This window comes from Homarus americanus, unplaced genomic scaffold, assembly GCF_018991925.1.
Source record: "Homarus americanus isolate GMGI-L3 unplaced genomic scaffold, GMGI_Hamer_2.0 scaffold54302, whole genome shotgun sequence".
Lineage (NCBI taxonomy): Eukaryota > Metazoa > Arthropoda > Malacostraca > Decapoda > Nephropidae > Homarus > Homarus americanus.
The window spans coordinates 614,643-686,731 of NW_024751286.1; the positions used below are offsets into that span (position 1 = coordinate 614,643).

Consider the following 72,089-nt stretch of genomic DNA (forward strand, 5'->3'; position numbering starts at 1 on the left):
AGAAGGTCTTCTTGCTGTCAATATATAGGAAACGAGAAAACACAAAGTTCCTGAGTGCTTTCGTGTAATTCACAACTTCAGGGGTGAGTGCAAACTAAAGATTAATTATTCACATTAAAGGAGAGTGAGACCAAGTCCTTAGGGACAGCAGGTGTCCACCATATTCAGTGACCCAACCCTTTCACCTGGTTACAAATCTTGTGAATCACAAACGTGTCCAGTTTGTACACACCATTTACTCAAATTCATGTTGACAGATTCGGTATGCTTAATGAGACTAGATTCTAAAATGATCCTACTGATGATTGAATTACAAGGTATTATTGAGGCATTATCCCAGTCAATGCAATGCTTTTTATCTCTCATAAATGAACAAAACACTGGATTCCTGACCTGTCCTAATGCTATATCCAATGCTCTGTTCATTCATATGAGAGATAATAAGCATTGCATTGACTGGGAGAAGGAGGTACCTGTATAAACATAGAAAGTTAGTGTTATATACAGTAGTATTTAACAATGTATCAAGAATAAGTTGACAGATAGTAAATTTAATGGTGTGAAGAAGTTTAGAGGAATAATGTTATAAATGTGTAGGCGGATTTAACCAATGAGTAACATAGCAAGTGAAGATACTGTAAAGGTATCCCCTTATATAAGATGGGGTTAGGTTCCTGAAGAACCCATCGCAAGTCAAAATATCATAGATCGGGAATAGTAAAGAATAGGGTTCAAATGGATAGGTTCCTGGCCAATCAGACACCTGCATATATCACTGAAGAAAAAAAATAAAATATTACTAGCATTATAAAACAATTAAACAACACTCATTAAGAAACTGCTCATTTCAGTCACAAAAACAAAGCAAAAGAACTTATTGCAAAATGTAAAAACAGTGATAGTGGCTGCCACTGCCCACATTTTGACAACAAAACAAAGCCCTTTTTAGTCACAAAAAAACGTAGCAAAAATCACTTCACAATCACCAAAACAAAGTACAATGTGAACTTTAGTGATGTCCCCTCACTGTATGGTAAAAAAAAACACCGATGATAAGTAGCAACACCAATACAGTAGGGTCGGGATATATCGCGAGATAGGGTCCAACGATGTTTGCTATATATAATTACATGTAATCAATGGGGAAAATAAGGTTAGGTTCTGGAGGCTAAAAAAAGTGACTAAACTTGACGAGTTCATTTTCTTACTAACTAAAGCACCAATGAACGCTAGACTCGGGAACAACAGACTGTTTCAATATCAATGAACACCAGACTCAGCAGTTGACGCGTCATCCTGAGAACAACAGACGACACACTGCCACCCTCACTTAACAATCATAAACCAACAAACCAAAAATATTAGTTACAGTATTAAATCTTTTCCATTAAGCTTTCCATTATTTTCACTTCACATGTCACTAGTAACCCATTTACACTCGCCTTAGAAGTCGTAATCTGCAGCAGTTGGCTGCTTTCTTGTCTCACTCGTAAAGACTGAGCGGGCGAGTGTGAATATGTGAGCGAGCAGCCACGGTGGCGCCTCTGGTGAGAAAATAACGCATTTGTTTGCCATGGCGGTACATTTGAAATATTTTCTGCCTGATTTCCCTCGCGAAATAAAAAAATATTATCTCTATACTGTATATAGGAAAATTTCATTAATTTTGGTAGCCGCAATATAAGAAAGTCTTTATATAAAGGCACGATATATCCCAACCTACTGTACCATTAGTTATGTTAATGATACTCTGGAGAGCTTTGTTTAAAAAGGCACAACCACACGGAAACAAGACAAGTATGAGTCTTTAGAGAGAGAGAGCGCAGATGTATTTAGCCTCAATTTGTTAAAGTTAAGGTCAAATAAACACATTTTTAAAAAATACATTGCTATTCATATATTAAAAGCAACCTTGTCCATGTTTCCATTGTGGATCTACACGTGATATATACAGTATATGGGTACGAACTGTCTCGTAAATTGGGTACAAGCTGTCCAGCACCCTCTATCGGCCACAGGTGCACTACAGTAACAAACTCTGTACCATGGTGAAGGCACATCGCTCCAATCGTGTAAGTCAATGATTATCGGTCAGTATCGGTGTTATTACATTGTACTCTGTCTGGTGACCGAGAAGTGATTTTTGCTATGTTTTTTGTGACTACAGTATAAAGTGCTTTGGCAAGACGATGACCATCATTCATAAGGATTGTTTACATCGTAGATGGGGGGGTGGTCTTAATAAATCACCTTTGTTAAAGACGAATATTATAGATGGGGGGATTTCATATAACTTCTGATGATAACACAGAATATCTTTTTCCTTTCAGTTGGTGCCTGGACTCGTAGATCTTGGTTAATGTTGGGAGCAGAGCTGCTGCACCCATGACCATCATAAATATATTAATCTTAAGGTTAGCTAGCGCATATTGTGCCATGGAATGAATGAGAGCAGAGCTGTATTCATTGTATAATATGAGAACATCCCTTGATTTTCCCTTTGTCACATCTTGTATAATGATCATCTAGAAGTAATAATATACACCAAGTTACTTTTAATGTTGTACTACTGTATTTGAATGACATGTTGATTCATATTAATTTTATTTTACTTTACACATGAGTTAGTTGTTGATCACAAAGTTGTTTACAATAATAAATTTATACCAGTACTATTATTTCAGTAACTTAGAGCAACTGGTCATGAGAACAGACCATACTTGGGAAGGACTCATCTTATTGAATGGACAAAATATTGAGGATGTGGAGCCTTTCAAATATCTGGTCATGATCAACATAGGACTACTTGAAAACGAATTTACAACAGAATAAAAATGGCGTATCAATAGTGAAGGCTGACCAAGGTATAGAGATCTCATACTTTCACAGTCCATACTAAAAAAAGTGTAACTGTGCACTTACCTTTAATGTAGTCAGCTGAATGCACATGGGGCCCCCATAATTTTCTAATTATACATGGAGACTACATTAACTGGAAACGTTTCGGTATAGAAAATGCGCGTGTCATTTGGATAAAAAAAAATGGTCACAACTGCGGCGGTCGTAAGTCGAAGCAGTCATAAGTCGGGGTCTATCTGTATATATATTACTTTACAGGAATACGTGCATTCATTCGTAATTTTAAATATATCCAGGTATATGCTGAAAACCACAAGGAAAGAAGAAAACACAAAGTTTCCAAATGCTTTTGTGTAATTCACATCTTCAGGTGTGAGTACAGTCTGTACTCACCCCTGAAGATGTGAATTACACATAAGCGCTTGGGAACTTTGTGTTTTCTTCTTTCCTTGTGGTTATCAGCATATACCTAGATCACACGCAACTAGTGATTTACTTGCATATACAGGTATACTTCAACTTGGGATTTCGTACACTGCATTCAAAACACAATGAATTCCAGAATGTATTTCCCACTCGTACGCTTAAATTATCATTCGAGAATGTATGTTGCTGTTATCAGGTTAAGGAGGAAAATTGCCTCCATTTTATTTTTTTATATCAGAGAACATGTGCAAGATAACGAGGGGGTTCAGAGGTTGACGACTCTCCCTCTATTTATATCCGTCCTTGACTCCTGGGGAACTGATGAAAACTTTTACTGTTTATTATAACCTTTTCATGAACATTGTTCAAAGTTGACAGATGGTAGAGAAGGAAACACAACTAAGAGGTGGAGCTTTATTCCTGATGTTTCATCACAAGACTTTTGTAATTACAAAGTCCTATGATAAAATGTCAGGAATAAAGTCCATCTCTTATTTGTATTTCCTTCACTACCAATCTTTTAATGAATTAGATTTTGGTGTGACAGGAGAGAAACACTAATTTGAAGGGTGTAGTTTTAATGACTTTCAATTATAAACAATCACCCATAAGTCATCACAACTGAAGAAATTATGAATTTCTCAAACAATAAAAACCTAGTGCATAAACTCACTGAAGATTTAACATCAAAATACTAAAAAAAGACAAGCGGATTTATTAATACACATTATATTAATTACCACAATTGGGAAAACTATCTGGTGATAACACCAGACATTTGCCTTAACATATATTTATAAGACAGGGGCTTGCAAATAATCACTTAGAAATTTTGTACTCCTCACACACAGGATAAAAAGGTTTCTCTGTACAGAGAGGTGTGATTTAGATGCGAACTACTGCATTTTACTAGTCCAATTCACATCTGCACAAGGCATTTCTTTGCCTGGATATGTTTTTTCTACCATAATCAGGTGCAATAATTATGTGAGAACTGTCAACAAACTCGGCTCTTTTATATTGCGCCACTTGGCCTCAGCAGTACTTTGCTTGCACTTCAACGTCTATACGGGGAGGTATATCACATTTCCCACCTTATCGTACACGTTAAGACACTGGTTTTCAGTGTTCTGCTACACTGTCTGTGGCATCACACAAAACAGAAAACACCACATTGTTGCATAAATAACTCTTAACACGGACACAGGTACAGTCCAGTCACAATCACTGTATGTGTAGGCTTGTAAAGAACAATAACCATCTCTTACAAGCTTTGGCATTTTGAGCCATGGTACATAGCTATGCAGCTTTGGAGAAAGGCATTCCATGAGGAAGCATTAAAACATACGCCGGTCTCTAGAGATGATCATCGAAGTTCCCGCCGATACTCTGGAGAATCATCGTTGTTGCCCGCCCATACAGCGCAGTGGATCTCTTCACCAATAACGCTTTCAACACTTCCCTTACCACCCAATGCTCTTCTGATACATAAATAAAACAAAAATAAGCATCATCTACCCTAAACTAACCTACTAACTAATCAAAGGTAAAATGAATTAAACATACTTACCCAATGGATACAAACCAATGACAAGATGTCCTACAATGGCTCAAAAAACAAGAACTTAATAATAGAAAATTACTTTGACCTCCAAAGCATCCTCCTACAACTAATTCCACCTGAGCTTTGTCATCGACAAGGATCTTGATGAAAAAGTGAAAGTTAAACCTAAAATCAGAAGAGCACTGAGTGGGAATACCTGTAGGAGGGAGAGAATGGGCATTTGGGAAGGACGACAGGATGGAGTTGGGAAGCGGACGTTGGAGGGGAGATAGCACAGACGGACGTAACAGTAACCTTGGGAGTAGCGAGAGCTGGCTTGCTGTAGCTGCAGTGTTGAAGCATCTTGTGTTTTGTTTTTAGTTCCATGATGTTGAGCAAACTCTCCTTGTGCTACTGTGCCCACAGCAATCTGGACAATGCACACTCCGTGTTATCCTCCACAAGGTCATCGGCTCCCCTCATTTAATGCCACCATGGAATCAGCTGCGGGATCGTGAGCGGCTTCGGCTCCTACGTCGTGACCTACGAGATTCCCTACTGGGTGACCGTCGCTGCCGCTGTGGTGATCTTTTAGGAAAAATGCTAGTTAATTAAAAAATTAAATCAAGAATCAATATATCAGAAACAATGAGGAAGATGGGAAACAAAAAGTACAAAAATAATTGCCAAAACAATGATTGTCAAAGGGTAACAAAGTGGAGAAAATTGTAGATAGTCATAAGGAATAGAGAAGAAAAAGGGTGGCAAGAGAAAAGGAAAATAAAGGGAGAGAAGAGGAAAGTCACTCTCTTATTTAGTACTTCATACAATACCGATGCTTATGACCAATAACGAAAAAGTTTCATATAAATTGATATTTAAGGCAACAGGTGAAGTAATTTTCAGCCAGTGGGAAGTTATGTAAAATGGATATTTATATTTTATTTTACTTTTTTTGATCCTGTATATACCTTCGTGGAGATTTCCCTGGAGACCTCTTGGGTGATCTTTTAGGTGATCTCTTGGCAGATGATCGCCTGGGTGACCTGCGTGGAGATCTGCGAGGAGATCTTCTTGGTGATCTGCTTCTCCTGCGTGATCTAGACTTCGATCGGGATTTACGAGAATTTTTTTCCCTCTCTTTTTCCCGTTCTTTCTCCTTCTCCTTTTCTCGTTCTCTCTCTTTTTCTCTTTCTTTTTTGCGCTCGGCTCTTACGCGCTCCCATTCTTCACGTTCCTTTTCTCTAGCAGCTCTCATCTCTGCCTGGCGTCGCTCTAACTCTGCCATCTTCTGGCGACGTTGTGCCTCTTTTTCAGCAATCTATAATTCATCTACATGTTAGAAAATATGATCTATCTGAGACACCCACCCACAACCTATGATGCAAGGCCATTTAGAATGTACCACCAGTACTTATGATTAGAAAAACTGGGGAGCATTCCATGGAATGACCTTAAAAGATAGTACTGGTCTTTACAGTAGTAAATATCCACAAGATAATTACTGTATAAATCAGTATAGAATAATACATTTGGATATTATAAGGAATCTATCCAAAAACCCACAGTAAAATGGAACCTTAAACTTAATAATCCTTTGAAAAGATTATCGTGCAAAAGTCACTCAGATTTTCTACAACATCTAGTAAAACCTCAACAGTTAAGGTGTAACTAACCTGCTCAGCAGTTAAAGGAAGCCAGTATATTGCTGGCTGAGCTTTGGTTTTGCGGAATAAATCATCCAAAAGCTTGGCGGGAGGCTCCTCTGGTTTCTTATTTTGGTCTCCTATAATGTATTCAAATGGGTGCATTATTCATTTCTACTAACAATCAAAAGCATGGAAAAATATATAGCTTCTTCATCTATTTCACACAAATACATTTTCATTTATAAGTAACTTTCTATCACTAAAGATGACTAAATACAATTGATAATGACTAAGTACGAAACAATCTACACAGTTAAACTAAGACATACCTTCAGGTCCAGTTGGACTACGGCTTTTGTGACGTTCACGCAGTCTTTCTTCTTCCCTTTCTCGTCGGAGTCTCTCTCTCTCCCTCTCTCTCTCTCCAGGTGAACGTTCTCCTATCTTGGCCAAATCCCACTCACGTACTGGTCCCTCTCGCTGAAGACGAGATTATACAAAAGTTAACTAAAGAATGTACAGTACATGTGCAAAAGATGGGAGGTCAGTCACTTGTATGAATATAGCAAGGATTTGTCAAGAAAAATCTTATATATTATGACTGGACATTAATATCATCTTTTTGTGCGAGGCAAAAGTGGGGTGTGTAAGTGCAAATACAGAGTAGAGAAACTAACTGAGAATTTGCACATAGTGGACAAGTAAATGTTGCCTTGTATAGTGTAGGAATACATTATAGAAAAAAAATGAGAATGTATAAATAAATTCCCATTAAAAATGTGTAAAACTGTTCAACAATCCTGTTTTTTGACGAAGCAACCACGAACAGCCATGAACTGAATGATACAAATATCTCCTAACTTAAAAAATTGAAAGCTGGTTATAAAGTCATTACTTTACCCAGGTTTTGGAACATAATCAATGAACTTTATTAAAAACAGTCATCAACAATCCAAGCCTCTTTACTCACCCGCCATCTATCATCACGTCGGTCTTCAATCGCCTTTTGAGGTGGTGGAGCAAAATCTTCCATTCTCTTTTTCATTTCCTCCTGTGTTCAGTGTATAAAATTATAACATTAAATATAAGCTCCAACACTTTCCAAAATAATAAATCAATGAAGTTTCTCTACTAAATTCCTTGAATCCTCAATGAAATACAGAGTAATGAAAGCCCTGACAAATTATGTAAACTGTAAAACCTGCTTATTCTTAGGGAAACATAAGCCTAAACTACTCAAAAACTATAAATATTAAAGACAATTTCCTAGAATATTACATAAAAAGCCGAGGATAATTTTTCCCATACCTCGGTAGAGAAGTCAACGAACAAATTCTTGGGATTGGAGACAGGCCACTTGACACCATGCAAGGCCACACGAGTCTCCTGGGCCTGGTCCTCTGTTTCATACTGAAATGAAAATTTGAGCAAGGTAGAAAAAAATCTTCGGTATTAATGACACAGCAGATAACATTTATATGATGAAAACCCATTCAGATAACGATCTTTCATTCAACTGTCATTATGTTTGCAATCTTCCCTTTTCTTCATACATTTTCATATATCTACTTTAAAAGCCTGTTATTTTTTAATGCCTTTTCATAGAAGAAAAAACAAAATTCATGACTTCCACCAATATTTTGTGACTAACATGCAACTCAAATTATTAGTCGATGACGAACATGCATAAAATGTAACCGATGGCAGCAAATACACAATTCATTATCTCTAAGTATTTAAATTTATCAATAATTTCTAGAGACTGGAATTTGTAAAAGTATTAATTTAGAACAAACTTACCATTGCAAGACACTTGGACTTTATATTATCTATCCAAAATCCAGTTTCAACCAGTCGTCCAGTCCTCTGAAGTAGTTCACGGAGCTGGTTAATGGTGAATGGGCGCACCAGGTTCTGAACATACACAACTCTGGATGGTGGATTTCGTGCTGGTGCAATAGCTGGCTTGCTGCTTGGGACAGGCCCCTCAAACATGTGAATCTTGCGGACTGGTTCTGATAAAATTTAAATAGAAATAATTATCCAGCACAACAAGAAAGTATAATTAACAACCAAATTGTCCCTTAAAATAATTGTAAAATACTAAAGGTAATTCCTTTCATGTTTCCCTCTTCACTTTAAGCCTTTTACTACTACTGTACAATAAATTAGAGACTAAAATTAAGAGAAAACAAGAGCATTTTCCTTAGCTGCCATTCACTTGTTTATTCTTCCAGCTGCAATATGTGTGTTCTGCTTTGAGCACTCTCCTTCCACAAGGTTCTAAATAACTATATGTTTTACCTGTTACTTTGTTAAACCTAGGCATCTCCATCAGCTATAAACAAAAAGGCCAAATATACTAACTGCAAAAACTTGAGCTTGCTAACTTCCACAGTATAGCACTTGTACACCTTGGCATTCAAAGTTTATGACACTAAAGATAGGATCAACCACTCTAAAGTCTGTTAACCAATCAACATTACTTTATTCCCTTTAATGTAAAAGTGGTATGGGAATAATATAAACTATTAACATTAAAGTAAAATCCCTAAATATATATTCCAACTAATGAACTTACCAATTTCTTCTAAAGGCACCTGATAGGGACAGTGTGGATACAGCACACTGTACTAAGCCTGGACTTCTGCCCAACATACCACCTTCCTTAGTAACAATGGCTTACAGCCACCATCCTCAAGCACAAGGGGCAACCATTACTAATACTACCAGTTACTAGAACAATCTACGCCGGCAAAATACACCCGAGTACAGTATTTCAAAATTAGGAGATTTTACTAAATTTATATCTGGAAAACAAAAACTTATGAAAACTATTTTACAACAAGACAATTCCTACAACCACTCACTCTCTCTGTCCAAGCCTTTGCTCATGCAATGTCTAGTCAATGATCAAAATCATGTGAAAATACATACATTCTCCCTTCAGATGTTATTCATTTGATCTTAATGTTTAAAAAGGCATGGCAACTACACTACATGCCAATATGGTGAAAAGCTTACTTTCTTCTGGTGTTAAGGAACGCCTCTTCTGTTTGATGGGAACAGGAGACACTTCCCTCACCTCACGTCTTGGCTTGGTCTCTACTCTCTCCTCCAATTCTTCTTTCACTGTTTGATACATGGCTGGTGGAGGCTCAGGGCCCTCAAAATCACTTGCCTCACCACTCTCAGGACCAGAATCTTCACCCATATGAACTTCTGAAGCTGATAATGGCTTCACATCTGGGATTATAGTCTGAAAAGTGATATTAGAAAAAATTAAACACATTAAATCTTTCTAAAATACATTTTTTCTTTTCCTGTTTAGGTTTCTCAAAGCAAGATTTAGTACTGTACTGTATTTAATCTATTGAGGTGCCCTAACAATATGGTCCCTAAGGTTCTGGGCCAAGTGCTTGTATTTTAAGTCCAAGGAACCAGTACCCACCGAACCCCTGCACAATGGTCTACAGGAGACAAGGGGAAGGGCCAGCCAGGCCATCCATGCTAAGTGACTAGCTTTCCAAAGTTAAGATACATTAAATACAATTGATAGTGAAGAAGACCCAACCAGTTTGTTAGGTCCTAATGAAAATAAAGTCGCAAGGAAGTTAACAACAACTATTCTGACTCTTCTGGGAGCTATTTGTTTAGAGACTAGGAGGGGGGGGGCTCTTAAAAGTGTGGTGAAGATTACAGAATACTTCATGATTCCTCTCACTAAAACCCTGCACCAGGTTCAGTAAAGATTCCCTTAACAAGTTGCCAATAACTAAATAAAGTCATCCAGTTTGTTGCCTGATTATCACTATTTCCAGTTACATATGAAAAAATCCAGTCTACCACCCTGTTAATATGGATTTTCTCTTGGTCTCCTGTAACTTTGGATCATGCTTATATCTGCTATAAGCAATGAACCAATATTCACTACAGTGGGCACAACCCTTACTGTACTGTATGTATATTCCACTTTCACTGCATAAAAGATCAACTATGTAAATGTTTAAGAGAAAATATTGTACAAGGCATTTGCAGTACTTTATTTCTTGTTTTAGCTTCGTGCTGTATTCATCTTAGGTACATTTTTCTCATTACCCCATGCTTTGGGTTTATACTGATGGTAACTTACATCAAAATCCAGAAAAGCACACAAATTTGGGATTCAGGGAGCCTTTGTCAGATTAAGGGAACATGTATAAGTAACTGAAATTCTCCCTTAATCTGACTGGCTGCTCAACATATAATCCAGTTAAGAGAGACTTTACTGTCATCAGTGCAGAAAAGAATACATTTCCTAAAAAGGAAATGTGAATCACAGATTGATAACATTACTACTACACCTAAACAATCAACAGTGTTGGAATAATGCAAACCTTGACATCATCAAGAATGCCTAATGAAAACAAGGGACTCGACACCAAGTACTAAGGCTCCCTAAGGACCTCCGCACTGGCACAGTCATTACCTCATTATATTGTAAATAATTTATTAAATTGGGATCTAACAAAACAGGAATGCCACCCCCACCTCCCCCTCTACAAGCCTTGGTGCAAAACCTAATGTCACACCAAAGGTAGTAGCGGCCACAGGGTGACCCACCACAAAAAGCTTCAGGGATGATGAAGCAGCCTCTCAGGGCACTACCCGAGTTCACACTCCTTTACTATTAAGCAAAAGTAACAGGCTATGAAATGCTCACTGACCCATAAGATCCAGCAGGGACAAGGGGAAGAACACAGCTCTGGTGTCCCATATAATATCAGGCATGTTTGAAGCAAAGGTTTATAGCTCGATGCCCTTTTTATTGCTAACTTACAACATAGGAACAGCTGGCAAGGCAGTTTTATCTCCACAAGGCAATCAAAGACTGATACTACCCAACCCCATAAGAGACAATATGGAGTGGTACCATCAGGTGATCAGACATAACCCATGGAAAATGGCCATAAAACAATATGTTAACATTAGTAACACAATGGAAATAAGAAAAACATCTCCTCTTACTCATTATACCATTGCTAACTGTGGCTCAACCTAATCAATGTGTCAGTTAGGCATGTACTGCTATTATATATACAAGAAGAGGTGAACAGAAAATCTTTCCTCAGGGAGGTTGGCAAATTATGTGTTGTTGTGAATCTAGTTTACAATATTGTCAAATGAAGTGCAGTCTGTACAGTGGAAAGAGTCAGCTGCATGGCATCAATTATCATCACTCACCTACGTCTATAGGAAAATGTGATCCAACTTAGAAAAAGTAGATTTATAAAAAGGTTTTTCTGGAATAGAAACCTTCCATAAATCAGGGGAAGCCTTTACTAGAGATAGGGAAGCAAATTCACATCAAGGAAAAGTTTGGTGAATGACATTAACAGGAATTTGCAAAACAAGATAATTTCTACATTAAAATAAAAATGTCAAAGATAAGATATAAGGAATATTAAATTGTTAAGAAGTAACATCACACAATTGTAATACCTTTAATGAAGCAGAAGATATGTCAACAGACATCTTCTTTGACGAAGTATTGCCCCACTTCCTCTTCTTGGGTTTATCAACTTCTTCCTCTTCACGTGACTTACCACGTGCTAGACTTACTGAAATTCAAGACAATGTGCATAACACTTTATTGGGATACACAACGGTATATTAAACAAAATGGAGAGTTTGACGAGACTAAGTCAGTAAGTATAATAACGATATCAGCAATAACCTGTGGTGGTTAGCAGTAAGGCAGAGGAATTTGCTTGTGGGAAGAAATTAACTGATATAAAATTAAAGATACATAGTGGAGCATATTAATCAAAGAGGCAATGGCATGGAAGAAGCATAAAGAAAAAACCAGTAAATAAAATATACCAACCAGTAAATAAAATATACCAACAGAAAAGTAGGAGAGGAAGGAACTATAACGAGAGAGAGAGAGAGAGTTAAAGGGGCAAAGAAACTGGTGCAAGATTTTAAGGGGAAGGAAAGGCTGAGAAATATGGAATAAAAGCTGTAGTTTAGCAGGAAATAGATAATCGTGTAAAGGGAAAGAAATAACTATAGTAGAATAAAAGATACAAAGATAAGAACCACAATACAAATAGGAGACAACATGGAATATATGTTTTAAGATTTAATAAAGGAAAATATGTAATGGTTTCATGCTAGGGATAGGAAGAGAAAAACTGTAAGTACAGATTGAAATATCAAGGATAAATATGAAAAACAGCAATAAGCAGATTAAAATCAGGAAAAGCTAAGGAAATGACAAAGTGCAAATATGTTGAAATATAGAGAGGAAGAAATAATAAGCATCCTACTAAGAGTATATACTGTATGATGAATGGCATGAAAAACAAGGTAAGTATCACACAAGTGGTCAAAGGCTATAAGAATACCTCTGTATGTATACCCGGGAGAGTATATACTATACTGTGCAGGTAGTCCTCACTTTGTCTCCTTGACTCTACACTACTCTTTTAGCACCATAAGACTTAAAAATGACATCCTCCTCCATCTCAGTTCTTTATCTTGTAGGTTTTGACCATGACATTCTCTCTCAGATAATGCTTTATGAACCATATACAACATGCATCTTTTCAAATATACAAATCCTCTTAAAAGTGGCAATAAAATATATGGTTCAATATTGGAAAATGTCAGCAGCATTTGCATGAAACATCTCTAACAATTATCTTAAATTCTAATCCCATTACACCGGACAGAATAAATGTATAGAATAAATTCATTTAAGCACAATATATTGCAACCAATTACCACATTGTTACCCTTAAATGTTGTAGGCTTACCTTTCCTCACAGACTTGAAAGTGGAATAATCAATAGTGATCTTGGTCTCCTTGTTCTCTTTCTCTTCTTCCTGGTGTTTATCTGAGCGGATACTGTCTCTTCTACTGCCAGATCGAGACCTGTCTCGTCCAGGGCTGCTCAACCCTGAATTTGATTTCTGTATTTTTGCCCTTGGAGACCTGCAAAATGCATTGTTTACAGATGTTTACCAATACCAACCAGCAAAATTTACTCTCAAATTTGTTTCCGATTATTTGCGAGTATTTTCCCATTATTATTTATTTGTATGTGTTCTGCACGCATGCACACACACGCACACACACAGTATACAATACAGGTAAAAGAAATAATTGTCCTAAGGTCAAACACATGGAAGGAATACTGTGTACATTTCTATGTACACAAGTAAAAATGTACCCTCCTCCCCCACAGGTCAGCAAACTTTTTTCACGGATTTGGCGATTCGCAGCCATTTTGATAACCCAAACCCCTCGAATTTGAGGGGCCCTGTATTTACAATATAAATAGTATATACAGTATTCCCAAACACTACTTTACATTCAACATAAAATGCTAATATGCAACAATAATAATGAACATTCACATATTGACATCGAACATGTCCCTGGTCTTCATTAATTATATACTGTATATCCCACATACTGCCAAGAACATTAGTTTACCTTGATCGTGATCGAGAGTGACGGGTCTTTCTACCGTGGAAAGATATTGGCTTATGCTTTATCATCTCATCATCACTGTCTTCTTTTAACTTTATATCTGGAGAACGAGAAGTCAGCCTCTTTGTAAGGGGCGATTTCTTGCGATCAGACTCTGTCTTCTTGGCAGAACCAAACTTTTTCCGTGAATGCCTTGACCTTGATCTGGATCTTGAAGAGCTGCTTGAACTTGAGGATGAAGATGAATGCAACTTTTTGTGTTTCTTGGGAGATGGTGACCTCGATGAATCACTAGATGACCTGAAAGTACTAGAAAGTCATTCTTCTGAAGTCACTAACAACTACTGTAGTCATAAAAATAAGGATAAATTTACTATTTCTGGGTTAAAACTACCTCCAAGTGTCCCAGACAGTATGAAGTACGCCTGCAACTACACCTAGGTGGTTTTTTTTTTTAATATTTACATGTCACTGAAAACTTTCATTCAATAGATTCAAAGTCAGAAGGCAATACAGTAGGGTCGGGATATATCGTGAGATAGGGTCCAAGGATGTTCGCTATATATATAATTACATGTAATCAATCGGGAAAATAGGGTTAGGTTCTGGAGGCCAATAAAAGTGACTAAACTTGACATAAAATGGCACAGACTAAAGTTAGCAGAATATAAATTGCATTGCTGGAATCCTTGTAAGACAGTGAATAATTTGAATATAGATATCATATATTTTGCACAAGGGATAAAAATTTTAGTCCTTTATACTAAAATGTACTAAATAATTACTCAAAATTTTGTCTATTGCAAACTATAGCATGTTTATATTCAAATTAATCACTATCTTATAAGAATTCTAGCAATGTTAATTATATCCTCTTACGTCAATTCATTAATATCTTATAAGAGAAAAACATAAACTCCCCCTACATGACAGATAAATAAATACCACTAGGTAACATTGTCTGGCTCTGGCCCAGCTGTCATAATAAATCAACTCCTCTCTGACTTCAGGTAAGGGTGACTGGTTTTAGGCTTAAAAGTTGTTATCTTATAAAATGGCACAGACTAAAGTTAGCAGAATATAAATTACATTGCTGGAATCCTTGCAAGACAGCGAATAATTTGAATATACACATCATATATTTTGTACAAGAGATAATTTTTTTAGTCTTTTAGAGTACATTAAGTATTGTACTGTACAGTTTTTCAACACGTATTTTTGGGTCAATTTAGGGGATTTTTAGTAGTGTTTCTGACTTTATGTGAGGTCCCAGGAACATAACCCCACATAAGCTGAGAGTCTACTGTTAATAAATTTATCGCTATATATTGGAAAATGTTGATAATTCGGGTAGCCAAGATATAAAAAAGTTGCAATATATCCCGACTCCACTGTACAGTAATCCCTCAAACCCGGAACTCTCCAATAGCCGGAATTGAAATTTTATCGGAAAAGTTTTAACAAAATTACTTTCTTATTTTGCCTAAAACTGTTGAAGTGATTTACTTGGATGACCATGTCTGTCTGTCCAGATTCTAAAGGGCAGTTGCTCATAAGCCTATGCCCATGGGTGCATGAGTTGGAGGTCTAACCCCCTGATTTTCTAATCTATTTAAAGGGCAAGTTAAAATTGAGATAAATCAATAAGTAACCTATATCTTTAAATTTAACGAATTAATCCAACCCTGCCATACACCATAGTGGGTCAAATGTTTAGAAGCATGGGATAAAAATACTCTACACACCTGCTCTCAGACGAAAACCTGTCCTTCCTGCTCCTCCTCCTCTCAGACTTATCCCCTGATATTTTCACTTCATTTCTGTGTAAACGTGGACGAGAGGTCTTCTTGGCATCATCACAATGGGCTTTGTGCCCCTTTGAATCCCTTCTCCCATCAATACTCTTCCTCTTCTCACGTCTCTCTTCTTCACTACCAGAGTCTCTCTTAACTGATCGGAAAGTACCTTCCTTTGCCTTCTTCGGAGATAGTGACCTCGAGTCGCTTGATGACCTAAAGGTATTTATAAATTCAGTTTTCTAGTTCATAATAATATTAGTAACATAGTGCAACAATTATTTAGGTGAAGAGGAAGGGAAGTGGCTTATGCTTAACTTAAATTAATATAATACACTAAATACAGTGATCCCCTTGCTCATCCCACCCCATTATATATAGGGTATACATCAACTGGGGGCCTTTAACTCCACAAATTGTTTTGTGCTGTTACAAGAGAGCTGTTTGACAGAGCCTTAGATCAGTAAAGTCCTTCAAAGAAGTGATTCAAGATTATAAGCACTCACACAAAGATAAACTAATTCACCCTAAAATGGATATTATACTAAATATGATCCATGTTTTCAAAGCTAGACATGCAGAATTTACTGACATCTTTACAGTCAGACTAAATGTATGTGTGGAATGTGGAGGTTGCTAGGTTAAGCAATTTCACTGGCTGATTACTCAGTGGACTTGGCCTGGGGATCTCTTAAACTGTATATTCCAGTTACAAGCTATTACAGTGAACAATCTACTTTATTTTGGAGAGTAAAGTGACTGGGCATTTGTCTTAACTCATTCAAATCAGATTTTACTCACTTCTCTATCTTCATTTATTACCTTCCCATTGATCTAAATCACTTTATCATACCAACCTATACCTTGATGCTTTCTACCTTCCTACTTCCCAGCTAGAATATTCTTGTTACAAACTTTCACCCAAAATACAGACCACCTTCACACTTTCAATAATTTTCAAATTAGATTAACTATTGAAGCACTCACCATTTGTTACAGCAATGCAAGTGCACAAAAAATTAATGGCAGTTGCCTCAGGAAGTAACTAAATCCAAAGGAAATTTTAAATGACTGGGGTAAAGGGTAAACACTTTATACAGTATACCCTTAGCCATTAACCCTCTCAGCCTCAGTGTGAGACACATACATGCATGAAAACTTACGCTCAGCCTCAGGTTTTTACCGAAAAATCATTGAAAAAATAAAAATAATTTTTGGGGGGCTCATTTCACTGCCAAGGTTTTTTTTTAAATTGTAATGGGGTAAAATTGACTGAAACCATAAAAATTTGAAAATTCTTGAAATTTAAGCCAGTTTTTTAAGGTATAAGTTGAAAAAGTAGGAAAATGTTTAGTAACATATCGATTTCCATTCACATTTTCCTTTTGTATTATGGTGTTCATTGATATTTACTATACTGTATATCAAAGTAAGGAACAAAGCATGTAGACTATCGTGGTAAAAGGAAAAATAATATAACACAGCGTACCCTCCTCTCACTCTAGTGGCCAGAGCGACACCACTCACACGGTTGACCAAGAATGTCTCGGGGAAGGTAATAAGGCCCACACAAAGAAAACAACGTCCGTCAAATAGCACCCAAAGTTAAGTCAGTTTCACTGAATAGTTTTTGAGTTATTTGAAAATATATCCCATTGGACGTGGAGTCGCTAGGCCGAGCGCAAGTTTTTTTGCCTTTTGTGTTTGACGCCACAATGGTGTCGTGTGAGGCCGAGAGGGTTAAAGAAACTGGATATAAAATATATTTGAGCAATAAAATTCAATATCTATACTGGTTCTAAAGCTTCTAGGCTGGCTTGCCCCTCTTCCCCAAGCATCCATAATTCCCTCATTACCAACAGCCACACTTCCAGCCATTTCTCCTGCACTCGTTTGCCAACTATTTCTTTGTACAGTATCTACCCACCAATTGCCTTGCTATTCTACTATAACACTTAAAATCTTACTTAGTCACACCACATATTTTGCCTCATTACTATCATTTGCTTGAGTGTTGATAATAAAAGGTGTGATGATGTTAATGTTCTACAACAAGAAATTTTTACTCAGTTAAATTTCTTTCCATTTTCTGACTGCGGACTCTTTTATCATTTCTTGAAGATGTACTTAAAAATTCACATCCTCTGAAAACTATTCAATGCTAGTATCAACAAAAGAATTTTTCACTTCCATCAAAACCAACACGAGTAAACCTAACCTGCTACTGGAGGGTGACCTGTCCTTCCTCGATTTCTTCTCCGTCATCTTGGATTTCTCTTCCACAACCTTCACTTCATTCCGCTGCAACTTTGGTCGTGAAGCGTCTTTCTTTTCCTCCTTTGAGTCGCCGTGTCGGTGTTCTTCATTTTTCTCCGTTTTGTCGTCTTCATTTTTAATGCTTGACCTTCTCCTCTTACCTTCCTCTTTTCTGGCACTTTCATCCCCGTCCCTATGGGCAGATTTCTTGGATGTACTTCTTTCTTTGATGGGAGTGCTTTCTTCACTTCTTTCCCCCTTGGCTCTTCCAGGAGTTTCTTCACTCTGTCTTTTAGGAGAATCATCATTTTGTTTCTTGTGAGCTTGTTTAACCTTCTTCACTTCGGTCTCTTTCCTCGAGGCATCATCCTTTGGAGTATCGGGAACAATTTCACGAGACTTCTCTTCCTCTTTTGGAGAAACAACCTTAGGAGTAGGAGATTTTCCCCCATTTTCACCTTCTTCAATCTGCTGCTCTTTCCCTGCATCTGCGGCCTTCTTAGGAGTTTCATTTTGACTTTCATTTAACTCCTGGATGCTCTCTAGCTTCTGGGCTTCAACAGCCACCTTCTCTTCCACACTTTCCTCTTCTGTATCAGGTTCCGTGCTGTGCCCTCGTGAAGACCTTCTAGACCTTCTTACCGGTGTGTGCACTTCTCTTTCTGCACTCTCGCTCCTCAAACTCCTCCTCCGGTGTTGACCTTTCTGTAAATTTGTCTCTTCTTCTTTGTCGCTGCTTTGACCCTGAGATGTAGTTCTTGTCCTACTGGTCTCGGCCTCAGCCACCTTATCTTTCTCCACGCTCCTGCTACGAGTACTTCTAAGGCACCTGGAGTTCCCATTCTCCTCTTCCTGCACTTCTCCATTGTTACTGTCCCCTCTAGCTCTTCCTCGCGTGCTTCTCTGTGAAGACTTACGTGTGCTGCTTTCTTTTACTTCTTGATGACTATCATTACTATTTTCCTCAGCTGAAGCTTCACTTATTTTCTTACTCTTACGAGCACTCTGTGAGGCTGCCTCATTCTCAGCCTCTGCTGGAGTTTCTGCCTTCCTGCGACGAGCCATCTGTAACAAGAAAAAATGTCATTTCTATGTACTGTAATGCCTGAAAACATATTACACAAATTTTATACTTTTAGTACCATTTTATGGTGTCAGCATCATAACCATTATCCTTTTCCCTCATGGTTAGCACCTCGTGACCTAGTTGGTCTCCTCCATTTTCTCCACATACCCAAACCCTCGCAGCTTACCCATTATCAAAACCTTGCCAACAATCAGCCACCCTCTTAGATCAGAAAAGAGTTTCTTAATTTTCAGTGTTGTATCACACACACATCTCACCATTAGCTCAATCAAGCCTATGTACGTCATGTTTCACAGCCATACATCACCAAGCTCCCCATACCTCTTTCCTTCCAAGTGAAGAAAGGGTCCTCCTACCATCAATAAAAGTAGTAGCTCTTTTAACTACTTCTGACCCATGTAATTGAGCTAGCTTCAACTCCACCACCAGTGCTGATCATGTTACCCAAGTAGCAGAACTCATCAACACAGACTTGTTAAAGCCACATAAGATCCTGAACATAAAGCACATGTATAGTCCACAATACCCTGCAGTCAACCATTTGCACCACTGCAACTCTTCCAATCACCGCACATTATTGAGTTGGTACCAACACCTTTCTTACAGACAGCACATGACCAATTTTCACTTACCACCATATTCACTCTTATACCCTTTGACTCCATTCCTTTCTTTCACTTCTTACTGCCAGTTCAGCCAACAAAGTTGGTTAAGTGAGAGCTTATGGTGCTCTACATATAAAATAAAGTACCATATTATTTCACCATCCTGCACTCTTTAACTATGCCATTTAACATTTTATGCAACTCAAAAATATGTTTCATAGCTTCTCAATACAGAAATACCTAGCTATTCACAATCCTGCTTATACGCAATTCATATTATAACGCCCCACTAATTCTCAAAGAAAAAATGACAATACCCTACAGCAATATTTCAAACCACGAGGGCAAGCAGCAGCTCTCATACTCCACAGTGAGGTCCGCTTCACACTAGCGTATTTTTTTTTCTGCATGAAGACCCTTGAGTAGTTTGGCCTGCCTAAGTCATCTGAAAATCAGCCCCCAAAAATGCATTTTCTATTTATACCATTGTTTGAGAAAACTGTTTTCAGTGCCTGTACAAATTTTCACACTAAACACCACCTCAGCAGGACACATCCCTCTCATATAGTGAAGATTGCCTATATGTACTCAATTTGCAGGTTATTTTATTCTTTACAGGATATATATTGTATTCATGATACTGCAATTTGTTGGGTTGCATTACGGGCATTTTACATAGATATATTGTACTATATTATGCTTTGTTCTATTAAAATTCTGGAAGCACTCAAGAAAGGGTAAGCAAATATGTTAAGCCAGCATGTACTGTACATATAATTGCTTACCTCGGAAAACAAATAAATTCCACCGACGGGATCCACAGGGAAATCTGCGTCAGTATCTGAAGAATCAGTTGGGGTTTCTTTCTCCTCCAGGTCTTCGCTGCTATCACAACTTTTATCACTATTCACTTCCAGAGTTTCAAAATCACCTATGTCTTTCTCACTGTTCCCTTTGAATGCTGTTCTGTTGAAGAGCTTTGTATCTTCACTGTTCTCTTTCTCCCTATTCTTCAAAAATATATCCTTATTGAAACCTGTAGTATACTTTAAGTCACACTCTTCACCACTAACCTGGGAATCTGATTCGTTGAAAATTAATATTTCCTTCTGACCTGAAGCAAAGTAGGACTTTGCTAAAGATGTACTTCCTTCACAACTACTGTCTTTTTTAGCTTTAAATTCTGTGTGTGGAGTAAGTTGTTCAGCAAGAGCTTTATCTTCAATATCAAGTTTGGACTTCTCCTTGTTTACCACACTATGACTGACACTGTACTGAACTTTACCACTGGAGGAAGATGTCTTCACAGTTTCAGTATCTGTTTCTTTACTTTTAAGTGTCAATCTCTCCGGACAACTTTTGTTCAAGCTTGAAATATTTGTGTTTGACTTTTTCTGAGTTAGTTCTTTGGTTACAGTAGATATATCAACTGATTTCTTTATACAAGTATCTTTTGTCTCCGTTGAGGTAAATAAACTAGCAGGGTTAGCTTCAAGTCTAGTGGATACGGTATTAATATCCGGACACACTGCTGTCGTAGCAGGGGTTGTGCCGATTTCTGTCTTTGTGAGCACTGAACTCGCAACTGCACAAACTTCCTTCTTTATATTGGTGTTAACAATTTGACCCCAAGAAGGTTTTGTGGTTGTACTACCAACAACTGGTAAGACTTCACACTTCGTGACACTTGTGCCAACCACTGAGGAGACTCCTGTGTCTGTGGTGATTGTACTAACAGCTTGACAAACTTCTTGCTTTGCAGATAGTTTGCTAACACCTGGTGGTATTTCCGTTTCTGTGGCTACTGTACTAACAAATGGAAAGATTTCCGACTTTGTAGTTATTGATGACACTTCAGTCTTTGCAGGAGCTGTGCTAACAGGTGATAGTTTTGTCTTTGTAGCAACTACACTCACAACTAGAGAGACTTCTGCCTTTGTGGCTGCTGTACTAACAGCTGGAGAGACTTCTGCCTTTGTGGCTGCTGTACTAACAGCTGGAGAGACTTCTGCCTTTGTGACTGCTGTACTAACAGCTGGAGAGACTTCTGTCTTTGTGGCTGCTGTACTAACAGCTGGAGAGACTTCTGCCTTTGTGGCTGCTGTACTAACAGCTGGAGAGACTTCTGCCTTTGTGACTGCTGTACTAACAGCTGGAGAGACTTCTGCCTTTGTGGCTGCTGTACTAACAGCTGGAGAGACTTCTGTCTTTGTGGCTGCTGCACTAACAGCTGTAGAGACTTCTGTCTTTGTGGTTCCTGTAGTCACAGCTGGAGAGACTTCTGTCTTTGTGGCTGCTGCACTAACAGCTGGAGAGACTTCTGTCTTTGTGGTTCCTGTAGTCACAGCTGGAGAGACTTCTGTCTTTGTGGGTGCTGCACTAACAGCTGGAGAGACTTCTGCCTTTGTTGTTCCTGTAGTCACAGCTGGAGAAACTTCTGTCTTTGTGACCGCTGCACTAACAGCTGGAGAGACTTCTGTCTTTGTGACCGCTGCACTAACAGCTGGAGAGACTTCTGTCTTTGTGGCTGCTGTACCAACAGCTGGAGAGACTTCTGTCTTTGTGGCTGCTGTACCAACAGCTGGAGAGACTTCTGTCTTTGTGGCTGCTGTACTAACAGCTGGAGAGACTTCTGTCTTTGTGACCGCTGCACTAACAGCTGGAGAGACTTCTGTCTTTGTGGCTGCTGTACCAACAGCTGGAGAGACTTCTGTCTTTGTGGCTGCTGTACCAACAGCTGGAGAGACTTCTGTCTTTGTGGCTGCTGTACCAACAGCTGGAGAGACTTCTGTCTTTGTGGCTGCTGTACCAACAGCTGGAGAGACTTCTGTCTTGTGGTTCCTGTAGTCACAGCTGGAGAGACTTCTGTCTTTGTGACCGCTGTACTAACAGCTGGAGAGACTTCTGTCTTTGTGGTTCCTGTAGTCACAGCTGGAGAGACTTCTGTCTTTGTGACCGCTGTACTAACAGCTGGAGAGACTTCTGTCTTTGTGGCTGCTGTACCAACAGCTGTAGAGACTTCTGTCTTTGTGGTTGCTGTACCAACAGCTGTAGAGACTTCTGTCTTTGTGACCGCTGTACTAACAGCTGGAGAGACTTCTGTCTTTGTGGCTGCTGTACCAACAGCTGGAGAGATTTCTGTGTTTGTGGTTCCTGTAGTCACAGCTGGAGAGACTTCTGTCTTTGTGACCGCTGTACTAACAGCTGGAGAGACTTCTGTCTTTGTGGCTGCTGTACCAACAGCTGTAGAGACTTCTGTCTTTGTGGCTGCTGTACCAACAGCTGGAGAGACTTCTGTCTTTGTGGCTGCTGTACCAACAGCTGTAGAGACTTCTGTCTTTGTGGCTGCTGTAGTCACAGCTGGAGAGACTTCTGTCTTTGTGGTTGCTGTACCAACAGCTGTAGAGACTTCTGTCTTTGTTGTTCCTGTAGTCACAGCTGGAGAGACTTCTGTCTTTGTGGCTGCTGTACCAACAGCTGTAGAGACTTCTGTCTTTGTTGTTCCTGTAGTCACAGCTGGAGAGACTTCTGTCTTTGTGGCTGCTGTACCAACAGCTGTAGAGACTTCTGTCTTTGTGGCTGCTGTACCAACAGCTGGAGAGACTTCTGTCTTTGTGGCTGCTGTACTAACAGCTGTAGAGACTTCTGTCTTTGTTGTTCCTGTAGTCACAGCTGGAGAGACTTCTGTCTTTGTGGCTGCTGTACTAACAGCTGGAGAGACTTCTGTCTTTGTGGCTGCTGTACCAACAGCTGGAGAGACTTCTGTCTTTGTGGCTGCTGTACCAACAGCTGTAGAGACTTCTGTCTTTGTTGTTCCTGTAGTCACAGCTGGAGAGACTTCTGTCTTTGTGGTTCCTGTAGTCACAGCTGTAGAGACTTCTGTCTTTGTTGTTCCTGTAGTCACAGCTGTAGAGACTTCTGTCTTTGTGGTTCCTGTAGTCACAGCTGTAGAGACTTCTGTCTTTGTTGTTCCTGTAGTCACAGCTGTAGAGACTTCTGTCTTTGTTGTTCCTGTAGTCACAGCTGGAGAGACTTCTGTCTTTGTTGTTCCTGTAGTCACAGCTGGAGAGACTTCTGTCTTTGTGGTTCCTGTAGTCACAGCTGGAGAGACTTCTGTCTTTGTGGCTGCTGTACCAACAGCTGGAGAGACTTCTGTCTTTGTGGCTGCTGTACCAACAGCTGGAGAGACTTCTGTCTTTGTGGTTCCTGTAGTCACAGCTGTAGAGACTTCTGTCTTTGTGGTTCCTGTAGTCACAGCTGGAGAGACTTCTGTCTTTGTGGCTGCTGTACCAACAGCTGGAGAGACTTCTGTCTTTGTGGCTGCTGTACCAACAGCTGTAGAGACTTCTGTCTTTGTTGTTCCTGTAGTCACAGCTGGAGAGACTTCTGTCTTTGTGGTTCCTGTAGTCACAGCTGTAGAGACTTCTGTCTTTGTGGTTCCTGTAGTCACAGCTGTAGAGACTTCTGTCTTTGTGGTTCCTGTAGTCACAGCTGGAGAGACTTCTGTCTTTGTGGCTGCTGTACCAACAGCTGGAGAGACTTCTGTCTTTGTTGTTCCTGTAGTCACAGCTGGAGAGACTTCTGTCTTTGTGGTTCCTGTAGTCACAGCTGGAGAGACTTCTGTCTTTGTGGCTGCTGTACCAACAGCTGGAGAGAACTTCTGTCTTTGTGGTTCCTGTAGTCACAGCTGTAGAGACTTCTGTCTTTGTGGTTCCTGTAGTCACAGCTGAGACTTCTGTCTTTGTGGTTCCTGTAGTCACAGCTGGAGAGACTTCTGTCTTTGTGGTTGCTGTACCAACAGCTACTCTGTCTTTGTGGTTGCTGTACCAACAGCTGGAGAGACTTCTGTCTTTGTGGCTGCTGTACCAACAGCTGTAGAGACTTCTGTCTTTGTGGTTCCTGTAGTCACAGCTGGAGAGACTTCTGTCTTTGTGGCTGCTGCACTAACAGCTGGAGACTTCTGTCTTTGTGGCTGCTGTACCAACAGCTGTAGAGACTTCTGTCTTTGTGGTTGCTGTACCAACAGCTGTAGAGACTTCTGTCTTTGTGGTTCCTGTAGTCACAGCTGGAGAGACTTCTGTCTTTGTGGTTGCTGTACCAACAGCTGTAGAGACTTCTGTCTTTGTGGTTGCTGTACCAACAGCTGTAGAGACTTCTGTCTTTGTGGTTGCTGTACCAACAGCTGTAGAGACTTCTGTCTTTGTGGTTGCTGTACCAACAGCTGTAGAGACTTCTGTCTTTGTGGTTGCTGTACCAACAGCTGTAGAGACTTCTGTCTTTGTGGCTGCTGTACTAACAGCTGGAGAGACTTCTGTCTTTGTTGTTCCTGTAGTCACAGCTGGAGAGACTTCTGTCTTTGTGGTTGCTGTACCAACAGCTGTAGAGACTTCTGTCTTTGTGGCTGCTGTACCAACAGCTGTAGAGACTTCTGTCTTTGTGGTTGCTGTACCAACAGCTGTAGAGACTTCTGTCTTTGTGGTTGCTGTACCAACAGCTGTAGAGACTTCTGTCTTTGTTGTTCCTGTAGTCACAGCTGGAGAGACTTCTGTCCTTGTGGTTCCTGTAGTCACAGCTGGAGAGACTTCTGTCTTTGTTGTTCCTGTAGTCACAGCTGGAGAGACTTCTGTCCTTGTGGTTCCTGTAGTCACAGCTGGAGAGACTTCTGTCTTTGTGGCTGCTGTACTAACAGCTGTAGAGACTTCTGTCTTTGTGGCTGCTGTACTAACAGCTGTAGAGACTTCTGTCTTTATGGATGCTACACCCAATAGAGGAAGGACCTTCGGATTCCTTGTGGATGCAGTAATTTCAAGCGGTTGAGCTTCAGCCTTAGTTGCTGCTTCACCTTCAGCAGGGATAGATTCTAACTGCTTTGTAGCCACTCCACTCACAAGCAAACAGGAATCTGGGTTTGTGTGTGATAAACTTACCAATGGGTTATGTTTTATCTCTGTGGCTGTTACACCCACAACTGGCTGAGCTTCTTTTGTTGTGGTGACACTTTCAACCAGGTGAACTTCAGGTTTTGTGTTTGCTGCACTCACAACACGGAGAACTTCCGACTGCTGTGATGTTATTTCCCAAAGTGGTTGGTAGAGGTCAGTGTTTGTAGCTGATGTACTAAGACGGTGAGTTTCGTCCTTCTCTGTATTTGCTGAACTATCAAGGTAAACTTTCTCTTTAGGTGGGTTTGTGCTAACAAGGTTAATTTCCTCTTTAGTAGGTTCCAAACTATAAACAGGCAAATGTTTCTCCTTTGTTGCTGTTTTTCTATTTGGATGGTCTTGAAGTGCTGTGCTATCGTCCTTTGCAACAGCTTCAGTTTCAAGTGGAATAAGGTCTGTTGATTTCTTGGGTATTAATGTACAAGTACCAAGTAACCTTTCATCAGGATTTACCCCAAAGAAGCTGATGAAATCCTTCTGTCTACGTTCCTCCTGGTCAACAGAAGTGGCAGACCCAACACAATGGGATTTCTGATGGAGAATAGATCCTTTATTCTTGGAACCTGAAAATTCCCCAACAATTTCACACGTAAACTTATCAGCTGCCACTTGCTCCTCACGAGTATAAGATGTACCCTGATCGGGCTCTTGACCTTCACCAAAATACAAGTTGTAAGTTTTGATTTCACTGGAATCAACTGTCTGTGGGTTTTTCAAAGGTGTTTGTATGGTGTCCCCAACTTCTGTGGTACCTGAGGAACCGTTCTCCTTATTTGGTTTAAAATTGGTTTCTTTAATTTCCTCTTTATCCTTTATATCACGGGCCAAGACATTATATGTGGTGGAACTACTCAATATGTTGTACTCACAAGTTTGTGAAGTATTTAAATTGCTAATATAATGATCCTTGACTGGATGCTTTTCAGAATCTGCCTTTGTTGGCTCTTCCCTTTTCTCTAGAACCAAGCTGTCCTGGAAGTCCTGAGCAGGTTTATCACAACTGGTAATCTCTTCAGTTTCTAATGTGGGACTTTCAACTTCACTCGACTTGCTTTGTGATAGCTTGCTTGTGCTTCTGTTGACTGAGTTTGAAGAGGAATCTTCCCTCAGAGCAATGTCACACTGAGCTACCTTATCAGGAGATAATTCTATAAGATTTTTGCAAACTTCTATTTCCTTGAGGTTTAATTTATCTGAGGCACTTTGACTAATCTGGTTCAATGTTCCAAATCCAGTGGTAATTGAACTCGAATTATAATTGATATTCTTATTACTTACAGGAGGCTGACCTTCGGTTTTAGGATCACTGCTTCCAGGGCACTTTTGTTCAACTTCAACTTCAACCTGACCTACAGGTAGTTCATGAATTGGACCTCTATAAGGATATATTTGATTGCTTGTTCTGGGTAACTTTGATTCTCGAGTAGAAGTTTCCTCAAAGTTTGATTGGTCTACAGCTGGAAAGGTAATCACAGCCAAGCTTTCAATACAAGACCTTGATTCTGGGGCTAGATCTTTACTCCAGGTAGAGTCAATGCTACGGACTTGCAACCTTTCTTCACTCCCAGTGGATTTTCTTGATGCAGGTTCTTCTTCACTCACAAGAACACCAGTTGATATTGATTTGACCTCACTTCCTACTTTAATTTTACATGTAGATTTTTTTCCAGTTACTGAGCTAACCTTAGTTTCAACAATATTTAAATCTGAAGAACACTTTACCTCACCTTCACCTTCTGTATCTTCTTTATCAAAACTATTTTCCGTCTTAGTTTCACTTACTTTTGATTCTGAAGTAGACTTTAATTTAGTTCTAGATTCAGATGCTTTTGATTCTGAAGTAGCAAGTACCTCACTTCTAGATATTGGTGCTTTTGATTCTGAAGTAGATTCTAACTCTCTTACAGGTTCAGAATCTTTCAATTGTGATGGTAATTTGAACCCACTTGTAGCTTCAACAGTTCCTCCTCCCTGGATGCACACTTTCTCACTCGTAATTAAACTCGGAGCTTTTGTTGATGTAGGATCCTCGTTAGTTCTTGATGCAGTACAGGACACCGATTCTCTTTCCCTTAACACAGAAAATTTTAGGAATGGAGGAGATTTTGTCTTGTTTTCTGTTAAACCTGAACCGTCTTCTCCAGAAACAGGCTGGTCTAAATTAGTTTCGAGCTTTCTCTCAGAACTTGACTCTCCTTCAGAAAGTCCTCTAAAAAAGATTTCTTCTGAAAATGATCTTTTCTCATTTATTGCCGAAACAAATTTTGCATCAGAAGTGGATGTCTCTTCACTACTACTGTCAGTAGTAGTTTCCTCCTCAGTTCTTGATGGAGTAAAATTGATGCCTGATGTTTTTCTTTCAGTTCCCTCCGTAAAAGGCTTTGTAACAAATTTTTCAACGCTTCTCTCTTTATCAGGTTTTAAGTCAAAAATTAACTTTCCTTCACTCCTTTCAGTTACAGATTTTGTGGCTGAAATTGAATTTCCTTTACCTGTAAACAGAACCGATATGAAGTTAGAAGTAGGATTTTCTTCGCATCTATCTATAACTGAAGCCGATTTTTCTTCACAGATCTCAACAGATTTTGTAACGGCAGTTATTCTTCCTTCACTTTTTTCTGTAACAGATTTTGTGTCACAAATTGACTTTTTCTTGTTTTCCACTAAAACAGACTTAGTCTCTGGAGTAGATTTTTCTTCACTCACACCAACAGGTTTTGTGTCTAAAGTAGATTTTTCTTCACTTTCTGCTGAAACAGGTCTAGTCTCTCTAAATTTGTCTTCACTCTGTACAAGTTTTGTCACTGACGTGCACTTTTCTTCACTCACTTCTTTGTTCTTGGTGTGTGAATTATCTTTATTCTCACTTGTTACAACAAAAGTATTTGAGTCTGCTGTTTCCTCACTTCTTCCAAACGCAGGTTTAGAGTAAGCCGACTGGTCGTCACTGCTTCCAACAATAGGCTTACTCTTGGAAGTATACTCTCCTTCACTTCTTGTTACTAAAGGTTTTGTGACAGTATCAGGTCCATCAATTCTTTCTACAATCAATGTTGTTTCTGAGGCAGATTCTTCTTCAGTTCTAGCAACAATATGCTTTGTTTCCAAAGCTGATTCTAATTCATATCTTACCACACCTTTACTAACAGAAAAGCTTTCCTTGCTACTACTAAGACTGGGAGATGTGGATTGTGAAGATTCTTCCTCGTTGCTTTTTTTACAATTACTTTCTTCTGAAGGTGTTAATTTTGTACCGAGTGGGTCAGTCTGGCTGTTTAATATTTGATTTTCAGTGCTCTTAAACCAATGTGTTGATTGTATGCTTGAACCTTGAAAAGATTTTTTACTAGTAGGAACAGAAAAATTTAATTCCTGGCTTCCTTTGGGACCACCTGAACTTTCAGATCTACAAACTTTAAAGTAGTCAACCAAGTAGTTACCTTGCTTTGGGCTATGAAGAGAACTCAGTAGATATTTGTCCTCACTCTGAAAAAATGTTTTAGGTGTAGTAAAATCAGAATGTGGAATGGATTCAGTTTCTTTTCTAGAATACTTGTCTCTATTTGGTGAAGTCTCAGAATTTGGTTCTTCCACAAGAGTATTTTGATGTAAACTAAGCAATTCCAAATTATCCTTGTTCCTCTGACTTAAACAACTTTCTTCAAGGATATCCTTTCTGTCAATAACTAGAGAATGCAAGACCTCTATATCCTTTTCTGGTGAAGCTGCAGATACTTCAGCTTCTTTACTTGCAATATGTTTATTTTCAGTAGCTTGCAGTACAATTCCAGAGCCAGATGGTTTTGTGTGTTGGACCAATTCTTCCTTCCTTGTAGAAGATACAATTTCAGTGTTATCACTTCTACTCTTGACTACTTCAGGCAGGTTTTTATTGCAGGCAAATACAGTATCTTCATCAGCCTTAGCTTTGCTTGTTGTGGCAGAAGGGCTTTTCAGAGAGTTACCTTCACCAGTTAAAATTATATTTGGGGAATCTTTTGGGGAGACCTTTTGAATTTCCTCCTTCAGCTCAACTTCCTTTGAGCTGTCTTTTCCTCTCTCTCTCTCCTCAGTGCTAAAGCCAGGAGAAAGTTTATTCAAATTGTGTAAAGTGAGATCATAATCTGTTGTTTTTGTCACATATGATTCTTGAGGTTTCCCTTGACAACTTACTGAACCTTCTTTTGTTTCTTGCAAGTCACTTGGGGATTCTGTGCTTGATCTTTTTTCAAATGGAAACTCCTTGACACTAGTTTTCTCAGAACAAGCAGCTTCTATAAGTAGGGTTCCAGTTTTACACTCCAATTGCTTGCTTATTTCATTTTTTCTTGCTAATTCTTTGGGAGTTTCTTTGGTAGGATCTCCTTTCTTTTGAGCTGTATCTAAAAGTTTTTCCCAAATTTTAGTCTTCAATGGACCGGTTGGTAGAGCAGCTGGTTTACGTAAGGGACTGACAGAGGGGGCACGTGATAAGGGTTCTCTAACCCGAGCTTTAACAACTTCTGATTCTTCAGGAGAGATTCCTTTAGTGGTATTATCTTTCTTCTTTACTATCTCCTCTTCCAAGGAACTAGAAGCCTCAACTTCACACTTTTTACTGGATTCTCTGTCACTGATAGTAGGTTTTATAGCCTGGCTGTCAGAATGTGCTTTTGTACTATGTGTTTTCTTTGATGGATCAACAGACTCAGATATCACAGGTTTGGCATCAGTCACTGTAGACACAAATGGGGATACTGTTAAACTAACACTCTTGTAAGGACTGCAACTGGTTTCACACTTTATATCTGCCTCAAGTGAAAATGTCGATGACTTTGGTTGGCCTGGTGCTGAGAGAACACTTTTTTCTATACTTTGTACTACCTCCTTAGACTGTTTTTTGGTATCAACAATAACTTTGGATAAAATTCCTTCAACCCTTTCTTCACTCTCTCTTCCAAATTTGTTTTTATGTTTATTCAAAAGCTCACTTTCGTTTGAAGTTTCACTTTTAATAATTTTTGAAATATCTTTTAAGTCTTCACTTGCTATAGGATTTCTTTGAATTACTGCTTTTTCTTTTTCACAAATACTCACATGAGAGCCACCTTTTATGTACAGTTTTGTATCTGACTTTGTTTCATGTACAGATACCTCTACTTTTACCTGCCTAAGTTTATCACAGTTTGATGACTCCTGCTGCTCTTCTGTACTTTTTACTGGAGGTCTTTCATCATAACTACTAGCACTAAATTCAGAAACCTCATCTTTAATTTTCACAGACGATTCTTTACCTTCGCTTTTACTTTTTGTATCTAAACCTGACAACTGTGTTTTCACTCTTTCACTTTCAAGTTCCTCACCCACTTGAGAAGGTGGGTTCAAATTTTCAGAGATTTCATCTAATTTCTCTTTGGCGATTTGTGAATCTGACTGGGTGATCTTTTGTAACCTTTTCAATGAGACAATAGGTTGCAAATTTGTATAGTCTGGTCCCTGTAAAGTTGAACCATCCCCAGAGTGTTGATTCTCACTTTTGTTCACGGGAGCCCCGAGTACTGGATTCAATGATTCAGATACAGAAGGAATGACTTTAACAGACAACCTTTTCTTACTGGAATCATCACTGTTTACACTTACAATTGTCTGCTCTGGTTCTCGATGGCTTGTGGATGCACTATTACCAAAGACTGAGCTAACCTCAGGTTTACCAATTTCCTGTGGTTGACCACTTATATGTTTTCTATTATTATGATTTACACGCTTACTTCTAGCTTCAGTTAAATTGGCTAGTTCCTTCTTATCACTACTACAACTTTCTATCTTTTTCTTTGGTTTTTCATCAACAGGATTAGGCACAGGGTCGGGTAACTTAATTTTAAGAGACGGCACTCTGTCTTTGAGATCACTGTGTGGGGAACTACCAACAGGGCTAGCTTGATAATCTGGGTCTTCCTGGCCCTGTGAGTGTCGGGCTGACCGCTTGCGAGAGCGTCGTGACGACTGCTGCCGGTGCTCCTCTTCCGACTCTTCTTCCTCCGAGTCTTCAAGTGATACTCTGCTCAAAACTCGTGCAGCACGGGCAGAACTTCTGCTCGGCCTGCAACAGTTTGAGGAAGTTGATGGTGTCTCTGGACTTGGAACAGGTGCCAACTCACTCTTCAACTTCTTGACCTGGAAAAAGAATGTAGATAATAGTTCTTTGTTCAAAAAATAAAATAAGATAAAATCTCATATATGACATCTAATGATGATAAATGTGAAATCATTCCAGAAAACAAGGATCCCATGCTAGTCAAAGTTTAATTAACATGACTAAAAGCAGCCCTCTTTACAACAATACACTGCAGATATTAGATGTGGGGGAACATCTCATATCCAGGTAGTTTATGAGGGATGCAGTAAACAGTTAACCAAAGTAACTTAAGAGCAGTATTACTAATAAGACTAAAGAGACAGGATGATTACACATCCTGAGGACATTAAACTAAGGATACATCTGAACATGTTCCTATTTGTATTCAGAAAAAGTGGTTTGGCCGTGTTTACATATTTCCACAATTGGCTAGTACACAATATGATTTTCAAGCTACATTATTAATCATTGCTCCTTACCTTAAGTGTGAGTGGCGCTAGCAGCCGCTCCTTGGGTGCTGTGGGGTGAGCAGGGGTAGCTGTGGTGAAATGTGAGGTAACACTAGCATTACTTGGTGTGCTTGCACCTTGTCTAGCAGAGACTTGTCTTCCAATAGACTGTCTGCCACTCGGTGCTGCCGAGATGGGAACACTGTTGCTGTCAACAGATGACGAGGTTTTAGATAAAGATGACTGGCTGGATCTGATAACGGGCGTTGTAATGGGCTTAACGGTGGGTGTTGTCTCACTTTCAAGAGAGCACGATGAGATGGTTTTGGATGCGGGAACCTTGGCTGCAAAGGTGGTTGTGTTCTTTACAGTGGGAGCTGTTGCAGTCTTAACAGTGGGGGAAGCTGTTGTGACAACAAAAGTTGTGGTGCTTGGAACAGTTACAGATGTTTCAAGTTTGGAAGAATAAGAGCGACTACTGCAAGCCTTATTCCCCTTACTCTTAGTACCCTCTAGTCTATCCTTGTCCCTGCTTTGTGTTTCCTCACAAGTGGACTCTGATGACTGGAATGCTGGAGTTGCACCAGCTGCTTCAGATGGTGCAGCAGTGGCTCCTACGGTTTCTGCTGGATGAAATGTATATGTATAAAATTGAGAAATTTATGAACATTATGGTTTGTGCATCTCATCAACTTACCATGTGGCACTTAACATACCAAAATTAACTGAGTGTCATATACTTTTAGCAAAAGACCTTTCTAACCCAAACCAAAATAGCCTGTCCTTTTATTACCCAATAAAGTCAAGCCATAAATTACTTTTACTCCTGGGTGCAATGGATTTCAAAATGAACAATACCTCCCCCGCCATCGGGACACAGTTGAGACTGGAGGTGCTGTTACAAAATATAATGGGTATGTGAATATTGTCTTCCCATCCAAGATCCATTACAAATACTGTACAGTACATATAAATTATTAATGTTTTCTCGTTTCTTTGATTTTTCATTTTTTAATGAATGAAAGATAAGTCTTGAAATACGGCTTGGAAAGTAAAGGTGCACAATAATATCATCAGCTCCCTGAAATGACATTTTGACTATTCTAATTTCATGTAAACTGTAAACACGAAGAATTTCATGTTTGTTGTTTAATACTATCGTGTGGCCAGCTGTCAAAATGAGAGAACACTGACCAAGCTGATATACCGTATTTTTTGGCTTGGAAGACGCTGCATCGTGGAAGACGCACCCTGATTTTGGATTTTATTTATTTATTTTATTTCATTTATTTTTTTTACGGGTATTAGCCCACACGGGCACAGGTCACTGACCCACATCGGGGCCTAAGGGGCGAAAATGTAATAATAATAATAATAATAATAATAATAATAATAATAATAATAATAAAGAACCATAGAGAAATACAAAAATGAAAAAAAAATAGATCAATAGTGAGAAACAATATACAGTACTCTATTAGCCTTGTTTCGAGCAAATACACAGTGTTTACTCGGCTTAAAATTCATACCAGTACTTAACATTAATCCTAAATCTTTCTCGCAGTCGGATTCCTCAATAACATTGTTGTTCATCTGGTATCTGGTTTCCCTGTTTACATCTCCTATACTGAGTACTTTACATTTGTCCACATTGAATCTCATCTGCCATTTTCCCGATCATTCGAAAAATTTGTTTACATCTTCCTGTAGTTTTGCGGAGTCATCGTCAGATTTAATTACACGCCCTATTTTAGTGTCATCAGCAAATTTACTTTTGTTGCTGTCTACGCCGATATCTATGTCGTTTATGTATATAATAAATAATAATGGTCCGAGTACTGAGCCTTGGAGAACTCCATTAGTGACATTGCTCCAGTGGGATTTAGTGCTGTTAATGCTCACTCGCTGTTTCCTGTCCTGTAACCATGCCCTAATCCGTTTTAGAATATCTCCTTTAATGCCACAAGCCTCTACTTTCTTATTAGTCTTTCGTGGGGGACTCTGTCGAAGGCTTTGCTAAAGTCGAGATATACATCATAATTGTGCCCCTCGTCCACCGATTCGAAAACAGTTGAAAAGAATGTTAATAGATTAGTTAAGACATGAATGCCCGCTTGTGAAGCCATGTTATGAATCATTGATCAACTTGTGCTTCTCCAGGTAATTTCAAATAATTTGAAATGATTGCTTCCAGTAATTTACCTACAATTGATGTTAGACTGATTGGGCGGTAGTTAGAGGATAGTGATCTATCTCCCTTCTTGATAATCAGTATTACATTCGCTATCTTCCAGGATTCTGGTACTACACCTGTTTTTAAGGACATGTTAAACAACTTTGCTCAGGGCATACTAAGCTCTTCCTTACATTCCTTTAATACTCTGGCAAATATCTCATCGGGACCTGGTGACTTATTAGGCCTTAGTTTGTCTATTTGCTTACTAACATCATTACTAGTCACTACTATCTCGCTTTATTTATTTTCTTCACCATCTCTGTATAGAGACGGAGCCTCAGGTATCATGTTTAAATTTTCGGAGGTGAAAACTATTGAAATACTGTATATTTATTCAGATTATTGCTCATTTCTCCGTCGTTATCGATTAGCTCGCCGGTATCTGACTGTTTTGGTCCAATCTTTTCTCGTGTTTTAGTTTAATACATTTGATAGAATCCCTTGGGGTTTGCCTTAGCCTCCCTTGCTATCTTCAGTACCATTTTGTCGTGTACAGTACTTTCATAATCTCTCATAAAGTAAATAAATGTTATTAAATAAGCAATCAGAATAATTTGAACATTTGTGTCCCATCAAGTAACAGAACCTCAATAAAACATGGAAAATGACTGTTCTACAATAAAACCAATCTTTCCCATTTAATCACTGTATTAAGAATTTTGAGCACGACCAAATTATCCATGAAAGGTTCAGCAAACTTACCTCATGAACTACAGTAGTTGGTTTCCACCATATTTGTACACATTAAAAATAACTCCTATTACCTATATCCTCCTAACTATACTTACACTGATGTTTGTAGTTTCATTACAGGTTGTACCTCTCAAGTCCGGCAACCTCGGGACCTGACCGGTGCCGGACCATGGAAATTCACCCTTTTCCTGGATAGATAGTGACTTGTGCTTATGCTTGGAAGCACTAGCACCACTTTCACTGCTTCGTGGTCTCTTTGAAGAAATATTGAAGGGTTAAATGTTGTACAGTAGGTTCTCAAATTTCGCGAGTTTTTAATTCAACGTTGTTTATTTGGACACAAAAAAAAACACTACACAATTTAAAATTTTGATGGTGGAAACTCGAATTTTGACGGGTTTGAGCGGCCCGCCAACATTCAGACGTGCATAATCGTGTAAACAGCATCATTTCTCTTATGTACAAAAGACTCATTATTGTTTATTACTGAATGTCTTTTTGATTGAATTAATGTTTGTGTGCAAAATGAACAATACAATTCATTAATAATACGTAGAATATTAAAACACACGAGGAGATGAGACGGCAGTTTTCGTTGTTTACAAAACCAGTGGCTGACTGGTTCTACATATAAAACTGAAGAAAATAAGACCCTGGTAGTAGCCGTAGTAAAATTAATTTAAAAAATTAATATGGTTGTTTTAAGTAATGTTATTTAATGTTAATAAATGGAACAATAAAAGTAGCTAACCATAAATGGTAAAGAAAAAAAGTGAGACTGCGCGTATGTAAGTGCGCACATGTGAAAATATATCGTCATTACTCTACATAAGAATATGAGAGCAACGCTTATTTACTATACATATATATTTTAAATCATGTTTCTGAATTTAAAATATAAATTCTACCCACCAGTGGTGGTAAAGTTGAAAACATAAGGACAGGTAATGTTGTGTGTGTTTTTACTCTGATGACGAAGTTGCCAAGTCATCAGGTTCAACTCTAGCTAAAGCTGTTGAACATAAAAACCTTTTCTGTGTTGTTTTTAGTTTTTATTTAACTTTATCTGTGTTATTTTCGTTGGTTTATTAGGATGTTGCTTTATTAGAGGTAGTAATTCGCCAAAAACGTAGGGTAAATAAGGCAAATTTTAGCCAAACATCAAAAGTACCAAACTCAAATTAATTTTCTCCATGGGCAAACTAAAATCGTTCCGGACCACAGAATGCTGGACTAGAGAGGTACAACCTGTACCTATAAATATTCTCAAGGGTGAAGCTTCAAATAAATTATTTTTTCTCTTGACAAAATTTTGTTCACACATGAGCATCACAAGTCAATTACAGGCAAACAAACACCATAATCAAGGGTCAAGATTCAGCAAGACTAAATTATTGACAACTACACAAAATTGGGACTGAACAGCTTTGATATCACATTATCAATATCTAAAAGCACTTGATTTCCAAGCAGTCCACACAATCTATTGAAGCTATTAAGCAGTATCTTCAAACACATAGCAACACAAAGCTGGACGACATACCAGTTTAGAATCCCATTACCTTAATGATAGATTTACATACACATTCTGAATCAATAGTGTACCAAAAATTTAATTTCCTTTCCTATTCTCATTCACTTTAAAATATTTTCCATCTGATAAAGCAGACACTATAAATTTCAATTGCCTTTCTAGAAGTTCTTTGAATCAGAAACGCTTGAAGATGTCCACATAAACTGTACCAGAGCTCTACACTATTACTCCCTGAAGTACTGTACAGGTCTGCTAAGCAAAGGTCACAACCATTATTGTAAAGAAAGAATATATTTACTGCAGTATACACTCACCTCTGTACTGCCTTCGTGCTTCTATCTGCTGTCGATAAAGTGCTTTCTGAGATTGGAAATATTCTCTGATGAAGTCATTGTCTAGGTTGGCTTCATTTTGTAGCTGCAAAGGAAAATTATGATTATTTTTACTTGTCTTGCATAAAACATTCATAAAATAATAATCGTTAAAGCTCAACACTTCATTAAATCTTAAAAATAGACAGTGAAAAAGTTCCAGCTAATTAAATTGTTAAAAAAGTCAAATCCTGCCTTTACCTATTACACTGCTTGACAAGTTAAATATGTGATGTAATCTACAGTAATGTAATCTGTAATCACAAATAACATAACATTACTCTCATGTTAACTTTGGCTTCACCAATATTTGTGTTTTCCAGGATCACATGAATAACAAGGACCACCAGACATTCACAGAACAAAGCCATGGAACTAAGCATCACTGGATATACTGTACAGGTCCACCACAGATTTTCCGGCACCCTTGGTTCCAAAACCTCACCGAATTATCCGTTTTGCCGGACCAACTGAGGTCAGGTAATAATAATTCAACAATACTGTACACCTCTGACCCACTAATGATACACCTCCTGTGTCTCTAAAGCACCATGGACTGATAGAAACTTAAATTAAATAAACATTAAATGTAAATTAAATGTGAAAAAGCCATAATTTTTAGCAATATTACTGTACAGTGGTCTCTCGGTTAACGAACGCTTCGGTTAACGAATTACCTTCCATAAGAATCTTCAATTCGGTTAACGAGCAAAAATTCAATTAACGAAATCCTTACGAAAATCATGTTTTGTTGTGAGCATCAGCTGATGGACTAGTCTGCCAATTCAATAATCTGTTCTTTGTTTACATTCATTTCCAGTGGAGTAAATATCAAGAAAGTTGTGCTATTTAATATTTTTTAATGTTATATATTAAAATTATTAGTCATTTTAACATTTATTTAACATATTGATAATATATAGCACAGTGCAGAGTTGATTTAAACAAAATAATCTTGAATTACACCCACTTCTAATTCCCATCTTTTTTTTTTACTTTGTATGTACTTTTCGGTGAGCAATACAGGGTTTATTCATCATCTTCGCCCTAGGCTTAGGGATAAATTTCCAATGAATAAATATTTCAAAATCGACCTTATGGCTCCAGCACTTGGCCATCAGACAGAGTGGCCGACTCCCCTTGATAATGAAGAATCCACTTAATGCGAGTCCAATCGGTGGACGGGACGTCGGCGACGCGGGTTTCGGCAGCCAATCGGGTGGTCACTCGGCGGGGGAATGTCCGTGCTGTCTCGGTTCCCACAATTTTACCCAGATTGTGTCATAAGTCTTCGCCTCTGCCTTTTTGTGCCTTTTCTTGGATATTATTACTTTCATTATGTCCTCACCTGAGAGTGATGGTGCAGGAGAGGGTCCTAGGCACCCACGTAAGCGAGTGAGGGACGAAAATACGTGGTAATTAGAGGGGACAAAGGAAAAAAGGAACGCTAGCACCGAGTACACGAGTGTGAGAACGAATAAAGTTGTGGGGAAACGTGTTATTGGCCCCACATGCAAGGATGGCTGCATGGCCAAGCTTGGTGAAGAGAACGTAAGTAAGATTTTTTATGATTTCTGGACTATTGGTAACCTTGATAAACAGAACATTTACATTAATAAACTCATAACCTCTGGGCACGTTGGCCGTTCACATATTGCTGACCGTGTCTCTCTCAAATTATGTACTATTACGTACAGTGTTATTTACGAGAATGGGACACTAACAGTGTGTAGGAATGCCTTCTACTTTATTCACTGGATTGCTGAACAGCGTGTGAGGACTGTGCTGAGTAAGGTGAATGTGACTGTGGAGGAGGACACGAGGGGCAAGACAGCTGAATCACACGTGCCCAGTATTAGTTTAGTCAGAAGACAGCTGGTGATTGAACACATAAGATAGCTATATGGCTGTTAGCAATCATTACAGCCTCACCACCGAACAAAGTCTGCACAGGAAGCGCGCAAAAGTTCTTCACGGCTCCCTGAAAGCTTATGCTGATGATGGTGTGTTGTGTGTCATCTTGATCGACCTGCAGCAGACACTCCCCGCATCAACTCTGGAGTTCAGTATTATAGATGCAAACTGTGGACCTATAACTTTGGGATCCACAATGTCAACGCTGGGAACGCTTCAATATATCTGTGGAGTGAAACCACGGCAAAGAGGAGGTCTTCTGATATTGTCAGCTGTGTCATGCACTACATCAGGACACAAGTAACCACTTCAGTCATGAAACTCGTTATTTTCAGTGATAACTGTGGAGGGCAAAATAAAAACCTACACTTTGTTCTGGCCTGCTTTTGTTACATACATGAGGGGCACTTCACTGACACCAAACACATTTTCATGGTCCCTGGCCACTTCTACCTTCCCTGTGACGGTGACTTTGGCCACACAGAGAACTCCCAGGAAGATGGAGGTCTATACACCAGAGGGCTACGCTCCAGCAACCAGGGGGTGCAGGCACACAAAACCATTCTCAGTTGTGAACATGAAGAGGGAGGACTTCCTAGATGTCTCTGTTTAGTTTCACAGATCACCAAACTCCATGAACCAGGGGTCTGTTTCACTGACACCAAGGTCTTGACCTACTCCACAGCTACAAGGAGGGGTATGGCATCAAGACAACATACAACCTCACAGACCCCTACATTGTCAGGCTGCAAAAAGGACGAGGCAATAAGTACCTTCCAACCTTCAACTTGGCTTCCGTGACTACAACCCAAGTATGACAAACCTGTGGCGCTGACCCCCGAGAAACTGAGCGACGTCGAGGACCTGATGCAGTATATTCCTGAGAAGGGGGTTACTTCAGGGACATCATTGCAGGGCAGAGGGATCCAGTGCCATACATCGGTGAGGTTCAACCCTGGTGACGACCTCATTGAGTACCAACCCCCCATCCCACCCCACCTTCCATCACTACACACACCTACACAGCATCAGGAGCGATGAGTAACGTCTTTTTTTTTTCACACCTGAATCTCCCAGGGATTGAACCCTGGACCTTGTGAGCAACAGCCAAAATATTGCCATTCAGGCATTTCCACAGCACATACTTCACTTTTAAATAGATTTTCATGTACTTATTTACATTTTTCAGCATATTTCTATGTCAGGTAAAACTACATTAAATTTCCTATACTCAGACACAAAAAATAATCAAAATCGTATGGTTGGTTAGTCACAAAAAATTAATGTTAAAAAACTTTACCCTCAATTTACTCAAAACATGATTTTGGTTGATTCGTCACCATCAATCACAGCACCTCATATAATGCATCCTAAACTGTGATGCTTGAGGTTTGAATGGAGTTGTCGCAGCCATCGTGAGTGTTCGGAGGAGTGCCAAACAAATGCTATCAGTAGGTAATGCTCACGTGTCCAATGTCTTATTATTACAACTATAACTTCAAGACATCCCTCCCTACCAAGAAGGACAATTATGTCCAGTTCAGTGAAAAAGTGAGGGTGATGGTATTGATGATGTGTACTGTACTATGTAATCTAATGTCTTTTTCCTTTTAAGCCGATTAGAAAAACTGTACTATATCTGGTACCAAAACAGCTTACATCAGCATAAACCAGGCTTATTGGACCTCTTTATGAAGTGTTAGTGCTATGACACAAGTTTACTGTTTATACTGTGACAGAGAAATAAGTAGACAAGCAGAAAAAGCAAAGAGAAAATTGTATATTATAGGCCTACTGATACCTGGAAACTAGCTACAGCCAGGTTCAAACACCGTCCCAAACCATCAGAGCTGCCGGATTGTCGGGTCCCGGATTAGCAGGGTCCAACCTGCACTAAGGTAAGAAGCCCCACCCCACCCCCCCCCTCCCCTCCAAAAGCGTGAGTTTGTTTGTGACTTTGAAGGAAAATATTCTTCATTTTAAACTTTCTTTTTCCACTCATATCTTGCAAGTTAATGTTTTTGAAGTTATATCTTTACATCCATTAAATTCAGCATTAAAATGAGCCAGAATTGTGTATCCTTAACAGTTATATATGAATTAGTTTGAGATAATTAATATTAATCAAACATTGATGAGCCAATGAGCTGCTAGGGGGCTGGGGTTTGTACCACCGAGTCATAACTTTACCTTAATCACGAGTAAAATAAAGAAAAACAGGAGCATTATAGATTAACTTTCCCAAGCCAATTCACTCTCAACAACTGATCACAACATAACTTTATCCGTAACAGTAAATAACTAATAACCATGCATAGAAATATATAAATGAATGAATCAAGAGGTCTCACCCGACTTGCCTAAGAAAACCCAACAGAAGGTGTCACAATTACTCACCCATCTGTTAGGGACTTCCTCTTCGTTAACTGCTGCTGTGGCTTTCGATTTTCTGTTCTCAAACTGTACACTCTGTAAACAAAAACAAGACTAATTACTAAACATTACCAGTAAGTATGCTTTAACAATCCCAACATCCCTGAATTATGCATTTTAAGGTTTCTATTCTTATATAAGTAATGCCAATTAAAGGTTTGATCCCAAAAACCCATTACAGTGGTCCCTCGGTTAACGAATTACCTTCCATAAGAAACTTCATTTCGGTTAACGAAATTCTTACGAAAATGTTTCGACATGCTTTGGCTTGCTCACCAGCTGGAAGACTAGTCCGCCAATACAGAAATCGGTTCTAGGGCTTACATTCGTTAAAATTGGAGTAAATATCAAGAAGGTTGTGCTATTCAATAATTTTCCATGTTTTATATAAATTTTTTTTAGTCATTTTAACACTTATTAAACATAATTGCGGTACATACAGGGAACTAGTTTTTGGTGCGCCCATCAGCCACTTCACTCACCCACCAAGGCCTTAGTTTGTATCTCTGTTCAGTGGAGGAAACATCTTGCTTGTGGGTCTCTTGAACACAGAGTATTTTTACGTTTTTACAGTACAATTATTGGTCATTCTGAAATTTATTTAACATATTGTATAGACAATATATAGTGCAGTGCAGTGTTGATTTAAAGAAAATAATTAAGAATTACACCTAGTGAACTTAAAAATTTTGTGGGTAAAATGACGGCATCAAGCATGGGGTGATTTCTCTTCCACCCCCACTTCCTTCTCCTCCACCCCCACTTCTAATTCCCATCATCACCATCATCAACCAGGAGCCTTCATCATGCACACCTCAAAGTAAGTGTACTTTACTGCATTTTTTTTACTTTGTATGTGATTTTCAGTGAGCTAGAACCAATTACCCAAAATCCCATTGAAACAATGGTTTCGGTTAACGAACGACCTTCTGGAACGAATTGTTTTCGTTAACCGAGGGACCACTGCATACAGTAAATCAAAACCAGCGAGGAAAGATACACCCAGGCTCATTGGAATTTCCCTCATAACTCCTACAGCCACACAAACACCATAATTTTCTCATTGCCTAATGCAGTACAAACAGTGTTTTATGCAGCCCAGATAAAGGCATGAACCCAAAGTGCATTTTGTTTATGTCCACTCCCACCCTTATCAATTTCTCATGACATGATCTAAAAGCTTCAGGCCCCTGTTGATACCAATGTTCCAAGCCTTTACCTTTCTAGTTATTCACAATCACCTCTTGTGCCAGTCAGCTGAGACCCCACATTCCATTATGAATGCATTAATAAATTTGGTCACTGTGTATGTACCATCACATTCTGATGCTTTCAACATTTCCCCAACCAGCTACCTTTCCATTCTTTGTCACTTGCTTTCTTCATCCATTCTCTATCAATCCTTGGGCATATTCCCTATGCTAGCTCTGCTGTTCCTTGATCCTACTCAAACTCCTCTTCCAGCAGTCAATCAATGCATTTTCTCCATACACCTCTTGTATCTGGCACTATGGTGACCCCAGGTACCTTCCTCCTTGTTACCACTCATCTTACAGGCCTTAAACAATCTCCTTTTCCCCTTCATCATTCCACCACCATACTACTGCAGCTGGCTTGGCCCATCACCCAGCCACACATCTTGTTAGCCACAAGAACATAGGTAATCTGTTTACATTGCTCTCTTATGACACATTTACTTGTGTGTTTATTTAAAGCTTCACATATTACACTGTATGACCATTTTAAATGAAGTTTCAAATGTTATGGATTTTCTGCATCATTATTGTACTTCTGTGAATCTATTGACACCATTATTATATCGTTTGAGGTCCATATACCGGAGATATCGTCGTCTTCTTTTTTCCACCCCAAGCAAAGTTAATTTTTGCCCCATTCCAAAGGGGTAATAAATCAATTTTTATATATTTCACAAACTTGTTTTTTGGATAAAAAAAGACCTTACTATTCTAACACTTGGCATTTGTGAATTGAACCACTTGGTTCATCTAAACCAAAAATTAATGTTAATGATAATTGTGTTGTTTTATTCTTACCCCATATGACTATACAATATACTGTACTGGACTGTTTCCATGTGTGGTAGCACAGTGCTACAGCTGTAAGATCTCACCTAAATAAGCTTCTTTACACAAATTTGTGAGTGATCTTCCATCATTATTACTTAAACTACTGTACCCAATATAATCATTTTGTTCTGAGAGCAGTAGCATAGCTAGGAATTTTGGGTGGTGAGTAAAGGTCCAAATTTTCAAAACATGGGTAAGAAAAATACTCATTATGAAGCATCCAGCTGATAAAACATAACAATTAACAGACAGTATAATACAAAGAATCAATTAGGTGTGAGGAACACATACAGTATATGATAATACACACCCCATCAATACTTGTACTGTACTGTGTGTATATATATATATATATATATATATATATATATATATATATATATATATATATATATATATATATATATATATATATATATATATATATACACACACACAGTCGACCCTCGTTAATTCGGACCCCTTTAATCCGGATTTCGGATAATTCGGACGAAATCTGAACTAAGCGAGGGACTGTCCGTATCAAATTTCTGGTTCTGGGATTGTCCGATAGATGGCGCGCGCCAGACCGCCAGTCATTGTTGACTTAGCGCCATATTCAAGTATCAGTGTTGTGTTGCCCTGCAATTTTCGTTGATATTTCAGTGATTAGGCATCTTTCAGCCTTGTATTTTACATCATGTCTTCAAGGGGGAGTAATATGCCGAAGAGGAAGTATGTGACCCTTTCTATGAAGCAGAAACTGGAACTTGTAAGAAAGTTAGAGGCTGCTGCTTCGGTGGCTAGAGTTTGTGACGAGTATGGTGTTCAAAAGCAAACAGTTTTGGACATATGCAAGGCTAAGGACAAACTCACTGCATTTCCTTTTAAATATAATGCAATATTATGCAATATATATATATATATATATATATATATATATATATATATATATATATATATATATATATATATATATATATATATATATATATATATATATATATATATATATATATATATATATATGTTTCATTCAGTCATTTATTGATGTTTAAAAACTAAAGTTTCTTTCAATCTCTTCAAATGTTAAATGCTGAGTATTCCTATATTTTGGGAAAATATTTTGGGCCAGTATAAATTTAAAACACACACACACACACACACACACACACACACAGTAGAAACAAAGGTTTATATACAGTTGCAGGAAACAAACACATAATTGCTGTACATAATATAAATGATATAAGCAAATTTATAAAAACAAAAAATGGTACAAAGTGAGAGTTGAATACCAAAACATTCTGTAACTTTTCTCAGTGTGTGTGTGTGTGTTTGTAACCACTCTTCTGAAACTATGTTTATCCTACATATAGTACTGGTACAGCAACTGTTCATATTTCAGTTGTTGAGAAGGGTCAGTGATAATAACATGGTTCCAAGAGTGGTTTGTCTTCAATATACTGTATTATTTATGTGCGTGTGATTTAATACTGTACATACATACATAATAATAAAAAAAAAAATATATATATATATATATATATATATATATATATATATATATATATATATATATATATATATAGTGTATATACAGTAATAAGTCACACACACATGATAATACTGTATATTGAACTCAGTTACTGTATTTTCAACCCTAGATAAGTTACCTCCACTGTATTCTACTACTCCTACTTCGCTGTCACTCGGAATTGAGTATGACGACCATCCAGCCATGATACAATGATATGAGTTATCCATATACTGTACAGTAGCATATATGCCACAGATCGAGCTTCAAATGTGGAATGAAATGTAAGTTTTCTTAACTAATCCATATCCAGTATTTTAATAAGATGAGCTGAGAATATATAACTATATTATTGTAATGGTTTCACAAATATCAATCCATTTACTTTTAAAACTCAAATACACTCATCAAATTAAGAACCTAATCTGTTAGAAAAACAAAGAGTTCACTTGTCAAAAATACATTTAAATATCAAGACAAAATTGACATTTATTTTGCAGTATAATACTATACTGAACATATTGTTTCTGCACCGAATTATAAACAGTAGCTTGATATTACAACAGATTACAGTTCAACTCTCATTCATAGCATTTTCACCAAGTACTAAAGCAGAGTTGCTGGGAATCTAGAACAAGCTGTTTATATTTCTGTACTTCAGAAGTGTAACCATCCCAGGTACTGGTAATCATACAAAATCATTAAAATATCCAATAGTAGAAACTTAAAAAAAAAAAAAAGCTTAAATTTTGTACCCAAATTATTAAAATGAACATTAATAATTCTAAAGCACATATATGGAATATTTTGTCCTCTCCAAAGATATGAAGAATGTTTCCTAATACTGTATAGCCTTCACTGCCACAAGATGTTCTACAGTACCTGGGTAAGTACCTAGCATTGTAATAAAAGAACCTGTTACTATTTTTACATGCAATTATACATATTAAGGTCACTGAAAATAGCATATTGTCTATGGTCATCCCATCAAGCAGGCAAAACTAGTGATACCCATAGATGGACTTCCAAGTTACATAACACTCATCTATCACCAGTATGGCAAAAGATTTAACACTACACCACAAATATTCCCCACACTTACACCCCCACACCCACATATGAACCCTCCCACACCCACACATACACCCCAGCAGGAGGATCCACTCCCACTAAACCATCTTTCACACTTTATGGTGAAAATACTAAAAAAAAAAAAACCCAACACAACAAATATCTATCCATACCCATCTCTCTAAAACCCACACAGATTAAACCCACCCCAGACCCGTTAATATCCACAAAATATCCAATAAATAAGAAGCCTCCCCAAAGCAGGTATCCACACGGCACACACACACAACCCTCTACCCAGGAACTCACACTCCTTAAACGTTCCACTAATTCCTTCTTGCTACCGGACTTAGATAACCCACGACGATCCAATTCAGCCTTCAGTTCAACCACCTTCAGGTCCTTAATGAGCCGGACACCGTCGATCGTTAGACTCCTGGCTCGGTCGCCCATTTTGACGCGTAAATTCCACTGTCTCTCCCTCTTACACTCATTCTCTTTACTCCATTTGCACTACTGAGAGCCAGGAGACGGTGAACACGGTACGTGATTGGTCCACCAGCCTTCCCGCCGCTCAGTTAACCAATCGTTGCACAGCTCTCTGGTGGCACTGTGCAACGTCGACCAATAGGGGACGGTGTTACAAAGATGGCGATAAGGGGGGGGGAGGTAACAAAATAACATCGACATGCGCATGTGTTCATAACCCCGCGATACCTTTAATAATACACAATTTTTATGCTTTATATAATTAATTGAGATCGTAGAGAAATAATTACTCAATTGATAATAACTAAAGGGTTATTAGAGGGAGTTAGGGGAGGTTAGGGAGGTGGGGTAGCAGACGACGCATCTCCCCTCCTACCTCCCCCCATCTCCCCCACTGACACACAACCTCAACCTATTACTCTCTTATTTAACAACAAACTATAGAAATTCCTTTAAAGAACAGTAACAAATAAAGACAGTTATACAGATAGTTATTATTAAGGTTTTGTTTAATATATAACTGATGATGTACACGAGGTTATATGGTAACTAGGTCAGACATGGTATACGGGGAAACTCTTACTGTGTATTAGGAGAGAATTAGATATTTTACACGGGCTATGGGGAGGGTAAAACAGTACGCAGAAAGATGTCGAAATATTGAATGAGAAACTCAGTGTGAGAGAATGAAAGAATGAGAGAAACAAGAGAAACAATTGCCCCAACGTTATTCTTCCATTTTTGTATCCAACACTTACATTTGGATCTACATGAAATATGGAAAAAAGTACAGACATTACCTGCAAAAAGATTCCACTGCTTCTAGTTTTTTTTTTTTGTTAAACACTCGCAGCACAATGTACTGTATAAGCTGTAACTAATGGGGGTAAATTTCACGATGATTTAAGTCTTATTACTCTTCTAACAGCTGAATTTCAAAATGTTTTTATCAATACTCTGTTAACACCACAATACGGACATTTATCAGGCAAGTGTTGGGTCAGCTGTGATTACCTGCTGGCAATGATCTGGTGGTTGCCACTAGGGAAATTTGAAGAAAGTTTAACAGCTGAAAACTCTTCCTATTACAAACCTATTTTTAAAGTGAAGGATATGGGCATTAAATGTAGGATTTCCCAGCGAATGCCAGCCACTCGGTCATCTCAGCTGACTGCCACTGCTCTTGTGTTACCAGTATATTCAACACCTTACAAATTACAGTATTTTTATTTTATTTTAGTAACTAACCACTGCAATTTAGTATCTAACTACAAGAAACCCCCAATACTATACTGTACAGTAGACCCTTGTCATTTGCGAGTTTACGATTCGCGATTTCAATGATTCGCGGTAAGCAGACGGTGGCTAGCTTGTGAGCCCTTTCCCGCAGCACAACGAGTCACCCCATGCAGCATTTCATGTTGTACTCTCAAAACTTTAGTGTTTCTGTGTGAAATGGTCCCTAAAAGACTGTCTAGTGTCAGTGCTAGTGGAGTGAAATGTAAAAGGCAGAAGTCAGTGATGACCCTGACAAAGTTGAATGAGTGCTGCCGTGGCTGGTCAGTTGTTTGATATAGGTATACAGTAGTGCACTAAAGTAGTATAAGCTGCTATTTGTGGTTTTACCTATTCGCGTCATTTCTTGGAACCTATCCCTCACGAATGGCAAGGGTCAACTGTATCTTCAAATATTAAATCAGTTCACAAACAACAACAAAACCCACCTAACTTCTGTAGGTAGGTATTGTACTGTAACCGAGAGCTGAACACAAAAAATCAATAATAAAATTTTTTTTATACAGTACTGTATTACCTTAACGGCCCATATTCGCAAAAGCGAGAACAGCTTTCATATGCAGTAGTGAGAAAAAGGTAAGTATAGAATATTTGTATAAGTAAATACTGAACATTCATACAGCGAGTGATACCTGTATTGAATGTTTACTTGTAGACTATCACTGTGAGTGTTGAGAATAATTAAATACGTTAGCATACAGGTATACGGTATTTATAAAACACAAACTAATGCAAATGCTGTACTCTGGTTTATTACAGGGATGCTATACTGTACTGTAATAGAGTAGTACAGTACAGTAGACTTCATGCAATTATCCACTTTACAGAAGCCTCGTGGTCCCAGCCAGGAATACGTACATCCCACTCTGTTAACCCCTTCACTCTAGGGATGTAATTTTTAATATTTTATTTGACTAATGAAAGACAACTTTATTCAGCATAGAGAAGCCCCCCCACACTACTTAAATGCATATTACCGCACGAGTTTTCCAGAATGAAAACCTTACGATAAACAAAGACTTTACATATACCCTATGCTATGTTTGCTTTATAACAGAGGATGTAATTCCCGTGGGGGCAACAAGACCTAATTGAATGTGAAACTATAAATATAAAGTAAAATCACATAAATAACTACTGTATGCATTTCAGAATACACAAACTAACCCAAGTAAACATATCTTGTGGTTGATTTTTAGTAAGGAAAGCTCCAATTGGTTCATTTTGTTGAGTCACATGATACAGCCATATCACATCTAATCTACCATAGTCTTGAAACAAATGTAATGTTGTTGTAATGTCAATGTGGGGCACACTAAGTCAACACTCACTCTCCCTTAACTCCACCACCCACGGGATCTATACATTAAACAAGGATATCCATAGAGATTGTATCAAATATCTCTAGTAATGATCTGGAACCCTTATTTTCCACAATCATTTCAATAGACATTCAAAACACACAAGGGTACTAATTGCTCAGTACAGATCATTACAAGGATTTTTAACATGAAATCAACTTAACAATAGACTGTATAACAGGACAACCTATGCAGCTCTAGACAATTTAAAGCATTTGACAGTTACCTTTTTTATAAGAAGAGTGTACAGTATGTGGTATAAGATGTTTTGTGAAATAGGTATCAAAACAAATAGGTAAAAAAGCATATACTGTACAATCAGTCCTCGACTTACGACGGGGTTAGGGACCGACGGCCAGGTCGCAAGTCAAAAATGCGAAAATAATACATAGAAAATCTAAAATGGGTCTCGTTTTCTTCTCAGAAACATGAGAACTCTCACCGTTACGCTTGCCAGCCATTTTAAAGGGAATGACAAACAAAAAAATTTTCAGTACGCAGCGCGATCACTAACGTCGGGACTCGAAAATACGTAATTTGAAAAATATTTTATACGACTGCGGCGATCGTATGTCCGGGTGGTCGTAAGTCGAGGAGTACCTGTACAGTGTAAGTTTTCGAACAGTGTGAATCTTCGAAGGCTTCAGATTGTATACAGGGTACAGTACAGTATTACTTGACTCTGAGTGGATGTTGTAAATGGACACCATGTCATTGATGGAGTGAAGAATGACCGGGAAAACATAGCAAGGTGTGAGAGGCATACATAACACAGATAACACGTTGAACTGGGGTGAGCGAAGCCACAGTACCACGATGGGTTAGGTGCCATGAAACAACTGCTGCCACACTGACACTTACAACCATAAATGCCTGCAAGTCTTTATTTGAAACTTTATTTTGGTGTTACACGGCTGATTCCATGTACAGTAGACCGATATATTGTACGTTGCTGTAGCTGCTCATTTGAATATCAGGTGCTACTTGTTAAGTCACTTTTCATAAATCAGACATAATGTGAACAACATGAGTAGGCATATTGTGAAACTCAGTATGAATGAAATTCTGTTACTACAACGACTTAATGGTGGAATGTCTGTTTTGAGGTCTGTCTCGGTTACGATGTTTCAAAACATTTTCATTTAATGTATTGTAAACATCAGTCAATGGCTTGTTTACCTATGTCTTAATGGATTTCTTGTTACTATATTGAAGTACCTGTACTATGCCTACAAGGATGACTCCTTCCCCCAATCCTACCCCCTTCTTTAGCTGTTGCTGATATGGGAAGCATGCATACCAACTTATGAGGAAGCACTGGGGATCATATCAAAGTATTTTGTCTTGAGTTACAAATTGTAGTGACGGAAAATATAACGATACTTTTTTGTGGGGACTACATACTGTACAGTATTTATTTATTTGCTATACAGGTACTCCTCGACTTATGACCACCCGGACATACAACCGCCGCAGTCGTATAAAATATTTTTCAAATTATGTATTTTCGAGTCCCGACGTTAGTGATCGCGCTGTGTACTGACAAAATTTTCGTTTCTAATTCACTTTAAAATGGCTGCCAAGCGTAAAAGTGAGAGTTCTTGTTGTGCTGAGAAGAGTAAGAGACACCCATTTTAGATTTTCTATGTATTATTTTCGTATTTTCGACTTACAACCTAGTCGTCGGTCCCTAACCCCATCGTAAGTTGAGGACTGACTGTATATTCATTCACGCTCAAAGGTCACAGATGTATAGCTACCAAACGTTTAGAAACAAGTAGAGTAACATTGCTCGGAAAGCCTTGAATCAAATTGACCCCATGGCTAACATTTTTTTTTTAATACTAGCTGTACAATACTGTTTTGTTATGTATTTCACAAAACATTTATGGAGCCAAATAAAGATTCCTCTATGTTTCTTAAACTTAAAGACAGTAATTGTTCAACATTTTCAACCTGTACAATACAAAGTGGACAAGTTGTGACCAGTGTGGGCCCATGAGTGACGGGCACCTCTACCTAATCCTCAGATTGGTAGAATGAACTATGGAAATTTCCCAAATGATTAGAAAAAATAGTTTCTACTTTACAAACTTGGTAAAAATGCTTTCACGCCCGGCATTACCCAAATAAAATACTGTATTTAAAGTGGTGTTCCATAGTGAAGAGGTTAATGTAATAGTTTTTTAACTCCTTGTGACAAAAATGAATAATCATCTGACATTATCCAAATGAAATATTAAAAGCTCTGTGGATGTTATGGTTTTTGATAGATGAAACAAAGATCCCGCTAACAAAAATAACTACAGTTATGAAACAAAATGTAATCAACACTCACCAATTCATTTTGTCACAGCTTGCCATGTTGTTGACCACCACTGCCTTGCTCCTGTTGCACACCTACTCCTCCTTACACATCACTTGTATTTTCGAAGCCGTTTAATGATTTTCATGTCACTTGGCTGTTTTACAGACTCATTTGCACGGCCATTTTCAGACATGATTGGACTAAAATTTTCACTTAATACACACAAGAGATTGTGATGAAGGTTGAGCAGTCTCTCATATTGTGTGAGTTTAGTAACTGATTGACCCAGTCTAGCTAGCTAATGAACCAAAACATGCCAGCATTGATCTCTCACCTTCAACAAACACAACACAAGTAGTATTCATCTTCAGCTCTAGCAGTACTGTACTCTACACTAAACTAACACTGTTTAATCTGCTTACCAGTAGGTTGGATTTTAAGGTTGAAATTCTTTGGGATTAAGTGCATTCTAAATTTATACCAGTGTTTGGAGTTGAAAATTACTAAGATAGAACGCATTTCAGTTTTAATCACGGGATCCTGTGACCAAACAACAATACCCCTAACAAAAACTTTCTCAAGAACATACTGTATATCGCTCATTAAGCTGGACCTTACTGTACAACACATTATCCAACTTATTAATTCCTCCCAACCCAATCATTGGGGAGAGGGCATGAATTATAGCAGGGAATAATTATGGGGAAGAATCTTGGAAAAAATAAATAAATTCTCCAAGCAAAGGCAAACCATTACCACAGCAGTGTGTCAACATGAAAATACTGTAGTGGTGGTGTTACTACCACCATCCTCAACACCGGCTCCTACTACCACCTGAGATCCCTCGCCCAAGAATTGCTGTTCGACACCACAACCGCATCCAGCCCATACGAGCACGAACCGATCGCTATAAGAACAGCCCAGTCCCAACCATTGTAAAAATTATCAATAACCTGTAATCAACCAGTGTATTCACTCCCAGTCAATCTTACTTTTTGCACTGTCACTATGTTGAAATGCCCTGTAGTTTGAGCTTCTCCCCACCTAGTTATTATATATCATATTTGTATCACTTATGTTACTTGTATATTATTTGCAAATCAAGAGACCCATTCCCCAATTATGTAACTGTATATTTTCAGCCTTCCGGCTGCCATGCTCTTTCAATAAACTGTTAATTATTATTATTATTTTATGTTAACATTTTCTTTAACCTCCACAAACTGTGCAGACATATACATTGGCAACACTTGGTCAACTCTGGAGAGATCTGCACCAAATACTTACCATGTGGACCTGTTAATGATCATGTTTTTAAGCCTGGGGTACGGTACGGTAAGGAATTTTGCTCATTTTTCCGTACCTAAATTGTACCGTACCGTACTTCAAGGAAAATATCGTACCGTAATTCCGTACCGTGCATTCTGACTAAATATCAACCGTACCGTAATGCCAGCCTTGACAGCATTACCGTGGAGTCTTCATTTCTTAAGGCTATTTATGTAGGAGAGATTGAGGCACAGTCTTCTAAATCCCATGTTTATTCCCTGCTCCCTTTACAGTGAGTCTCCATATAAATCTACCTCCCTACAGTGAGTCTCCATATAAACAATCAACATTTAAAGTAAATAAATACAGTTGTTGCTGTAATAATATAAATTATTCCTTTATACAATTATTTGTAAAGTAATATATAACACTATCCCTCCTTTTAAAACCAAAAATGTCAGAAACTTAATCAAGTGGAAACATATCCTAAAAAATATAAACTAAACTATCATCTAATACGGAATGTTAACAATATACGCAAAGCACAGCAATATAGGAACTACAGTAATTGTAGTAAGTTACAATAAAGTATCATACTGTACAGTCTCTCCTCGACTTATGACGGGGTTTCGTCCTGATGACCAGGTCGTAAGTCGAAAATAATATATAGAAATTCTAAAATGGGTGTCTCTTTTTCTTCTCAGCACCACGAGAACTTTCACTTTTATGCTTGCCAGCCATTTTAAATGGAATTACAAACGAAAATTTTGTCGTTACACAGCGCGATCACTTACGTCGGGACTCGAAAATAAGTACAGTACTGTACAGAATAGTCTCGATTTACGTGGATTTGGTTTACGCAGCACCTTGCCAGACCGACAATTTTTATTTACAAGGTTCATTCCATCATTACGCGGGAAGCAGCGCTGGCAGGGTGCGCACAAGGTCGCTCAGTCAACAAAACATTACCACAGCCGGCCCATGTCAGTGATAGTGAGAATATGGACTTTGAGGGGTTTGACAAAAAGGCCCTGCAAGCCTCTGTGGTGGATAGGGATACAATTGATACAAGCGAGGGCCAATAATCTGCCCTCTGCCTCGGAACCAACCCCCCATCCCCGTGTGCCCGGCCATCTTTTCTACTAACGTAAGTGTTAAAAATCCTAAAATTATTGATATTTCTCTAAAGTATTAATTGTGTGTGCATACCATCATAAAATTAAGATGTTATTTTTACTACAACGTACGTATTGTGTCAGGAAAAAGTGGAGTTTGGGGGTCGGCCCAGTCTCTATTTCAATTAATCCCATGTGTTCTGTTATTTCGTTTACGCGTTTCTCGTTTTGCGCGGACCTCCACGGGTTCAATTGACCGCGTAAATGAAGACTATATTTTATACGACCATGGCCGTCGTATGTCCGGGTTGTAGTAAGTCGAATATTTCAGAACTTTGGACAATATTGGACCTACTGCAGTTTTATTCTTGATCATTTAATGTGTTACACTTGTGAGGATGTCTGTTTCAAGGAAGTAGCAATTTACAACCTCACTGTCACAGTTCACTTTTGTAGCCAGAGGGACTCTTGACATGCCGTGTCCCTGTATTCTATCTTGTAGCTGTATGAAGCCAACTTAAGTGCCCATCTTTGCAGTCTGGCAGATGCATGTGGTGGAACAGGTTTCTCTGGGTTGAACGAGGAAACCAATGGGCGGTGATTGGTAATCGTGAACTGCCGGCCGTAAAGGAACTGTCTGAATTTCTGAACACCATATACAATGCTTAGGGCTTCTTTATCTAAGAATAGTTTTTATGAGCACCTGTTAATGTGCATGAGGCAAAAGCAACTGGTCGGTAACACCCATCAATACAGCACCATATGAAGAAGCATCACATGAATGAAACTGGTAAAGAGTCATCATAGTGTATCAGTAACATTTTTGCCTTTAGAGAAAGCTTCATCCTCTACTTGGGTCCAAACCCATTGAACACCCTTCTTTAGCAATCTATTCAGGGGAGCAAGTACAGTGGAGTGATTCTTCAGAAATCTGGAATAAAACATTATCAGGCCTAGGAAGGATTATAACGCTGTTACATCTTTAGGGGGTGGAGCTTGACTTATGGCAAGGAGTTTATCTTGTGTGGGATGAAGGCCCTCACCATCTATTCTATGACCAAGGTATGTGACAGAATTTTGCTCAAATTTGCATTTGTTCTTATTTAATCTGAAACCTGACTCTTGCAACCTTTGCAGAAGTTTACACAATGTATCTAGGTGATCCTTCTTGTCTTTTCCTGCAATGAGGACACCATCTAAGTAACATATAACGTTTGGAATGTCAGAAAGCATATTATCCATTATTCTCTGAAAAATAGCAGGGCCACAGTGAATACCAAAAGGCAATCTCTTAAACACAATAAGTCCAATGTGAGTATTGATTGTGAGATACTTACTAGATTCAATCGCAATAGGAATTTGGTGTTATGCTTGTGACATGTCCAGCACACTAACACAGAACAATTTCTCAAAACTGAATGTAAATCTTCAACCTTTGGAATAGGGTTCATTAATACATCAGCACATTTGTTGTAAGTCACACTAAAATCACCACACACTCTGACTCTCTTCTATTCACAGACATAATTCGAGCAGCACCAACTGGAGCACATGAAACTCTCTCAATTACTCCATCACTTTCCATGACTCATTTTGTACTCTGGACTGAAAGGCATACGGCACTGGTCTAGCTTTGTGAAATTTTGAATTTTCTGAAACGGTGAGTTCAACTTCTGGACCATTATAACATCCTAGCTCATCTTTAAACAATTCACTGTAGTTTTCTAGGATAGTGGAAACATCTGGAACATTTTTAGAGGCATGAAGATGATTTGCAAAAAACACATCTTTCCAATCAGGTACCAGTTTGAACCACCAGTTCCTTCCTAGCAAAGCACATGAACCTTTTGGAGCAATCACTAGTGGAAGTTTAAACTGCTTCCCTTTGTAATCAATTTCCACTTCTATTTCACCTAATGGTTTAAGGTTTTCACCATTATAAGTGAGGAGACATACCTTGGATGGCTTTAATTGTAATCTAGAAAAATATTTCTCATACAAGTCCTTAGGGGCAATATAAATGGGGAAGCACTTCACTTTTGAAGATCGTTACGAGGGACGGACCATCTAGATATCTGAACGACCTTCTTATAAGACCCAATAATTTATTTGCCTGATTTACCTTTTTCTCGCAATGGCCCGAGAACTTCAGCTCATTGTCAACATACACACCTAGGTCCTTCTCACATACAGTCTCAACTAGTGCAGTTTCTTCATCCCGTCGGGATCATATGATACGCCTCCTTACCGTTGGTACGCCCCAGGTGCATGCTCTTACACTTCGTGATAATTGAATCTCAGCAGCCATTCCTTCGACCATTCCTGGAGCCCACAGAGGTCCTTCTGCAGCTCTTCACAGTCAGCTTGGTTCTTGATTTCCCGAAATAACTTGGCGTCATCCGCAAACATTTATATGGAGGAGTGTACGTCAGGCATGTCATTTATGAAACAAACAAACAGCAGCGGGCCCAATACACTGGCCTGTGGTATCCCGCTTGTGACAGGTACAGATGATGATTTTGTGCCATTAATCACCACACACTGCTTGCGGTCACATAGAAAATCTTCTTTCCACGCTAGGACATTTCCCCGAATTCCGTACACTTCCAGTTTGATTTTCAGCCTTTCGTGGGGTACACTGTCGAAAGCCTTGGCAAAATATAGGTATATATTGTCGATATTACCACCGCGTTCCAGAATACGGGTCCAAATATCCAATACCAGGAGCGCCCCGGCATAAAAGCGTGTTGGCAATCCTTTACAAGGTTGTTTCGGAGTAGATGTTCCATCGCCTTAAATATAAAATTCCTTTCTTTGATAAGTAACATTCAAACAGTCTAAACATGGCTTACCGGGAAGGTCATATTTGGTCACCATCTTCCACTAAGTTCAGACATAAAAAGTGATATTACACAAGATGCATTCCCCGTGCACTGTTTGTTATTTTCTCAAGACACGAAACATTTTATCTTCTATGAATAGGCTACATAACCTGCCACGGTAATTTAGCCTGACAGGCTGCTTTGGGAGGTGCTACTATAATATGCGGTCTATTAAACTGGAGTTGTGTCTACCCGGATATGACTGCACCACTGTAGCATCCATTAACCTAACCTAAAGGTAAAAGTTAGGTTAATATATACAGTAAACCCTTGTTATTCACAGGGCTTAGGTTCCAAGGAATGGCATGAATAGGTAAAACCACATATAGCAACTTATACTACCTTAGTGCACTACTGTATACCTATATCAAACAACTGACCAGCCACGGCAGCTTCGAGTCCTATCCTGCTCGGATATTAAAAGAACTTTATCTATATCCCCTTTATTGATTCCTTTCACCCACTTGAATACTTCTATCATATCTCCCCGCACTCTTCGTCTTTCTAGGGAATGCAAGTTTAGTTTCTTTAACCTATCCTGATATGGAAGGTTTCTAAGTCCCGGAATCATTTTCGTCATTCTACGCTGCAGGCTTTAAAATGGTTGCATCTCATTACGTACTATAAGTATGTTATTCCGTCACACAAACATTACACTACAAATACGTACATATTTCACACTGTCTGGTTTAGAATAACTTTATTGCAATTTACAAATTTCAGGCCAATAGGTTTGGCAATTTCAATTTTTAAACTGTGCGATGTAAATGTTCAATACTGTATTCTTCATAAGTCAACAAAATATAGAAATGAATAAAAACAGATTGATTTTCCAGCTCCAGCCTTTAGTAAACAAATCAATTAGTATACAGTATATAACTCGTACCCAAGATAAATCATATGAGTACGAACTGTCTCGTAATTGGGTACGAGTTGACAAGTTCTGATGGTAAAATTTGCTTGGGTACGAGTTGTCCAGCACCCATAATTTCATACCCTATTTGAAATCACCTGAAGAAGCACAAGTTACGAATGTGAATCATGGTTTATTGATCACGTTCTACTAACACTCATAAAATTCGTCCTTCATACCAACTGAACCCTCGGTATTCACTCATTCACACACTTGGTATTTCAGTGAACCAAAAGAGACATAAAACATATCTCAAACTCATTCCTGAACCTCTAGTTCAGCTACTTGGTTGAAGTGTGCAAGGTGGGTCGAGTTGGTAATGTGTGGGGCCAGTTGGTTATTTAAGATGTGCCCAGTTGGAGGTGCACCACTCTACCGGCCTGGTGTTTGTCTGTACACTGACACCGATCGCTGGGAAATTACTGGAGACTGACGGGACAGCCAGTGGTAATTCGACAACACTTGCGATATATATACTGCTTCTGAAAAAAGGAGGATCATAACAGTATGTACACAGAGAGTAAACCAGCCATTATGTCTTTCCTGTTTCAGTGAATACATAATGAAGGTTCAAAGCCCTTGAAATGGTGAAGGGAATGAACGCAGTGACGAAACGGGGAAAAAAGTGGTGACGAAATGGGCACACTCCCTTTTCACAAGTTATTATAAATATTTGAAAATAAATGTGTAAATTATCTAAAAACACTATGATGATATCTTGTATTGGAAGCAACTCACAATGTAAATTTACCCGAGGCTACAAAAATACCAGAAAATTTCAGAAAAATTCCGAAAAAAAAAACATTTTCCGCTCAACATAAATAAACCTTTTAGTTATTATTTTTTTGGGTTTTTTTTTTACATTTCTAGAAACAATTGGTAAAAAACTCGTCTTTATTCCTAACCTTACCAACTATTACCACATACCTATCTGGGGAAGTTACTAAAAACGAAAACTAGTAATAATGCTAAAAAAAAAATCAGAAATACCTACTGGGATAAAAACGAATATTAACCAAATAATGGACAGGTATTCAATTAAATGATGTAAAAAAACAAGAATAAAGACATAACTGCAGCTGAATTTATACTTTATTGAATAAGAAATTTTACCTAAGAGTTAATGAGTATATTATAACCCATTTTCAAAAGTCAATTAGGTGTTGGCAACTAGTGAATATTTACCCTAATACTATTAACAAATATTAATATAATTACCAGACAAGAAATGACCACCATATAGTTAACAACCATTATAACTACCACCCCACATGCCAACCCCTCTAACTACCACTACATTACTACCCTAACAACCCTTCCACCTATGAATAGACTCAACTACCCTAACAACAACCACATTAACCAATTATCACATCATATAATTAACATAGATGAACACAACTCATTAATCATACCACACGTTAGATATCCCAACCTATGATAGTCTTCCCACGTGTTATATAATGAACTACTAAGACAATATAACCATCCCAGTAGTAGATAAAGATCATATTAGTGTAAGAGACATTAAATAACTCGTCTTCCTCAATACTATAGCCAATGAATTTTCCCGCCGCTAACTGCCATTTTCTGCTCTCTGCGTCTCCATCCACCCTCACAATTAACAAGTTATTTCACCATTAACCGATAGATAACTTACCTCTATCACACTCCATAGGGAAGATAATGTCCTTAAATAGCTATTAATTTTACTAGCTATTCTAAAATAAGTAACAACGGGTTTAAATTGAGTATAAATTCCTTACCTTAGACTCCGCAGACAACGCCGGCCATGAGTCTTGTTAGCCTTAAGGACTGTGGTTCTCCGGAATATATATCTCTATTTCTTCTATAATTCTCTACTTTTCGTAATTTTTTAGATTATTTATTTATTATTAAAATGTTAAGTTTATTGTAGTTATGGATATTTTTTATTTATGGTTAAGGTATAGATTATAGTTGATGGTAATACATAGGGTTCTACAGTGTGGTTCTGTTGTCTTGTTAATATATTCAGGAACTATAACAGCAAATTTATTTACATTTATTTTTTGTGTGTACTCTTATATATAGAAAAAGTTTACTATGTGATATAGAGTATATATACCTAGTAGTAATATTAAAAAATATGTTGATCATATTTGGATTTTCATATTAAATAGGTGACGTCAGTATATTGAATTATGGCAAAGGAGAGTTTTATTTATTAATTGGATGAAAATCAAGATTTAAATTATATTAAACAAGCCGTAAAGCTGAATTAAGAATATAATTCGAAATTTGTCGGTCGTAAAACGTTTACTACTATTTTTATGGGTAAAAAAGTTTGTAAAGTCCCCATAGTGCCATAGACCACAAGTCCCTCTGGCATATTCACATGACAGTTGGAGATGCTTATACAACCTAAGTACTTATCATCTAACACACACATGCTGGGTGGACTAAAAGGGTAATATTTATGTGGACAAGAAGAGTCATGACCTTGACAGCTGGCGGAAGGCAGTACAGTCTCAAAAAATCCGCCACTTCCCTTTGTCTTTGTAACTATTCCTGTACAACATAATGTATACAACAAAAAATTTTGTCACCCCGTCTAGTCCCCGAGATATGCTAGAGGCTAGAGACTGTCAGTTGATTGAAAATGTCCAAAAGAGGGCCACGAGACTTGTGCCTGCACTTCGGCACCTCAGTTATCTAGAGAGATTAGAACGCCTGCAACTGCCTAGCTTATACTACAGACGGGCAAGGGGGGACCTAGTTGAGGGGTATAAGCATCTCAGGGGGCACTACTCAGTTGAGTGTCCTTACTTGGAGCTGGCGGACGCTCGCCCCACAAGGGGTCACAGCTCAAGATTGAAGAAGCCGCAAGTCCAGAAAACTGTGAGGACAAACTTTTTCGGAGTGAGGGTTGTAAACTCTTGGAACAATCTACCAGAGAGTGTTGTGACGGCACCGAGTGTGAGCTCTTTGAAGACAAGACTTGACCAACACTGGAGCAGGTTCAGGTACATTCAGGAGCCGGTGCATGCCCAGTACTTGCCAACAGTGCGTGACAGAGACGTGACCGATCGCCCAAGCGGCTAACGAGCTGATCAGTGGTGAAGAGGATAAAAACACACACAAAAAAACACGACATTAGATACTAAGGAATATCAAAGTCTCTAAGGTACACGAGAGGAAACGGAAGACTAAGGCGTCCTGAAGCGGTGAGAAAACGGACGTCTCAACTGAGGGACTCAATAAAGATGTTATAGCTACATGTTTTATGGGCTATTGAGTGGAATATGAATATTCTGATGTTACGTTAACTAACATGTACGAACGTGGTCAGTACAGTTGCACAGAATAAGAGAGAAAGACCTTATCTTAGAATAAAGGAATATGAGAGAAACACAAAAAACCTTGACAAAAAAGATTCATATCTACTGACTTTCTCTGAATTGGTGACCTACAACAATAAAACAAAATTACATATGAAGGTTCTAATCGAACAATTCTTAAACTAGCAGACTTAGTCTTACTGTACAAACAAAGACTCGAACAACTTGGTGTCGAATCACCTGAAGTTCATTCTACTAGACTTAAGGACCAATTGGTTCTACATATTCCTCAACTGGAAACTCATAATCAAGGAAGAAGTGTTTTATTAGTGTCATAGTCACAGTGGCATGGCTGGTCAGTTTGAAACTTGATGAGTCATATGCTACACGCCCTAAAAACATGTTGATAACTAGCGAGTTATCCCTTCAAAAATAAACGCGTTTTCTCAAGCTTAGGTGCCGTTCATTTTCTCTGACTTCCTTAAACCAACCTCTCTATAAAGTAAATTTGAATGTGTGAGAGCACCATTGTTTTGAGTCAACTTAGCTATGTCTGATTACAGATGAAGCATTCAAGATCCTTTTTGACTGATGGTGATAGCTTCAACTGTCTTTACTGTTAATGAAATGTCAATAAAAGTCAGGGTAGAGACTACTGTGAGAATGAGGTATCATTGACGTCGTCCCTAGAGACACTATGAGCTGCTAACCGATGCTGAAGTTACCTATTTTTCACCTATGAACATCAGAGAACCTGATGTTCATAGTGAAATTGTTATAAGAATATCAATTACGAAAGTAATTAATTATTCCGAAGGGAAGTGTCAGCCTCCCTATCTTTATCATCTAATGGGAAGTCATTCGAGATCCTCTGCCCTACGCCCCGCCCACCAGTGTACTGCGCACATTATTGTCATCCCTAAAACTCTTTTATTCATATTTCGCTACATAACATTCATATCCACCGCGCTTGTAGAATCTCATAAAACGGGAAACGTTGATAAAGGATAACTCACCTACTGAATGTTCATGAATTATTTGATGAATTGTACCCAGGTACGGGTATAGAGTATAATATTAAGTTTATGTACTCAGAGCATTAAGGAGAACTCAAGGTATCTATAAAATAGTTGGAAGACTCCAATTGATACAGACTAGTGTACTATAAGGGCTAAGTGTAGATCGTGTTTGAAGGTCATACTATTTACGTCTGTGAACGATTAGTGAACATAGCTACCGCAGATATCAGATGAAAATACATGAGAACAATGATCTGGAAAAAGGATAAATGTATCTTTTTTTTTTTTATCCTCTTCACCACTGATCAGCTCGTTAGCCGCCCGGGTGATCGGTCACGTCTCTGTCATGCACTGTTGGCAAGTACTGGGCATGCACCGGCTCCTGAATGTACCTGAACCCACTCCAGTGTTGGTCAAGTCTGGTCTTGAAAGAGCTCACACTCGGTGCCGTCACAACACTCTCTGGTAGATTGTTCCAAGAGTTTACAACTCTCACTCCGAAAAAGTTTGCCCTCACAGTTTTCTGGACTTGCGGCTTCTTCAATCATAGGCTGTGACCCCTTGTGGGGCGAGCGTCCGCCAGCTCCAAGTAAGGACACTCGACTGAGTAGTGCCCCCTGAGATGCTTATACACCTCAACTAGGTCCCCCCTTGCCCGTCTGTAGTATAAGCTAGGCAGTTCAGGCGTTCTAATCTCTCAGGGTAGCTGAGGTGCCGAAGTGCAGGCACCAGTCTGGTGGCCCTCCTTTGAATATTTTCAACCAACTGACAGTCCCTAGCATATCTCGGGGACCAGATGGGGTGACAGTACTCCAGATGGGGAAGCACTTCACTCCTGAAGATCGTTACGAGGGACGGACTGTCAAGATATCAGAACGACCTTCTTATAAGACCCAATAATTTATTTGCCTGATTTACCTTCTTCTCACAATGGCCCGAGAACTTCAGCTCATTGTCAACATACACACCTAGGTCCTTCTTACACACAGTCTCAACGAGCGCAGTTTCTTCATCCCGTTGGGACATATGATACACCTCCTTACCGTTGGTACGCCCCAGGTGCATCCTATTACACTTCGTGACATTGAATCTCAGCAGCCATTTCTTCGACCATTCCTGGAGCCCACAGAGGTCCTTCTGCAGCTCTTCACAGTCCGCTTGGTTCTTAATTTCGGCAAACATTTGTATGGAGGAGTGTACAACGTCAGGAATGTCATTTATGAAACAAACAAACAACAGCGGGCCCAATACACTGCCCTGTGGTACCCCACTTATGACAGGTACAGATGACGATTTCGTACCATTAATCACCACACACTGCTTGCGGTCATGTAGAAAGTCTTCTATCCACGCAAGGACATTTCCCCGAATTCCGTACCCTTCCAGTTTGATTTTAAGCCTTTCGTGGAGTACACTGTCGAAAGCCTTGGCAAAATCTAGGTAAATATTGTCGATATTACCACCCCGTTCCAGAATATGGGTCCAGATCTCCAATACCTTGAGCAATTGTGTTAAGCAGGAGCGCCCCGGCATAAAACCGTGTTGGCAATCTTTTACAAGGTTGTTTCGTATTAGATGTTCCATTGCGGCATCTCTGATAATACTCTCAAGTACTTTACATATTATGCTGGTCAGGCTCACCGGTCTATAGTTGTTCGTGGAGTGACTATCGCCCTTCTTGAAGATAGGACTCACATAAGCCACTTTCCATTCACTGGGGACCTTTTGTTCATCCAGGCATTTACAAAACAGAATCTTCAGGGGCTCTGCAAGCTCGTTGCACAACTCTCTTAGCACTCTAGGATGCACCATGTCAGGGCCGGGACTCTTATGGACCTTTAGCCTGGACAGTTTATTTCTAATACCCTCTTCTGTGAACACAATGTGGGTCAGTGCTGTGTCGAACTGTCTGTCCTCAAACGCAGGAAGGTTAGTTGCATCCTCTCTTGTGAACACTGAGGAAAAGAAGCTGTTCAATGCCTCAGCTTTATCCTGGTCAGAATCTGCGTAACTACCATCCACCAGCCTCAGGTCTGATACTCCTACTCGCGTTTTCAATTTCGACTTTGCATAGCGGTAAAACGCCTTTGGGTTTGACTTGACCTCGCGTGCAACCAGCCTCTGGAACTCCTTTTCAGCCCTCCTACACTCTATCTTTGCTTGGTTTCTGGCTCTTGCATACATCCTCCTGTCTTGCTCATCGTTTGACCCAACCCACGTCTTGAATTTCTGGGTTTTCTTCTTAATTTTGTCGACCGCCGCATGGTTCATGTGTAGGAATCCCCTCGTATTCCTAGAAGCACTGGATTTGGTGTTGGGTATATATTTATCGATCAAATGGGGCATTTTACTAGTTATGATATTCAGCGTAGTGTCTGCGTTCTTGTACCTTAATAAGTCAGGCCAGTTGATACCCCTCATCTCTTCCCTCATCCCATTGTAATTTCCCTTGTAATATTTGCACCTTGGCCTGGCCTTATCCTGAACTAGGTAACAGTTTCCTCCTTTGTCTGTCCTCTTGAGCGTAATGCATTATATTACTGATAATGTTGTTTTGGGCGGGTTTTGGGGAAGGAGTCGGCGGTTTGGGGATGGGATTGGGTGGGAACGCAGTCCACGACCTGGTAACCCTAGTCAACGGTTCGAGCTTTGGCCCAGACACACATGAGATGGGTGCTTGTTATCCAGTGTGACCCTCACTACCAAACACAACTGGTTTCCTGGTCCTCTCCTGTACTAACACTGGATAGACCAACCGCCCGAATGGCTAGTAAGATGATAAGTTGCGAGAATTAAGAAAAAAGTAAGTCAGACCTCCAGACGACAGCCTACTATGGTTCAGTGTCGTTACTTGATCCTAGTAAACATTGAGACAAGATTTTTCAGTAAATTAAACACTGATATAAAGAAAGCAAGTTTTAACCGGCATTATAAACTATACGAAAATTACCAATTACAAGAATGTTTATTAATAACTAAAACAACAAATACACCAATATAATTACCTCATACTTGATCAACACCACCGTAAGACTTACAGAGTTCATGCTTGCCTTTATGACTCATGCATTAAGGGCGTAAAAGCCTGAAGGGTCATGGGTTTTGTCAGCAAGTTACATAAAGTGACAGAATGATGAGTGTGTGGGGGGAAAATTCCCGATACAATTTATGTTTATGGCAAAGTGTGGCAGGTCCCTAATAATGTCAAGTGCCAGGCATGTCCCTAGGAGGAGGGATATCTGGCCAGGGAGGGAAGAGGTGTTGGTAACGGCTGGGGACCTGTAGGAGGAGGTCATAGGGCAAGTGAGGATGTAGTGAGAGAGGGTGTGAGAGTCGGGTTGGCCACAAAGTTTACAAACAGTGCGGCCAGGCTCAGGGTTGCCAATGTACAAGGTGTGGCGAAGTACAGTGGGGGTGGAGGTGATATGGTGTGGTGGGGCAGGTACAGTTGGGGTGGAGGGAGGCACATAGACATTGACAACAGTGAGGGACTAACCTTTTGGTGTGATTGTGATGGCGTGTGCGTCGACATGCCGGTGGGGTATGGGTAGTATGGACATTGTTTCCCTTCCATCACCAACGTCTTGTGTGTGATGTTTGGTCTTCGTAAATGAACTGAACTAATTAACCGACAAGTATTAGTGTATTACATCAGGACAGCACACAACTGCCACCCCTTCCCTTACAGAAAGTCATAAGCCATACCATTGGTCCAAGATTTTGTACCATGCAAGAATTATATTAAACATTGCTTATCTACGTTCATGAAATTAAGAAACAGATTATTTTGACAGAAGTGCTACATAAAAAGGACGGAATTATATAATCACCTCAGCCATTCTTCTGTGAAACTTACTTCCTGGTTGGCTCACGATGACGTCATGAACTGTTGTTGTTGTAAGTGTTAACTAGGACCTACTTACTGACGAGGATATAAGCGCTCCGGATCAGCCACCACCACCAGTGTCTTCTCGGGTTAGGTCAGGTCACCTCCCCATCATCTCTACACGGCTCTCACTAATAAGACTTTCGGTGATCAAGTATAAGGTAATTAAGTCTACCTTGGTGTGTTAGGTATTGGGTACTGCGGTGAGAGACTGATTATACAATGTGGTTATCTCTCTCTCTCTCTCTCTCTCTCTCTCTCTCTCTCTCTCTCTCTCTCTCTCTCTCTCTTGCACAAAATTCACTGCAACTAAATCTTACTCTCTTCGTCTTTAAAACTAACATGACTTAATCTGTTACAGTACGATTAGTTTATACTATTCATCATCCAGATCTTGTTATTCTCACAGCGGATATATAACCTAAACAACGGTAGTACGTGACATGATAATAAATTAGTTATGGAATGTTACCCAGTAGAAATTTTTGGTGTTATTTTATGCGAGAGTATTTTGTTCACCTCCCCACTGAAATAAGAGTATCACGTGTCTTTTCAAATATCCATTTATTATATATTGCATTTAATAGTTGCTGACTGACTGACCGCGAGGAGAATGACTGACATCCTCTTAGGTTTGGCAGTGATAATGTTTTGACAGTAATAAAGTCTCCCCAACCACATACTGGAGTCAATTGTTGTTTTTACTCATTCCTTCATCTCTTCCTTTCTAATTTCTACCCACTCCATTATTATTATTATTATTACCGCATCATTATCTGTGTACACTCTAAAAGTAATTCTCTCCCTTTCTCTTACGCTTTCTGTATAGTTTTTCCAGCTGGTCTTCCCACAGCTTGACAAGGGCACTGAACAGAAAATTCCATAGGACCAAATTCTACCCGAAATCTCCCGCTTGACAAAATCAGATTAGACAATTTCTCACTGGACTTGTAATTCTCCACCCTAGCCAATCACCGTTCTTTGTTTAATGTTATTGGTTCAGCACGGTCAATCAATCACCGGCTTTCTTTACCGTGTCAGTGTTGAGGTTCTTGGCTATGATAATTCCTTTTATTTACTTGAGAACTACTTTAGCGTGTGTGTGTGGGGGAGGAGACCATTACACACACGTCTCAAAACAACACCATGTCAACTCTGAATCCCTGATGTTGTTCCTTAAATATATCTGCTAAGTTATTATTCACAGGACGTTTCAGTTCGTCACTTTAACGCCTCAGCTGATTCTTTCCCCGTTTTGTCCCGGAGAAAAAAAAGAAAGAAAAAAAATCTCGACCTGGTGATCTTGTTGACAGAAACTGTTTTTGTCGTCAGCCATAAACTTTTATTGTTTTCTTTATATGTTTATTTGATATGATACCCACCTCTCTCTCTCTCTCTCTCTCTCTCTCTCTCTCTACACCCCCGTATAGGTTTTGCCAGTCACCAAGTCTTCTGCCAGCAGGTGATGTATCAGTGTGTGGTGGTGACCTTTAGTGGCTAAACCATCCCCCCATCACTACCATCCACGACACAGGTGAGGCAGTAGGAGGAGGAGGAGAGAGAGAAGAAGAGAGAGAGAGAGAGAGAGAGAGAGAGAGAGAGAGAGAGAGAGAGAGAGAGAGAGAGAGAGAGAGAGAGAGAGAGAGAGGAACAAATATGACAATAAAAACAACAGACCAATTTGCCTCTGCTAAAACACCTGTCGCCAGAGAGATTAAGGGGTCATCACTCGGTCCTCCCGCTGGTAACACACACACACAGGTAAGGCGACACTTGAACATTCATCTGCCATTCTCTATATATCAAGAGCCAATAATCCTCGCTGTTGGAGAGGTGTTAGTCTTCTTCACTTGTACAGTGTGTGTGTGTGTGTGTGTGTGTGTGTGTGTGTGTGTGTGCCTCATTCGGTAATCAAGGGTTGTACAGTAGAGAGAGAGAGAGAGAGAGAGAGAGAGAGAGAGAGGTTAAACAAGTTGAGGCAACAAAAAACGAAAGTATTAAAAATGTTCAAAGTAGAGAAAATAAGAGTAAAAATATTAAGTTAGGAGAAAAAAGCGGAGGAGACAAAGCGAGAGACGCAGATCAAAAGATTTACAAACAAAAAAGCGATAATCCAGCGGCCACTGACCACTCACTCCTTTGATCCTCCCTCACCCTCTCCTGGTCACGGGAGGGGGAGGGCTCTGGTGCAGGGGATGTGTCGGGGGAGGGGCACCCTAAGGCGGCATCTGTCATCTGAGAGGAGAATTTTCCCTCCTGGTGGAGGTGGTGTTCGCTGTTGATGTTATTAGTAATGATGTTGGGGTCCAGCTTTCTCAGTTGGCGCCCAGCCGCCGTTGTAACAGGTGTGTCGGCGTCGGTCACCTCTGGTGTCGTAGTAGACTTGCGGACATGTCAGTTTATTAAGAAACGGTGATGTGTTATTAGACCCCTTCCAGGGTAAAGATCCATAAAAATATGAACACTGTAATAACACAAACTGGATGAACTTAGCGACAAAGCATCGCAAGTGCCGTTAAACAGGCTTACTTTATGAAAAATCATCGCATCTATCGACGAATCATCGCAGATGGCGACAACCATGTTTATTTAACCATAAACCATTATAGGCGTCGACACATCAGGTTAACTTAACCATAAACCATAACATTTGGGATCGACCAAGTACAGTGCGGAACAAACATGATGATTTAGACAAACTTGGTGTGTTGAGTGAAGAGTCATCGAGGGTGTTGCCGACACATGGTAGGAGAAGGCGCCGCCATCATGTTGTACAAGAGAGGTGTGTTACTACTACTGCTCCTGCTAGCCACCCATCCCACCGCCCTCATTCACACCCACAACACCGGACCAACCCAACTAATCACTGGACCTCCCGCCCACATCGTCAATCCTCCCGCCCACGATGCCTCATATCCCCATCTGCCGCCCAGACACTCGAAAATACAATCCATCAACCCCAGTCTACCGCCCAACAACCTGCTACACTACACCTGGACCACAACACATCTAACGTAAGTAACTATTGGTTGAACACTCACGGAACACACTACCGCTTCTGATGGCTCCAGAACACTGAGGAGGAGGAAGAGAGGTGTGTGTGTTCTGGAGGGTGGCTCTACTGACACTAGCATAACTAAATGAAAAATGAATAAGAAAGATGATAATAATGCAAAATGAAGATGAGAAACCAATATATTCACAATATTTAAAGAGCTGTTGGTTGTAAGACTGATAGAAAAAAGTGAGGAAGAGAAGTATAAAAAATAAAAGGGAAGAATGGTGACGAGAAAGAAATATCGTATGAAGCGAGATTAAAAAAAAACGACGGTAGGATGATAGACTAAAGATTATGATATCCCGACAGTCAGGAGAAAAGTGCCATTTTTTAGTAATATTTATAATCTCCATCGCCCAGCCAATTTGAGGAGACCGATATGGCACCTGTATCATTCACTCGTTCACGCACGATGATAACCGTCCGTCGCCCTGACTTAACTTTGTTTGTTCATATACCGCCCAGCTATATGGTAATACTGTACACTCAAAAATATAGAATCGTTCTGCGTTAATATGTCCGCTATTACATATACTCAGGGTGTATTGGTTTAAATAGCAGGTGGCAAGAGGTCTTTGACATGTGGTGTACAATGGAACAACAGATGTACTAAGAGTGACAAGAACGGGGGAAATGCTGCAGAGAACAAGAGAAATCAGATAACCCTGACTATATTAGGGATGAAGAGATAATGGTCGGGGAATTAATGAGTAAACTTGAGGGTAGGAGAGCCAGCACAAGACTGAGACTGGGGTGGGTGGATAAAATTAACTACTATGTCCACTAAAACGTTTGGGGGCGGAAGACCATGGTCGCCAACCCTCAGAAAAGTGATGGAGCTTTGATTTACTGATAACTAAATACTAATAGTTTGGAGGATACGTAACTCAATCGGCTTAATGTAACGTAACTTTAATTATCGGGACTGTAACGTAACTAACCTGCACTTCACACTTTGTATCGTATCGTAACTCTTGGATTAATTTTCTTTTGTTGGGGAGTAAATTCAAAATGGCGGTCACAAAGGGGAATCCGATGTGATCTGCGGCCGACCAGAGAATACCCGGCAGCAGGGCCGGATTTCAAATAGGCCAAGTAGGCCATTGGTCTAGGGCCCACCGGTATTCAGGCCCACTGAAACTAATTTGTCGCGCAGCGTGCCAGTGTATAACCTTGTTTCAAGTGTACACCGAGTATTTCATTATATAATATATTTACAACCATAAGGGCCCCCCCTGTACAATAAATATAGGGCCCGGAGCATGGGGCCCCTGTACAATAAGTATAGGGCCCGGAGTATGGGGCCCTGTACAATAAGTATAGGGCAGTATGGGGCCCCTGTACAATAAGTATAGGGCCCGGAGTATGGGGGCCCTGTACAATAAGTATAGGGCCCGGAGTATGGGGCCCCTGTACAATAAGTATAGGGCTCGGAGTATGGGGCCCCTGTACAATAAGTATAGGGCCCGGAGTATGGGGCCCCTGTACAATAAGTATAGGCCCAGAGTATGGGGGCCCCTGTACAATAAGTATAGGGCCCGGAGTATGTGGCCCCTGTACAATAAGTATAGGGCCCGTAGTATGGGGCCCTTGCCCCTGTACAATAAGTATAGGGCCCGGAGTATGGGGCCCCTGTACAATAAGTATAGGGCCCGGAGTATGGGGCCCCTGTACAATAAGTATAGGGCCCAGAGTATGGGGCCCCTGTACAATAAGTATAGGGCCCGGAGTATGGGGCCCCTGTACAATAAGTATAGGGCCCACAGTGGTCTTCAACTGGTGGGCCATGGGGTGGTTCTCAGGTGGGCCACGGACTAGGCCCTATAGTCAAATGAAGAAAATAAAATAAAATAAGATAATAAAAAAATATATACATTTTTTAAATGTCCGTGTCCCACCATCGATCTATCTATCTATTTGTCTATCTATCTGTACATACATATATACTGGAGAGAGAGAGAGAGATTAAAGTTCAAGAAACCTTCAGCGCCTTGACGTGTGAAGGACAGGATCGTTTCACGTTCAGTACGTGTCAGCAGTGCCGGGTTAACCATGAGGCACTGGCCTCAGGCCCCCCGACTCTAGGGAGCCCCCAAATCCAAACATTCTATGAGATAAATATGTCGTCCCTGAAAAAATATATGAGTGGCCCACAAAAGAGAAAGTTAAAAGCAGCCAAAGCTGCACAACTGCAATCAATTCCAAAGCTGACAACATTCTTTAAACCAAAAGGAGATTCAGAGCCAAGTACCAGTGACAGTAAACTCCCAGGGGATGACACAGTAGATGTTCACTTTCATGATTCAGATGAAGCGAGGTCAGCTGAGTCAGTCACAGAGATTAAGTAAATCAGCATCTACAGCAATGGAAGTACCACCTGTGACTGAAGCTTCATCCGATTCATCTCAGTTGACTTAGTATAAGAAACATTCTGTGGAACAAGGTGTCACGGAATGGCTTGTGTATTCTCCAAAAACTGGAGATGTATTTTGTGTTCCCTGCAAGCTACTCAGCAAGCAAGTCTCGTTGTTTACTGGTGGGTTTAGCGACTGGAAAAACTGCCAGCGTAGAGTTGCTGAACATGAAAGTAGCAAAGAGCATAAAATCTCAGTTACTACTTGTGGTGTGAGGGCAATTACAGCAAGGCGAATTGATTCCACTTTGGCTTTGCAAGTAGAATTGGAGAGAAAATACTTGAAAGAAGTTCTATTGCGCATAGTTGAAACACTAAAATTTTTAACATCAAGAGGTCTTCCTCTCAGAGGTAGTGATGAAAGAATAGACTCCAGCAACAATGGGAATTACCTTGGAGTACTGGAACTCCTGGCAAAATTTGACCCTTTTCTTGCACAGCATCTGGAGAAGTATGGTGCTGTAGGTAGTGGAAAGACTTCATATCTCTCAAAAACGATTTGTGAGGAAATGGCCAATCTGATGGCTGAAGAAACTCACTCAATTATCATAAGTGAAGTGAAACAAGCCAAATATTATTCAGTTAGTGTAGATTCCAGTTTCCACACCGGATGTTAGTCATACTGACCAACTTACATTCATAGTTCGTTATGTCAAACCTGATGGCAAACCTGTTGAGCGATTTCTAAAGTTCATAGA

At 39.3% G+C, this 72,089-nt stretch overlaps 1 protein-coding gene across 1 annotated transcript; it reads right to left on the reverse strand.

Annotated features, from left to right (window-relative positions):
- Positions 1-3,846: 3,846 nt before the first annotated feature.
- Positions 3,847-46,579, reverse strand: LOC121854584 (mucin-17-like). Its single transcript, XM_042349265.1, is given in 21 exon segments — positions 3,847-5,416; positions 5,800-6,149; positions 6,505-6,614; positions 6,807-6,957; positions 7,448-7,528; positions 7,786-7,887; positions 8,278-8,492; positions 9,502-9,736; positions 11,959-12,077; positions 13,278-13,456; positions 13,961-14,257; positions 15,703-15,969; positions 17,972-19,074; positions 20,487-22,117; positions 22,120-24,342; positions 24,529-24,622; positions 24,660-31,796; positions 32,238-32,833; positions 36,985-37,087; positions 41,353-41,424; positions 46,372-46,579. Coding segments are annotated over 21 exon segments (15,297 nt in total). The 5' UTR covers positions 46,516-46,579; the 3' UTR covers positions 3,847-5,328.
- Positions 46,580-72,089: the final 25,510 nt, after the last annotated feature.